General features: G+C 45.9%; 3 protein-coding genes across 3 annotated transcripts in view; 1 reads left to right on the forward strand and 2 right to left on the reverse strand.

Annotated features, from left to right (window-relative positions):
• The window catches only part of LOC123763479 (ileal sodium/bile acid cotransporter), an 18,870-nt gene extending 9,253 nt beyond the window's left edge, over nt 1-9,617 (reverse strand). Inside the window, exons 1-4 of the mRNA XM_069304644.1 lie at nt 9,077-9,617; nt 1,812-1,994; nt 253-424; nt 1-86 (exon numbers count right to left, since the gene is read on the reverse strand). The exon at nt 1-86 is cut by the window's left edge and continues 50 nt beyond it. Of these exons, the coding sequence (XP_069160745.1) occupies nt 1-86; nt 253-424; nt 1,812-1,994; nt 9,077-9,598 (963 nt within the window). The 5' untranslated portion in view covers nt 9,599-9,617. The remainder of the gene's footprint in view (nt 87-252; nt 425-1,811; nt 1,995-9,076) is intronic.
• Nucleotides 9,618-15,168: 5,551 nt separating this feature from the next.
• On the reverse strand, nt 15,169-37,083 carry LOC123763478 (uncharacterized). Its single transcript, XM_045750606.2, has 12 exons — nt 36,834-37,083; nt 35,688-35,933; nt 33,733-33,934; nt 32,628-32,711; nt 30,801-30,940; nt 26,424-26,560; nt 25,749-25,903; nt 25,162-25,240; nt 24,520-24,682; nt 23,504-23,657; nt 19,844-19,900; nt 15,169-17,422 (listed from the first exon to the last, which is right to left on the reverse strand). Exons 1-12 carry the CDS (start codon nt 37,080-37,082, stop codon nt 17,259-17,261), a joined length of 1,830 nt encoding a protein of 609 aa, XP_045606562.2. The 5' UTR covers nt 37,083; the 3' UTR covers nt 15,169-17,258.
• A 957-nt stretch (nt 37,084-38,040) lies between these two features.
• LOC138352223 (keratin-associated protein 10-10-like) lies at nt 38,041-38,460 on the forward strand. Its single transcript, XM_069304507.1, has one exon. It carries the CDS (start codon nt 38,041-38,043, stop codon nt 38,458-38,460), a length of 420 nt encoding a protein of 139 aa, XP_069160608.1.
• Nucleotides 38,461-72,089: the final 33,629 nt, after the last annotated feature.

Below are 72,089 nucleotides of genomic sequence, written 5' to 3' on the forward strand. Positions count from 1 at the left end.
CAGGAGGGTCTGGAAGGGGATGACGAGCATCGTGTTCTCACCGATCAGCCTCTGGCCCAGTGTGAACACCCACAGCGGCATCATCCCTGAAACATGGACACGAGATTGGTGCCAGGTTTGTCTCCCTCTCTTTCTCTCTTTCTAAGCGAGGTAAACATAATATCGACCAGTCCAAATTAATGGACTATACGATTAAAAGCGGTGAACGGTTATCGTGGTATGATCTTGGTACAAACAACACTGTTCACTGACCCATTGCAGCAGTGATGGAGACAGCTGTCATGGTGACGGAGAGGTTGATGTCGCCGTCGAAGATGAGGGTCCAGAGGTTGGAGAAGACGCCACCAGGACAGCAGCCCAGTATGAAGAGCCCTAAACGCTCAATCGGGTCACTGAACAGCGCTAAGACCACCCCGTATGTTACCTACACAAACATATTCAGGGTTACTGTTAAGGGGACGGGTAGGGGAGAGGGAAGAGTAAGTGGGTAGGTAAGGGAAGGGAAGACTATGGGGACCAGGTACGTGAGAGGGAAGCGTAAAGTGGGTAAGGGGAGGGGGCAGGTAGGGAAGAGGGAAGACTAGAGGAGGGCAGGTCTTTAGTCTTCACTCTCCCTACCTGCCCAATAAGAAATGTAATTATCTCCGCTTAATTCTTCACCTGTTGTTTACATAAACATGTTGCTTGCTGCAAGAACTCACAGGTTTCTAGATTTCAAATAAATGAACGTTTAGAACCTGCGTGAGCGCTAGTGGTTGATCAGAAAGTACTTGCACGTCAGTCTACTTGCGTATTGCTGCTCTTTGTGGAAGCCTTTCTGAGAAGTCACAACATTTTGTGGGTGTGTGTAGTGGGTTATCTAGTTAAGCCAAGTCTACCACCTTAGTATTGACCCCCTTGCATGGGACCTTTTGCTCTTTATATCTTGAACAGCATAATTGTTTCTCGCCCCGTGAGAGATAATCGACGCTTAACAATATTTTGTGTCAATCCGTTCTTCATTTTGACTGTAAGTCAAATATTAGCTTGCATGAATGTTAATGTTAGTTATTCACTTATACATCTAGTATAAGAGGTATATATCAGCACCCCCAATACCGATGTATCGGGGTGCTGATTGGATGAGTTTATCTTAATGTGTAATAACAAACAGTTCCTATTTATAAATTAACATGATAAATTTTCAGTTTATAAATTATTAGACCTAAGTAAGGTTGGGTTAGGTGTTTTGGCTAAATTTACTTAGAAGAGTTTTCGGTACACAGCTGGGAGCAATTTATGCATTTCTCGAGTTAAATAATCATAAATGGCCAAGTGGATTATAAGTCAAATATTGACTTACTCTATTCTTAACTTCTCTTGCACAAATTCTTGTTTATATTAATTTATAGTTCCAAGGTATTTATTCCCATGATCTCTCTATTCCCATGATCAGTCATACAGTATAGTAACACCAGCCCGTGTTGTAGGTCTAACATACACTATGGCGTGACTAGTGAAAGGTCTAGAGTTCCCGATGTTTAACGCACGACTGTTTCCCTGCCTGTGGATTAACGAGATATTAGGTAGGGACAGTGGGACTCTCATTAATCCATTCATTAGATGGCAAAGTATTAGGCAACCTTAAAAGAGACATTACAACCATGCGAATATCACAAACATTAGGGACATCATAGCTGTGTTGTATTATATTGCTGTAATAAATGCCACTCATTACATCATTCTGAATTTAATTTTAACCCAGGAGTTCCATATATGTTCATGACTCTCTAGAAAATGTCAGTTAGGCAGACACAAAACAAAAGACTCACCAGGGGCATGCAGGTAAACTGGGCGAGGAATCCACATAATGGGCCCAAAGGGCGTCTGAGGACATCCTTAATGATCTTCACGTCCAGCTGGGAACCCAGGAAGATGTTGTTGATGATAACAAGAATCGATAGGATGTAAATGAAGATTGTGTCCAAGGTTTTGTTTCGACGGTCCACTGTGATCTTCGGTGAGATGGCCAGGTGATGGAAGGAACAGATTATTACACACACAAATCACAATAGCGTGATGCATCATATGAACAAATCCACAAGGACAACAAGGTTGGTTCGAACCCTCGTCACGGCCCTTGTGGATTTGTTCAGATCATTACATTTATGGAGTACTGCAGCTCTTGGCTGATATATGCGGGTCCAGTTTAAATCCTCACCCTCTTTCGTATACCTATCCTGTCTATTCTTGAAATCTGTAAGTTGCTTGTCTCTTAACAGAGACGAATTATTCTTACCTGGGAGGATGTTATTTAACAAATAGTAAAACTCCAGCCAAACATTTCTCCCAGGGCCGGACGAATTGTTTGCCAGGGTGCTTAAAGAACGCAAAGAGGAGCTCTGCGAGCCGTTCTCTAGCATATTTAATAAACGGAAGAGTCAGGCAGAGTGCTGGAGTTGTGGGAGGTTGCTAATGTGGTACCAATTTTCAAGAAAAGAGATAGATCACTTGCATCAAACTATCGGCCAATTAGCTTAACGTCTATTGTGGGAACATTGCTTGAATCGATAATTGCAAAAGCCATTCGTCTTCATCTTGAAAACATAGATTAATAAATGAATCACAACACGGTTTTACTAACGGCTGTTCATGTTTAACAAATTTGCTATCTTTTATTCCAGCACAGTTGAGGCAGTTGATAGTGGAAAGGTTTGACCCATTGTGTACTTTAACTTTTCAAAGCTTTTGATACTGTGCCATATAAATGGTGGATTAAAAATATAAAGGCCCACGGTACTGGGGGTGCTATATTAAGTTGACTTAGGGCATGGTTATACCAAAGAAAACAAAGAGCATAGATGGAGTTAAGTTAGAGTGAGGAAATGTTGTAAGTGGAGTGCCTCAAGGCTCTGTCCTGGGACCTATGTTATTCATAATATATATAAATTCCCACTTCTTAATCTTTTTGTACCAAGGTGTCTCTTTTACCTTTTAAAGTTCTTCAGATCCATTGTTATCTATTTCGAGCCATTATTTGATCCAATCAATTTGTATACTACGTTCCTTTGCTTTGCTTACAATATTTTTAATGTTATATTTTAAATCCACATCGCAATCCCTTGTTACATCACCGATCGCTAGGTTCACGTCTCGCTCCAAGACCAGCCCAATCTGTTCCACTTGAGAAATTTCTTACTCCATTAAAATAAGCTTTTCGGAAATCTGGCACTTTAACAGAATTCACTCTTACATATCTATTCCATTCTGTGGTAAATCTGATTTCCTTGTGATCACTGTTCCCTAGTTCACTCCCTATTTCCTTGTGATCATTGTTCCCTAGTTCACTCCCTATTTCCTTGTGATCATTGTTCCCTAGTTCACTCCCTATTTCCTTGTGATCATTGTTCCCTAGTTCACTCCCTATTTCCTTGTGATCATTGTTCCCTAGTTCACTCCCTATTTCCTTGTGATCATTGTTCCCTAGTTCACTCCCTATTTCCTTGTGATCATTGTTCCCTAGTTCACTCCCTATTTCCTTGTGATCATTGTTCCCTAGCTCACTCCCTATTTCCTTGTAATCATTGTTCCCTAGCTCACTCCCTATTTCCTTGTAATCACTGTTCCCTAGCTCACTCCCTATTTCCTTGTGATCACTGTTCCCAAGCTCACTCCCTATTTCCTTGTGATCATTGTTCCCTAGCTCACACCTTATTTCCTTGTGATCACTGTTCCCTAGCTCACACCCTATTTCCTTGTGATCATTGTTCCCTAGTTCACTCCCTATTTTCTTGTGATCACTGTTCCCTAGGTCATTCCCTATTTCGATGTCATTAATTTGTCTCCCTGTTAGTTAAAGTATAAAATAATATATTTTCCAGCGTTCGTTCCTTAATGTGTTGCTTAAGGAAGCATTCGTCAACTAATTTAAAAAAAAAAACTTCAGCACGACCTAACTCATTTTTCAAAGGACCAGTTCTCTCTCTCTAGTCTTTGTTTGGTATATCTGGAAGAATGCATTGTGAGTTTTCTTTTGCCTTCCCTGCTATCTTGAGATGATTTCGGGGCTTTCAGTGTCCCCGCGGCCCGGTCCTCGACCAGGCCTCCACCCCCAGAAAGCAGCCCGTGACAGCTGACTAACACCCAGGTACCTATTTTACTGCTAGGTAACAGGGTCATAGGGTGAAAGAAACTCTGCCCATTGTTTCTCTCCGGCGCCCGGGATCGAACCCAGGACCACAGGATCACAAGTCTAGCGTGCTGTCCGCTCGGCAGACCGGCTCCAAATTCTGCTATATGCCGGAATTTATATAGTTGCTTTTCTTAACTCATTTTTAGCCAATCTTGATATAAATTGTTGTTCTAGAATCTATATATCTAGATAGATGTCCTTTTGTTTTCAAATTGGCATTTTGAATTATATTTAGCGCCTCTTGAATATCCCGGGATCTAGACGGTGCTTCATAGCCTTCGCGGCTTAATGCCTTATTTTGATATTTATTTGCTAGAGAAGGTAATGGTCTCAATTGTGACTGCTTTTAGAGGAGCAAGATTCTCTTTACCTTTCTTGGACACTTGGATGACGGGGTAGGTATAAATTGGGATATTAGTTACTGGTAGATTACATTTGAAAGGTATGTTCAGTTTGACAAGGTTATAGACCTTTGTAACCAACTCTTTATCAGAGTGAGCTGGTGTGTTGCTGCCAGTGCCTGGTGTAATAACATGTTGGGTCTTCATAACTTTAATGTATAATGTTATGTTGACTTGTATAATTCTCTAGTGGAAAGCTTAGGATTCGTGTACACCTTGGGGCATCAAGAATTAATCTCATGATTTTATTCTGAACTATCCGTAGGACAATTTTAATTAGCTTTTTTTATTCTACCTGCACCCACCTATAGCGCAATCAAAGTAGCTTTCTTTATTCTGCCTGCAGCCATCTGAAGCAATAGTTTAGCAACAGTAAGCATGCATGCAACATTCGCTTCTGCAAACTTGTTTTCTCAATATTAAAATTTTTGTTAGGACAAATTATTGCCTAGCACGACCTCGCAACGTCGATGAATATATATATATATATATATATATATATATATATATATATATATATATATGCGAACAAGCCTGAATGGTCCCCAGGACTATATGCAACTGAAAATTCACACCCCAGAAGTGACTCGAACCCATACTGCCAGGAGCACTCTGCTGCTGAAGCACCCTTGCTTCTACCCCCCATAGCGTCACCACAACACCCGGTGGCAGCCCTCCCTTAAATCATCACGTCAGAGAACATCTGGGTCCATTTTCCTAAAATCTTCTTTCCGCTAGGTGAACTAGACACACACCAGTGCGGTCTGTTACCCTAATTGTTATAAGTCAAAGGCGGACCCAGGTCATGACTTCTACACAAGCCAAAGGACGTGAGGGTAGGTAGCTGTTTGGGCTAATGCCCTCTCTCTCCCCCCCCCCCCACCACCCTCTTGTTCCAGGAGTGCCCACCTCCTGTCATTAGAACTAAACTCAGTTATGCTATGAGGTTATTGGGTAGCCTGCTCCGTGGGGCACTTGCGGGTAGGCTGTTCCATGGGGCAATTGCGGGTAGGCTGTTCCATGAGTTTCACATCTGAACGATTCGTTGTGAACATAACCAGAACGTCGTCCCTGGGGGAGTATAACCACAACATCGTCCCTAGGGGAGCATAACTACAACAACGTCCCTGGGGGTGTAACACTGTAAGGTGTTTGGTTTAGTTGTATTTAAAATACATAGAGATACATGAGTCACAGACAGGAATTAGAGAAGGCGCCAGCTTGGTCGGCCTGAGTTTCACACCCCTAAGAGTTAATGACCCCAAGTGACCTGAGGTCTGATCATGCGAATTTCACCTTGCTTCTGCTAATCTTATAATTGGAGCCTGGTAGCCTTCAAACATGCCGACGTTTAAGGAGTGGCTTGGTAGAGTGCCTGAGGCTATCTACTTGTGGGCGGAGTTAGTTACTAGGTTCCCCAATATATACTCGGAGAGCATTAGCATTAACAAGACAGAAAACCAGGCAGCAGAGCAGGAGGACAACAGCCGGGACAGGCTGTCGGTCGGACGGGGGTGAAGCTGCCTGACAGCTGCAGACTCCCCCCCCCCTCTATCCCGCTATAGACAGACGCTTGGTGAGTTGAGCATTAAGGTGACTTGGTCGTGTTTTACAAGTGTTGTGTGATGATCAGGAGAAGTCAGTTGTAGTGTTCTCAGATTCTTGGAGGATGACTCACTTTACATATATAGATCTTGAACATTGCTTAAATTATGATACTTAGTATGTGAAATATAATTGAATTTATTATTTAAATTGCCTTTGTGTCCCCTAGAGTTGAGTTGAGGTGAGAAAGCCTCGGGGATTATTGGTTCTCTGATTTTACCGAGTACATGATAGAGATGGGACATATCAATAATGACCTTGATAACATCTTTTGAGAATTTTGTGATACAGACAAGTTCCATTCCTTGTCTTGTATGTAATGATCATGAATGGATGGTGGTAGCATTTCGTCTTCTACTACCTACTCTTCTACTTCTACTATCTACTCTTCCACTTCTACCTATCTACACCTCTCCCTCCACCCCTCTCTAAACTCTCACTTTCAGCTAATGACCCTCCTCGCTCCTCCCACCTCTCACCCCAAACCCTCACTAATTACTTCATTATTCATTTCTTTCCTTTCGTTTCCTCTTATACGTTTTGTGGCAATGATTCTGTATTCTAGAGTTCTCTCTAGAGTTGCGGGTAGCGGATCAAGTTACGGCGCCTTGTAGTCTTAGCACCTAGGTAGTCAAATACCTAGGTTACAAGGTGTTGAACGAGAGAGGCTGCCTTAGGAACTCTGGAGGTGCTCTAGAATAGTTAGCTAACTGAGGACGGGATAACGGACTAGAGAGAGCTGTTTCCCCCGGCCTCGTTAGTTAACTGGGAGGGTGGAATAATGGACAAGATAGAGCTATTTCCCCCACCCCCCGTTACAGTGGAGCATAACCACAACAACGTCCCTGGGGGAGCATAACCACAACATCGTCCCTGGGGGAGCATAACCACAACAACGTCCCTGGGGGAGCATAACCACAACAACGTCCCTGGGGGAGCATAACCACAACATCGTCCCTGGGGGAGCATAACCACAACATCGTCCCTGGGGGAGCATAACCACAACAACGTCCCTGGGGGAGCATAACCACAACAACGTCCCTGGGGGAGCTTAACCACAACATCGTCCCTGGGGGAGCATAACCACAACATCGTCCCTGGGGGAGCATAACCACAACATCGTCCCTGGGGGAGCATAACCACAACATCGTCCCTGGGGGAGCATAACCACAACAACGTCCCTGGGGGAGCATAACCACAACAACGTCCCTGGGGGAGCTTAACCACAACATCGTCCCTGGGGGAGCATAACCACAACATCGTCCCTGGGGGAGCATAACCACAACATCGTCCCTGGGGGAGCATAACCACAACATCGTCCCTGGGGGAGCATAACCACAACATCGTCCCTGGGGGAGCATAACCACAACATCGTCCCTGGGGGAGCATAACCACAACATCGTCCCTGGGGGAGCATAACCACAACATCGTCCCTGGGGGAGCATAACCACAACGATCGTCCCTGGGGGAGCATAACCACAACATCGTCCCTGGGGGAGCATAACCACAACATCGTCCCTGGGGGAGCATAACCACAACATCGTCCCTGGGAGAGCATAACCACAGACACCATGGAAGACACTCTCCCAGGTTTATAAACACAAACTCCAAGACTCTTGTTCACAACATTGTATACAGCATCGTGAGTAAGCATCTATGTTGCATCCGAAATGTTTTTAATACATTTACACATATCTTGAAGTTATCTTGAGATGATTTCGGGGCTTTTTAGTGTCCCCGCGGCCCGGTCCTCGACCAGGCCTCCACCCCCAGGAAGCAGCCTGTGACAGCTGACTAACACCCAGGTACCTATTTTACTGCTAGGTAACAGGGGCATAGGGTGAAAGAAACTCTGCCCATTGTTTCTCGCCGGCGCCCGGGATCGAACCCGGGATCGAACCCGGGACCACAGAATCACAAGTCCAGCGTGCTGTCCGCTCGGCCGACCGGCTCCCTGGGTCATATATTGGGTCTTTCCTTCTCCTTTGTTCCTTTATCATAAAACTTCTGGTGCGTTTGGCATGATTTTCCTTCCCCGAAGTGAGGTTAATATATATGGTTTAACATATGTAATTCTGTCTTGGTGTGTAACTAGTCTAATCCTTATTATTTTGGTCGAGTACTTTGCAGGGGAATGGTTATCAGTGATGTGGGTCTCTGTCTTCTTTCTTGTAAACAAATCCACAAGGGCCGTGACGAGGATTCGAACCTGCGTGCGGGAGCATCCCAGACGCAGTGCATCCCTGTGTTCTTTCTTGTATATTATTACCACATTTACCGTCGTCCAGCAGAGTGTGTGTAGTGACCTAAGTGTAGTTACATGATGAGAGTTACGCTCGTGGTGTCCCGTCTTCCCAGTACTCTTTGTGTGTATGGGGGAGGGTCCCTCAATCAAAAAGTCTTATTACTTTACATAATTGAATCAAAGTTGTGTTTGGGCTCTCGTTTCTCTATGCTAATACTGTGATGTGATACTTCAGCATATAATACTGAATATGATAAAAGGTGCATATGTTTCAGCCACACTTATTCAACAATTGTTTGTATCATCTTATTAAGGAAAGGAACTATCGTGTTAAAAGCACAAGTAGAAAATGACGGAACGTTCTATAATAAAGTGTTAGGTTTTACATGATTTAATTAGTTTCAGATTTGACTTGAGTGTTTCTGGTGAAGTCTCTTGTGTTTTCTCAGACATTTATATTTAAGAACCTGACAGTGTCACGAGAAAAATGTTTTGAATAAAATTATGAGTATTTATGAGTATGAACTTTGGAATATGGCTTCCATTTGAGGATATTTACCTTGCAATTTGTACAGTTTCAGCCTCCAGTAAATAAAAATTTCAATAAATTTAGTATTTATTAATAAATTTCGTTCATGAGAAAAAATGACTTACCATTAAATCGTCCCATAGTATGGCGGTATTATTGAAGTCAGGGTCAAGGTCATTGCGGGTGAGGAAGAAGGTCATCTTGGTGAGTCCCCAGTAGAAGCCAGAGAAGCCCACGGTCTTGTTGACCTGGGCACACACCTCCTCCGCTGTGAACTCCACTCTCGAGTTTATCAAGTCGAGCTTCCAGTCCTCGTCGAGGACTACCATCACTTCCAGCTGCGCCTCCGTCAGGTCCCGTCTCTCCCCGCAGACGTAGTCGCTGTCGTTAAACCTCAGAGATAAAGTAAGGTTGTATGGCGTGTCTTCAAAGACCGTCCACATGCCGTACTGGGAGGTTTCCAGGTATACGTCGCTCTGGAAGTTATCCGTGTTTATATCATCCTGGAAGGTCTCTAAGTTTATATCGTCGTGGAAGGTCTGTTGGTTTGTGTCGGTGTGGAAGGTCTCCAGGTAACTGCCTCCTGCGCCGCTGAGGGCCGCGGCGAGGTGTGCCCACCCCAACACTATTACTGTACACGTCAACATTTAAGAGCGTACTGACGTGGTCTCACTGTCAGTGCCCAGGAGAGAATGCAACCTGCCGTGCACACACACACACACACACACACACACACACACACACACACACACACACACACACACACACACACACACACACACACACACACACACACACACACACACACACACACACACACACACACACACACACACACACACACACACACACACACACACACACAGGATCCAGGGATTTAGGCGGGATCCAAGAGTCAATGCTCGATCCTGCAGACACAACTAGGTGAGTACACACACACGAGACCTTGGGGGCCTCGTAGCCTGGTGGATAGCGCGCAGGACTCGTAATTCTGTGGCGCGGGTTCGATTCCCGCACGAGGCAGAAACACATGGGCAGTTTCTTTCACCCTAAGTGCCCCTGTTACCTAGCAGTAAATAGGTACCTGGGAGTTAGTCAGCTGTCACGGGCTGCTTCCTGGTGTGTGTGTGTGTGTGTGGTGTGGGGAAAAAAAAGAAAAAAAAAGTAGTAAGTTAGTAGTTAGTTAGTAAACAGTTGAGAGGCGGGCCGAAAGAGCAAAGCTCAACCCCCGCAAAACACAACTAGTAAACACACACACACACACACGTGTCCACCTACAATACCTACCATCCTTGAGCACGATCACAAACCTTCTTGTTGCCTTAAGGTAAGAGATACACGCTTGGACTTAAAAGTTCCATAATAAACTTGCCTTGGATTAAATCATAAACTAAAAAAAATATATTTTACTCTTAAATATGCATGTTTAATTTATTTTTTAATGCATCAGTTTATAAAAAGGGAATATTTCTCCCTCTCCCTCTTAGTTCAGCTCTTTATTGGAAGCGTTTCCTTCCTGTTTCCTTTCTCTTCCAGTATCGTGAAGAACAGATGAAACTACAGGACAGTTGGCCCCCAACGAAGCAGCTTATATATTCAACCTCAAACCACACTTGTACAAAAACATATTCTAACTAACTTAACCTTGAAATAACCCAACCTTCCTCCCCCTTCCCCTCCCAACACCACCCGTGTCTGTAATGTCGCCTGGCAAACTGTCCCCCATCTTAACAACTATATCTATAAACCTGTATTTACCCAGCCTTTTGCTGACTAACAGTATGTCATTTTGGTCACTTGTTTTGTTGTTGTTTTTTTTGTTGAGTTATTTAGCATCCATTGTGTGGTGTGGTCTTGTTGGTGTGTGGTGTGGTCTTGCTAGTGCGAGGTGTGCTCTTGCTAGTGTGAGGTGTGGTCTTGTTGGTGTGTGGTGTGGTCTTGTTGGTGTGTGGTGTGGTCTTGTTGGTGTGTGGTGTGGTCTTGTTGGTGTGAGGTGTGGTCTTGTTGGTGTGTGGTGTGGTCTTGTTGGTGTGTGGTGTGGTCTTGTTGGTGTGTGGTGTGGTCTTGTTGGTGTGAGGTGTGGTCTTGTTGGTGTGTGGTGTGGTCTTGTTGGTGTGTGGTGTGGTCTTGTTGGTGTGTGGTGTGGTCTTGTTGGTGTGTGGTGTGGTCTTGTTGGTGTGAGGTGTGGTCTTGTTGGTGTGTGGTGTGGTCTTGTTGGTGTGTGGTGTGGTCTTGTTGGTGTGTGGTGTGGTCTTGTTGGTGTGAGGTGTGGTCTTGTTGGTGTGTGGTGTGGTCTTGTTGGTGTGTGGTGTGGTCTTGTTGGTGTGTGGTGTGGTCTTGTTGGTGTGTGGTGTGGTCTTGTTGGTGTGAGGTGTGGTCTTGTTGGTGTGTGGTGTGGTCTTGTTGGTGTGTGGTGTGGTCTTGTTGGTGTGTGGTGTGGTCTTGTTAGTGTGTGGTGTGGTCTTGTTGGTGTGTGGTGTGGTCTTGTTGGTGTGTGGTGTGGTCTTGTTGGTGTGAGGTGTGGTCTTGTTGGTGTGTGGTGTGGTCTTGTTGGTGTGTGGTGTGGTCTTGTTGGTGTGTGGTGTGGTCTTGTTGGTGTGTGGTGTGGTCTTGTTGGTGTGTGGTGTGGTCTTGTTAGTGTGTGGTGTGGTCTTGTTGGTGTGTGGTGTGGTCTTGTTGGTGTGTGGTGTGGTCTTGTTGGTGTGAGGTGTGGTCTTGTTGGTGTGTGGTGTGGTCTTGTTGGTGTGTGGTGTGGTCTTGTTGGTGTGTGGTGTGGTCTTGTTGGTGTGTGGTGTGGTCTTGTTGGTGTGTGGTATGGTCTTGTTAGTGTGTGGTGTGGTCTTGTTGGTGTGTGGTGTGGTCTTGTTGGTGTGAGGTGTGGTCTTGTTGGTGTGTGGTGTGGTCTTGTTGGTGTGAGGTGTGGTCTTGTTGGTGTGTGGTGTGGTCTTGTTGGTGTGTGGTGTGGTCTTGTTGGTGTGTGGTGTGGTCTTGTTAGTGTGTGGTGTGGTCTTGTTGGTGTGTGGTGTGGTCTTGTTGGTGTGAGGTGTGGTCTTGTTGGTGTGTGGTGTGGTCTTGTTGGTGTGTGGTGTGGTCTTGTTTGTGTGTGGTGTGGTCTTGTTGGTGTGTGGTGTGGTCTTGTTGGTGTGTGGTGTGGTCTTGTTGGTGTGTGGTGTGGTCTTGTTGGTGTGTGGTGTGGTCTTGTTGGTGTGTGGTGTGGTCTTGTTGGTGTGAGGTGTGGTCTTGTTGGTGTGAGGTGTGGTCTTGTTGGTGTGTGGTGTGGTCTTGTTGGTGTGTGGTGTGGTCTTGTTGGTGTGTGGTGTGGTCTTGTTGGTGTGTGGTGTGGTCTTGTTGGTGTGTGGTGTGGTCTTGTTGGTGTGAGGTGTGGTCTTGTTGGTGTGAGGTGTGGTCTTGTTGGTGTGTGGTGTGGTCTTGTTGGTGTGTGGTGTGGTCTTGTTGGTGTGTGGTGTGGTCTTGTTGGTGTGTGGTGTGGTCTTGTTGGTGTGTGGTGTGGTCTTGTTGGTGTGAGGTGTGGTCTTGTTGGTGTGTGGTGTGGTCTTGTTGGTGTGTGGTGTGGTCTTGTTGGTGTGTGGTGTGGTCTTGTTGGTGTGTGGTGTGGTCTTGTTGGTGTGTGGTGTGGTCTTGTTGGTGTGAGGTGTGGTCTTGTTGGTGTGAGGTGTGGTTTTGTTGGTGTGTGGTGTGGTCTTGTTGGTGTGTGGTGTGGTCTTGTTAGTGTGAGGTGTGGTCTTGTTAGTGTGAGGTGTGGTCTTGTTAGTGTGAGGTGTGGTCTTGTTAGTGTGAGGTGTGGTCTTGTTAGTGTGAGGTGTGGTCTTGTTAGTGTGAGGTGTGGTCTTGTTGGTGTGTGGTGTGGTCTTGTTAGTGTGAGGTGTGGTCTTGTTAGTGTGAGGTGTGGTCTTGTTAGTGTGAGGTGTGGTCTTGTTGGTGTGAGGTGTGGTCTTGTTGGTGTGTGGTGTGGTCTTGTTAGTGTGAGGTGTGGTCTTGTTAGTGTGAGGTGTGGTCTTGTTAGTGTGAGGTGTGGTCTTGTTGGTGTGAGGTGTGGTCTTGTTGGTGTGTGGTGTGGTCTTGTTGGTGTGTGGTGTGGTCTTGTTGGTGTGAGGTGTGGTCTTGTTGGTGTGTGGTGTGGTCTTGTTGGTGTGAGGTGTGGTCTTGTTAGTGTGAGGTGTGGTCTTGTTGGTGTGAGGTGTGGTCTTGTTGGTGTGTGGTGTGGTCTTGTTGGTGTGTGGTGTGGTCTTGTTGGTGTGTGGTGTGGTCTTGTTGGTGTGAGGTGTGGTCTTGTTGGTGTGTGGTGTGGTCTTGTTGGTGTGTGGTGTGGTCTTGTTGGTGTGAGGTGTGGTCTTGTTGGTGTGTGGTGTGGTCTTGTTGGTGTGAGGTGTGGTCTTGTTAGTGTGAGGTGTGGTCTTGTTGGTGTGAGGTGTGGTCTTGTTGGTGTGTGGTGTGGTCTTGTTGGTGTGTGGTGTGGTCTTGTTGGTGTGTGGTGTGGTCTTGTTGGTGTGAGGTGTGGTCTTGTTAGTGTGTGGTGTGGTCTTGTTGGTGTGAGGTGTTGTCTTGTTGGTGTGTGGTGTGGTCTTGTTGGTGTGTGGTGTGGTCTTGTTGGTGTGAGGTGTGGTCTTGTTGGTGTGTGGTGTGGTCTTGTTGGTGTGTGGTGTGGTCTTGTTGGTGTGTGGTGTGGTCTTGTTGGTGTGAGGTGTGGTCTTGTTAGTGTGTGGTGTGGTCTTGTTGGTGTGAGGTGTGGTCTTGTTGGTGTGTGGTGTGGTCTTGCTGGTGTGTGGTGTGGTCTTGCTGGTGTGTGGTGTGGTCTTGTTAGTGTGTGGTGTGGTCTTGTTGGTGTGAGGTGTGGTCTTGTTGGTGTGTGGTGTGGTCTTGTTGGTGTGTGGTGTGGTCTTGTTGGTGTGTGGTGTGGTCTTGTTGGTGTGAGGTGTGGTCTTGTTGGTGTGTGGTGTGGTCTTGTTGGTGTGAGGTGTGGTCTTGTTGGTGTGTGGTGTGGTCTTGTTGGTGTGTGGTGTGGTCTTGTTGGTGTGAGGTGTGGTCTTGTTGGTGTGTGGTGTGGTCTTGTTGGTGTGTGGTGTGGTCTTGTTGGTGTGTGGTGTGGTCTTGTTGGTGTGTGGTGTGGTCTTGTTAGTGTGTGGTGTGGTCTTGTTGGTGTGTGGTGTGGTCTTGTTGGTGTGAGGTGTGGTCTTGTTAGTGTGTGGTGTGGTCTTGTTGGTGTGAGGTGTGGTCTTGTTGGTGTGTGGTGTGGTCTTGTTGGTGTGTGGTGTGGTCTTGTTGGTGTGTGGTGTGGTCTTGTTAGTGTGTGGTGTGGTCTTGTTGGTGTGTGGTGTGGTCTTGTTGGTGTGTGGTGTGGTCTTGTTGGTGTGTGGTGTGGTCTTGTTGGTGTGAGGTGTGGTCTTGTTAGTGTGTGGTGTGGTCTTGTTAGTGTGTGGTGTGGTCTTGTTGGTGTGTGGTGTGGTCTTGTTGGTGTGAGGTGTGGTCTTGTTAGTGTGTGGTGTGGTCTTGTTGGTGTGAGGTGTGGTCTTGTTGGTGTGTGGTGTGGTCTTGTTGGTGTGTGGTGTGGTCTTGTTGGTGTGTGGTGTGGTCTTGTTGGTGTGTGGTGTGGTCTTGTTGGTGTGTGGTGTGGTCTTGTTGGTGTGTGGTGTGGTCTTGTTGGTGTGTGGTGTGGTCTTGTTGGTGTGTGGTGTGGTCTTGTTGGTGTGTGGTGTGGTCTTGTTAGTGTGTGGTGTGGTCTTGTTGGTGTGAGGTGTGGTCTTGTTAGTGTGTGGTGTGGTCTTTTTAGTGTGTGGTGTGGTCTTGTTGGTGTGTGGTGTGGTCTTGTTGGTGTGGGGTGTGGTCTTGTTGGTGTGTGGTGTGGTCTTGTTGGTGTGTGGTGTGGTCTTGTTGGTGTGTGGTGTGGTCTTGTTGGTGTGTGGTGTGGTCTTGTTAGTGTGAGGTGTGCTCGTGTTAGTGTGAGGTGTGGTCTTGCTAGTATGAGGTATGGTCTCCCACCAGAGAAGTATTGTAGTGTTGAACAACAGCACCAAGATCCCAGAGTCCTGGAGTAATTAACAACCCAGATCCCCAATTTGAGATGTAAATAAAACACATTTTAGATTTATATATAGACTAATTTAATAAATATATGTATTTACAGGTAGTTTAGAAATGTTATTTAACTGTTTCATTATATGTTAAAAGAACATGATTTGTTTTAGTATTTAAAGCGAGCGTCTTGTCTCATACAAGGATAAGGTTTATACACTTAGAGGTATAACAACTTCTCCGTGAGTATACAGAGAGTATACTGTAGTCTTTCCCTGTGTTCAGGGCTACAGTATACTTGCCAGCTGATCACTGAATACTTGACCATAGTTCTCTTGCGGTTAAGAGGCCTTAGGCCTAACACCAAACCAGTTCTATTTGTTTTAATACTTAAAATCTGTTCCTAATTTTAGAAGTTATCAGTAATTTATATATTTATAAAAGTAGTAAACTTTAATGAGTGAGATTTTAAGTTTTCAACAATTGATGAATAATAGCTAATTAACCCCAAAATGAATCTGTTAAGAACTCCTGATGGAAGATGACAAGTTTCAGTTAAGACCAAGTGTTAAAAGCAGGGAAACTTCAAAATTTCTTCAAAACTTCAAAATCAACACAAAACACTGTTGATTCAAATCAACACAAGTGTTGCTTAAGTGTCAGGAAAAAATACAAATAATTTTCCACATATATTGACGATTAATCGAAGGAAGTTTTATTTTCAGTTTCACTACATTTAAAACATAAAAAAATACCAGCTTAAAAATATGGCTATACTAAATCTAAATAACAAATAAATAGGTTTGTACAAGTTCTCAGACATAAACACGATAGCAGTTTGGTCCGAAATGCCTGAAGAATGCCCTGACACCTGGTGTGTGTGTGTGTCACAACAGTGTAGTGTTGCTGGAGACTCCTGCTCTCCCATGGTGTGCACTCAAGGTGTACATGCGCGTCTCCACTAAATCAAGAGTAAAACTATCAACATTTTGATCTTGCTGTGCCTACTCGTGGACACCTACTAATGAATGTTTTTGTTATCAGGGGAAAAACTAGTTGTTTTGTACATATTTGAAATATAATTTTTCCTGTTTGTCCCAGGTTGGAGTACACAGCCTCGCCGAACTTTCCAGGGTGACTGGTAAAGTGTTAGGGCAGAGTCATAGGAGAAGGTCGAGATCTGTCCCATTGTTCCCCATTAATATACCAAAAGCTTGCTAAACATCAGACTCCATCTTCGCTGTCTTCATCTGTCTTCGCTAAGACAGCGTAAGTGGCTACAGTCAAACTTGTGTGTAGTGAAGATGGTTGCAGCGACGATGGTTGTGTATGATGAAGACAGTTACAGTGATGAAGGTGATTGTACAGGTGGTTAGTTATTAAGGTCGTGTGTAGTGTAGTTGGCTATAGTGATGGAGACTGTGCTCGGGTGCTGGAGCTAACATCTCCAGCACCCGAGCAACGCCGGGTGCCCAGCTAGTGTGGGACAAAAAAAAAATAACATAAGATTTTGTACTTGTTGGCAATATATCTGATCTGGAGGACCAGGATCTTTGTAAGGATTAACTAGGCCGTGTTGTTATGTTATCAAGACTTCCCGCACGGATCCAATGTGAAAACATTCCGTTCTCGTAACATTTAGAGACCTCTGGTGGCGGGAACCAGACAATTCTGTGCAAATATTTGCGAGAATTTCATGTGTAGTCACAGGGATGAGAAGTCCTGCACGGGTGTAACTGCCAGTGTATGTTTAATATTTAATGAAGGGGCTCCCATGTTAGAAAGTGAAACCAATTTTTTTAATGTGAAATAATAAATGATTGTTATATTCGTATTGCTACAATTACAGAAGTAAAAATATTTCATTTTATGGTTATAATTAGTTTTAGACTCAATTTTATTTTGGTTTATAGTTAAAAAAAAGACACCTCAACCCATATTTATTTAAATGAAGTTCAGTGAAATTTTGAATATTAGGTATTGTGTATAAGACTGAGAATGGAGCCTAGTGAGACTGGCCGGGAGCCTAGCCACCCTACATATACCTGAACCCTCAACCACTGACTCCACATATCACCCTACCTTCCTCTCTCTATACCCTCACATTATACCAAATGACGCAGCCTCTCCAACTCAATTTTTGTCGTTATACACAACTATTTAACGTGTGTCCAGCTGTTACGAGGCGAGTAAGTTCCCAGCGTGGGACCTGGTGATAGTTCATGTTCTCGTATCGTGACCATTAACGAGAGAATGGGGGCTAAATGACCAACGTTTTCATTCCAATCTCCGTTTAGAGGACGGGACAAAATCAGACTTGTAATGGTTGACGAAGGGCGTTGAGGGCGCGGGTACTTCTTCAGGCTTCTGGGCCCTACGGAGCCTGATGCAGAGGATCCCGCTGGCCGCCGTCAGGATCCCCACCACCACGGCCACCATCCCTGTTGGTGCCACAAGCTGTACAGTCATACCTCATAACACATTATGGTACCTCATAACACACTATGGTACCTCATAACACATTATGGTACCTCATAACACACTATGGTACCTCATAACACACTATGGTACCTCATAACACACTATGGTACCTCATAACACACTATGGTACCTCATAACACACTATGGTACCTCATAACACACTATGGTACCTCATAACTCACTATGGTACCTCATAACACACTATGGTACCTCATAACACACTATGGTACCTCATAACACACTATGGTACCTCATAACACACTATGGTACCTCATAACACACTATGGTACCTCATAACACACTATGGTACCTCATAACTCACTATGGCACCTCATAACACACTATGGTACCTCATAACACACTATGGTACCTCATAACTCACTATAGTACCTCATAACACACTATGGTACCTCATAACACACTATGGTACCTCATAACACACTATGGTACCTCATAACACACTATGGTACCTCATAACACACTATGGTACCTCATAACACACTATGGTACCTCATAACACACTATGGTACCTCATAACACACTATGGTACCTCATAACACACTAGGGTACCTCATAACACACTAGGGTACCTCATAACACACTATGGTACCTCATAACACACTATGGTACCTCATAACACACTATGGTACCTCATAACTCACTATGGTACCTCATAACTCACTATGGTACCTCATAACTCACTATGGTACCTCATAACTCACTATGGTACCTCATAACACAATATATGTTACCTGTTGCACAACTGCACGACCAATCACTATTATACAAATTTAAAAGACAAACTTATATCAAAGGATCAGAACTTTGGTATTTTATATGTGAATATTATTATGAGAATGTAACCAGTTGAAGGGTTATTGATGCACCGGTAATTATACTTATTGATTATCAGATTGATGTACAGTAGTTACTTATGTAAAGTTAATTATGCACAACTAAGAATAATTTTGTCAGTTTGTTGTGATGTGAGCATGTGAACCTGACCTGTTTGTGACCTTACCTGCTTGTGATCTTTCCTGCTTGTGACCTTACCTGCTTGTAATCTTTCCTGCTTGTGACCTTTCCTGCTTGTGACCTTTCCTGCTTGTGACCTTTCCTGCTTGTGACCTTTCCTGCTTGTGACCTTACCTGTTTGTGACCTTTCCTGCTTGTGACCTTACCTGTTTGTGACCTTACCTGCTTGTGACCTTTCCTGCTTGTGACCTTTCCTGTTTGTGACCTTACCTGCTTGTGACCTTACCTGCTTGTGACCTTACCTGCTTGTGACCTTACCTGTTTGTGACCTTTCCTGCTTGTGACCTTACCTGTTTGTGACCTTACCTGCTTGTGAGCTTTCCTGCTTGTGACCTTACCTGTTTGTGACCTTACCTGCTTGTGACCTTTCCTGCTTGTGACCTTACCTGTTTGTGACCTTACCTGCTTGTGACCTTACCTGCTTGTGATCTTTCCTGCTTGTGACCTTACCTGTTTGTGACCTTACCTGCTTGTGACCTTACCTGCTTGTGACCTTACCTGCTTGTGACCTTTCCTGCTTGTGACCTTTCCTGCTTGTGACCTTACCTGTTTGTGACCTTACCTGCTTGTGATCTTTCCTGCTTGTGACCTTACCTGTTTGTGACCTTACCTGCTTGTGACCTTACCTGCTTGTGACCTTACCTGCTTGTGACCTTACCTGCTTGTGACCTTACCTGCTTGTGATCTTTCCTGCTTGTGATCTTTCCTGCTTGTGACCTTACCTGCTTGTGACCTTACCTGTTTGTGACCTTTCCTGCTTGTGACCTTACCTGCTTGTGACCTTACCTGCTTGTGACCTTTCCTGCTTGTGACCTTACCTGCTTGTGACCTTACCTGCTTGTGACCTTACCTGCTTGTGACCTTTCCTGCTTGTGACCTTACCTGCTTGTGACCTTACCTGCTTGTGACCTTACCTGCTTGTGATCTTTCCTGCTTGTGACCTTACCTGCTTGTGATCTTTCCTGCTTGTGACCTTACCTGTTTGTGACCTTACCTGCTTGTGTCCTTACCTGCTTGTGACCTTACCTGCTTGTGACCTTACCTGCTTGTGACCTTACCTGCTTGTGATCTTTCCTGCTTGTGACCTTACCTGCTTGTGATCTTTCCTGCTTGTGACCTTACCTGTTTGTGACCTTACCTGCTTGTGACCTTACCTGCTTGTGACCTTACCTGCTTGTGACCTTTCCTGCTTGTGACCTTACCTGCTTGTGACCTTACCTGCTTGTGACCTTACCTGCTTGTGACCTTACCTGCTTGTGACCTTACCTGCCTGTGACCTTACCTGCCTGTGACCTTACCTGCCTGTGACCTTACCTACCAGTTACCTTATCTACCAGTGACCTTACCTGCCAGGGCTGAGAAGGTCCCACTCTTCAAGCACACATCCTCGCTCTGGGAGTCTCCTGGGAAAAGAGAGGTAGTGATGGTGGTTACTGGCGTAGACTGTCTCCAGTGTGGCAGTCTACGCAGCAGTCTACACACGGAGCGTAAATTGCTGCTAGTTACTCATTACGCTCGTCGTTAGTAACTCCAACCGCTCTGCTAACTTTGATCTACTTGTAACTTCGACGAGAGGGTGCATTAGATTACTACGGTAGAGGTACATCAGATCACTACTGACCACCACAACAAGAACAACTATCCACCACAACAGGAACAACTGACCTCCACAACAGGAACAACTGACCTCCACAACAGGAACAACTGACCTCCACAACAGGAACAACTGACCTCCACAACAGAGGAACAACTAACCACCACAACAGAACAACTAACCACCACAACAGAGGAATAACTGACCTCCACAACAGAGGAACAACTGACCACCACAACAGAGGAACAACTGACCACCACAACAAGAACAACTAACCACCACAACAGAACAACTAACCACCACAACAGAGGAACAACTAACCACCACAACAGAACAACTAACCACCACAACAGAGGAACAACTGACCACCACAACAAGAACAACTAACCACCACAACAGAACAACTAACCACCACAACAGAGGAACAACTAACCACCACAACAGGAACAACTAACCACCACAACAGAGGAACAACTGACCTCCACAACAGAGGAACAACTAACCACCACAACAGAGGAGCAACTGACCTCCACAACAGAGGAACAACTGACCTCCACAACAGAGGAACAACTAACCACCACAACAGGAACAACTAACCACCACAACAGGAACAACTAACCACCACAACAGAGGAACAACTAACCACCACAACAGAGGAACAACTAACCACCACAACAGAGGAACAACTAACCACCACAACAGAGGAGCAACTGACCTCCACAACAGAGGAACAACTAACCACCACAACAGGAACAACTAACCACCACAACAGGAACAACTAACCACCACAACAGAGGAACAACTAACCACCACAACAGAGGAACAACTAACCACCACAACAGAGGAACAACTAACCACCACAACAGAGGAACAACTAACCTCCACAACAGAACAACTAACCACCACAACAGAGGAACAACTAACCACCACAACAGAGGAACAACTAACCACCACAACAGAGGAACAACTAACCTCCACAACAGAGGAACAACTAACCACCACAACAGAGGAACAACTAACCACCACAACAGAGGAACAACTAACCACCACAACAGAGGAACAACTAACCACCACAACAGAACAACTAACCACCACAACAGGAACAACTAACCACCACAACAGAGGAACAACTGACCTCCACAACAGAGGAACAACTAACCACCACAACAGAGGAGCAACTGACCTCCACAACAGGAACAACTAACCACCACAACAGAGGAACAACTGACCTCCACAACAGAGGAACAACTGACCTCCACAACAGGAACAACTAACCACCACAACAGAGGAACAACTAACCACCACAACAGAGGAACAACTAACCACCACAACAGAGGAACAACTAACCACCACAACAGAGGAACAACTAACCTTCACAACAGAACAACTAATCACCACAACAGAGGAACAACTAACCTCCACAACAGGAACAGCTAACCACCACAACAGAGGAACAACTAACCACCACAACAGAGGAACAACTAACCACCACAACAGAGGAACAACTAACCACCACAACAGAGGAACAACTAACCTCCACAACAGAGGAACAACTAACCACCACAACAGAGGAACAACTAACCACCACAACAGAGGAACAACTAACCACCACAACAGGAACAACTAACCACCACAACAGAGGAACAACTAACCACCACAACAGAGGAACAACTAACCACCACAACAGAGGAACAACTAACCACCACAACAGAGGAACAACTAACCACCACAACAGAGGAACAGCTAACCACCACAACAGAGGAACAACTAACCACCACAACAGGAACAACTAACCACCACAACAGGAACAACTAACCTCCACAACAGAACAACTAACCACCACAACAGAGGAACAACTAACCACCACAACAGAGGAACAACTAACCACCACAACAGAGGAACAACTAACCTCCACAACAGAGGAACAACTAACCACCACAACAGAGGAACAACTAACCACCACAACAGAGGAACAACTAACCACCACAACAGAGGAACAACTAACCACCACAACAGAACAACTAACCACCACAACAGGAACAACTAACCACCACAACAGAGGAACAACTAACCACCACAACAGGAACAACTAACCACCACAACAGGAACAGCTAACCACCACAACAGAGGAACAACTAACCACCACAACAGGAACAACTAACCACCACAACAGGAACAGCTAACCACCACAACAGAGGAACAAGTAACCACCACAACAGAGGAACAACTAACCACCACAACAGAGGAACAACTAACCACCACTACAGGAACAGCTAACCACCACAACAGAGGAACAACTAACCACCACAACAGAGGAACAACTAACCACCACAACAGGAACAACTAACCACCACAACAGGAACAGCTAACCACCACAACAGAGGAACAACTAACCACCACAACAGAGGAACAACTAACCACCACAACAGAGGAACAACTAACCACCACAACAGGAACAACTAACCACCACAACAGGAACAGCTAACCACCACAACAGAGGAACAACTAACCACCACAACAGGAACAACTAACCACCACAACAGGAACAGCTAACCACCACAACAGAGGAACAACTAACCACCACAACAGAGGAACAGCTAACCACCACAACAGAGGAACAACTAACCACCACAACAGAGGAACAACTAACCACCACAACAGGAACAGCTAACCACCACAACAGGAACAACTAACCACCACAACAGGAACAACTAACCACCACAACAGGAACAACTAACCACCACAACAGGAACAGCTAACCACCACAACAGGAACAACTAACCACCACAACAGGAACAACTAACCACCACAACAGGAACAACTAACCACCACAACAGAGGAACAACTAACCACCACAACAGGAACAACTAACCACCACAACAGAGGAACAACTAACCACCACAACAGGAACAACTAACCACCACAACAGAGGATCAACTAACCACCACAACAGAGGAACAACTAACCACCACAACAGGAACAACTAACCACCACAACAGGAACAACTAACCACCACAACAGGAACAACTAACCACCACAACAGGAACAGCTAACCACCACAACAGGAACAGCTAACCACCACAACAGAGGAACAACTAACCACCACAACAGGAACAACTAACCACCACAACAGAGGAACAACTAACCACCACAACAGGAACAACTAACCACCACAACAGGAACAACTAACCACCACAACAGGAACAACTAACCACCACAACAGGAACAACTAACCACCACAACAGGAACAGCTAACCACCACAACAGGAACAACTAACCACCACAACAGGAACAACTAACCACCACAACAGGAACAACTAACCACCACAACAGGAACAACTAACCACCACAACAGGAACAACTAACCACCACAACAGGAACAGCTAACCACCACAACAGAGGAACAACTTACTGAGGGCTGGGCGGAGGAGCTGGTCATCGCGCACCACCTGGATGGACTGGAAGAGACTGAGGGACTCCGAGATGTTGGCCGGGTTCGACTCCCTCTGCTCCTCCAGCAGGGACCTTTTCTGCTTCTTGGGACTCCGCCAGTGGCAGGGTTGAGTCTACACGGGGGGGGGGGGGGAGAGAGAAGGTGTACATTAGCACAGTGTGGTGGTGTGTGGGTGTGGTGAGGCATCTACCCTCACACGCTCTCTCTCTCTCTCTCTCTCTCTCTCTCTCTCTCTCTCTCTCTCTCTCTCTCTCTCTCTCTCTCTCTCTCTCTCTCTCTCTCTCTCTCTCTCTCTCTCTCTCTCTCTGTCTCTCTCTCTCTCTCTCTCTCTCTCTCTCTGTCTCTCTCTCTGTCTCTCTCTCTGTCTCTCTCTCTGTCTCTCTCTCTCTCTCTCTCTCTCTCTCTCTCTCTCTCTCTCTCTCTCTCTCTCTCTCTCTCTCTCTCTCTCTCTCTCTCTCTCTGTCTCTCTCTCTCTCTCTCTCTCTCTCTCTCTCTCTCTCTCTCTCTCTCTCTCTCTCTCTCTCTCTCTCTCTCTCTCTCTCTCTCTCTCTCTCTCTCTCTCTCTCTCTCTCTCTCTCTCTCTCTCTGTCTCTCTCTCTCTCTCTCTCTCTCTCTCTCTCTCTCTCTCTCTCTCTCTCTCTCTCTCTCTCTCTCTCTCTCTCTCTCTCTCTCTCTCTCTCTCTGTCTCTCTCTCTCTCTCTCTCTCTCTCTCTCTCTCTCTCTCTCTCTCTCTCTCTCTCTCTCTCTCTCTCTCTCTCTCTCTCTCTCTCTCTCTCTCCCCCCTCTCTCCTCATCTACCCTTACCCCACACACCCTCTCCCTCCCTGTCTCTCCACATTCCTCACTAAGCACCTCACTCCTAAACCTTCCCCTAAACCTTCCCCTTACTCTGAACCTCACCCTTCACCTCACACCCCACCTCCCCTCCCGTCACGGTGTCCCCCCTCCCCCCCACCGTGGAGGAGGACACATACCGGACAGTCGCCGTGACACATCCTGACGTCACACTCGATGTAGAGGGCAGGGGAGCCGGTGAAGCGGAAGGTCTTCATGAAGGCGTACACCTGCGTCTCGAACATGCCCTCGCTGGTCCTCGTGCCCTCGAAGTGGCTGATGAGCGACTCGTCCAGCGGGCACCTGCACGCCCGCCCACGGAGACACGACAGTTATAGAGAAGGAAGGGAACACAGAAATCACAATTGTGTGATGCTTCAAATGAACATGCATCACGCAATATATGTAGTGAAGTAAGGGCAAAGAGGGAGAACGGCCTATTGACATAGCTCGAGTGCATGGGGGGAGTTGTGTAAAACCCTGGTTTGTGCCTCGGAGAGGCTGCAGGATTCAGTAAGTTCAGTAGAACTTCGGTTTCAACTCCTTTTACCATGTCGTAGCTTAGTCGATTAAGGCAGCGTCTGGCATGCTCTCGGACGCAGGTTCGAATCCTCGTCACGGCCCTTGTGGATTTGTTCATTTGATGCATCACGCAATTGTGATATCTGTGTGTAGTGTAGTGTAGTGTGTTATTCTCTTAATTCCTACTTTTACTTCTAAAGAAAGTTACGAGTTGGTTATTGTTATAACTGGGAATAACGGGTTGGTAAGAGGCCCCTTACCCGTAATGGTCGATGAGGGCAATCCGCTTGTTACCTCCGTTGTGGGCGTAGCAGTCGCTCACCACGATGTCGAACCCCTCTGGCGAGAGACAGGTACACGGTCATGGAACACGAAGACACGGCTGACAATTCAAGTATGTTTATTGAGATAAGCAATAAATACATCTCAAAGGGATAGAGTAGCTTAGGCTATTTCTACCCTTCACGGGTGACAATGGCCACGAGATAGAGAGACATGCTATGACGGAGGAGAGACACAGACGACTGCAGGATGTCATGATAAAGAAGGAGTAGTGAGGCACTCAGGTAAGGCCCTCAGAGCTCATCAGCTGAGTATGAGAGGTAACTGAGGCTCATGTGTAGTGTGTGGTGGTCACATGAAGGGTGAAGTGTTTTGACTACTTTCATCTTTCACACACAATTAACAGACTATACATATATATAAATACAAGAATACAAATTAGAAAAATAATAATTCAATTGATCAAACATCTTCAGTACATTTGAATTGAATTGTAAGTGATCTACTGCGGCGCTGCCGAACAAAAATGGCCGCCGAGCAGACCAAAACAGACACGGACTCTTACCGAATTCTGAGCGCATGTAGATGACGAGGGTCAAGGGATCCCCGACCCGCACCGGACCCGTCACCCGGTTCCCGGTGGTGCCGATCCCGTAGCGGATCTCCATGTGGCACTCTGGCGGCGTGAGTGTGAACACCACCGGGTTCCCTGTCTGAACCCTGCAAGTAGAACCCCGTAAGTCACTCACTCCCTGTTCCCCACCGCCAGGCAACACTCAGTGCACCGCCAGGCAACACTCGGTGCACCGCCAGGCGATTAACATGATTATTGGAAGCTGTTATTATATATCAATCACGAGCTGACGGTGGTAAACTGCATCAATTATCTGTGACTAGTTAAGTATTTCCTGTGAGGAGGATCATTAGGTAGCAATGAAGGTCCAGGCGCCTCCGCTCACACTTACACAGACACTGATGTGCTTCCCTTACATCATTTTAAATTTAAACCCTAAATTTGCTTAGAAGATCTTCACAACACGACATAAGTTGTCAAAGTCACCAAGGCCAGGAACACTTACTGGTCACTTAAGGCCAGGAACACTTACTGGTCACTTAAGCCCAGCAACACTTACTGGTCACTTAAGCCCAGCAACACTTACTGGTAACTTAAGCTCAGCAACACTTACTGGTAACTTAAGCCCAGCAACACTTACTGGTGAACGAGTCCAAGAGCACTTACTCGACGTCGAGGAAGGGGAAGGTGACAGTCTTCCAGAAGTCGTAGCCATACTCGCATGTGACCTTGAAGTGCTCGTCCCAGACCTCCTCGATGAGCGGGTTGTACTGCACCGTCAGGGTGTTCCACATCATGTTCTTCTGCAGGAGTATATACCTTAAGCTGTTAGTTCTCACACATAGTAGTGTAGTCTCAAGTGTAGTTACAGGATGAGAGCTACGCTCGTGGTGTCCCATCTTCCCAGTACTCTTTGTCGTATAACCCTTTGAAACTACTGACGGTTTTGGCCTCCTCCACCTTCTCAGTTAGCTTGCTCCAACTGTCTACCACTCTGTTTGCATACGTGTGTGTGTGTCTTACAGCCCATCCTTTTAAAATGATAATGCATATGGCAACTATTTGACCAAACATACGAAAATGGGCAGTTAGACCCGCAAAAGTAATGGTTTGTATTCTTGAATTAGTGCAAATGCCATACTAAAATTGTTTAACTGTAACCAAAGAACCTAATCTAATCTGTCCAAGCAACCCTAGGCTTAATAAACGCTGCTTTAAGCCTAATGTGGTATATGTATGTGCTACACATACATGACTCTATATAAACGACATCCCTGACCCAGTATACTGGACATCAATGACCCTTTGCTACGCTGACGACGTAACCCAACTGATCACAGACTATACGATTAACACCCTCACACGGAAAGCACAACAAGAAATAGACAAAGTCACCCTCTGGGAACACGACTGGCGAATAAAAACAAACCCCAACAAGTCAAAAATAACATACTTTTTCTACAACAAACGACGTAACCCTGACCCAGTAAAACTCTACTCTCAATCACCAGATGCAACCCAGATCCCAAGAGTCAACAAAACCACAGTACTTGGACTCACACTAGACTTTAACCTTCGCTTTCACACACACATAACACCCAAGAAAGCTATAGCCTCAAACGCCCTATCAAAACTCTACCCACTTAAACATGCCTCCCAAGCCACCAAGCTCTACTTATACAAAACACTTATTCTCCCACTCCTAACATATGCACCGATCCCACTCACACTTGCAGCACCAACAAATAGGAAGAAACTCCAGCGTACCCAGAACAGGGCTCTGAGATGGGTGTTCGATACCCATTGGCAGGACTTCACCACCAGTGAGGCCCTGCATGAGAGGGCGAACATCCCACCTCTGAACATAACCTGGGATACTATGGGGAAGAAACAGATTGACAGAATTCTCACCTATCATGACAACTACGACACGTTCCTCAGAAACGTCCTAAGCAGACCCAGACATACGCACAACCTCTTTAACCTGATCGACGATCCACCTCCTGCTCCGTCCTTTACATAACCCCTCTCCTATAATATCACTACTCAAATCACCAAACTTCCAACTATAACCTCCTAACTCTTCTCCCCCCTCTTTAGGGGGGGACCAACTAGCTCCCGTTTTCTGGTGCCTTGGGTGGGCCGCGATGCTGATTAACAGATCAAAGACCACATCTGGTGTGAGCCTCCAGGGCACACCCAGCTGAGGGCTGCTGTCTCCGTGGGTGCTCAGAAAAGACGAAATGTTGTCACAGATCCGATTCCTTGCCTTCACTGCCTAGTCTGGTCATAACGATTTCAATGCCATGCAGCTGGGTCTAGCCCTGGCACTTTACCTCATACTGAAAACCCTTCCTCTCACCCCCACTAATTCTTCCCCTATCCCCACTTCCACGCTCACCCATTAGGGTATCTTGACCTATATTTAAATGAATGAATGACATGACCTGACCTGACGGGCCTGACGGCAGAGTGCACAGCGCTCGGGATTCATAGTCCTAAGGTTCTGGGTTCGATCCCCGGCGGAGACGGAAACAAATAGACAGAGTTTATTTCACCCTGATGCTCCTCTTCACCTATCAGTAAATAGATACCCGGGACTTAGACAGCTGCTATGACCTGCTCCCTGGGTATGTGTAACAAAAAGGAGGCCTGATCGAGGACCGGGCCGCGGGGACGCTAAGCCCCGAAATCATCTCAAAAAGAAGATACAGACTTAATAGTACAAAATGTAAACAATGTTGGTTGGAACAGTCCATTTTTGTACGTTCGGCCAAATAGCTGTTATAAGTACTATAATTTTGATGTCTTAGCATAAGTAAACGAGACAGAGTATTATCATAAGTGTGTGAACTGTTCACTATGATAATGAACTGTTCACTATGATAATGAACTGTTCACTATGATAATGAACTGTTCACTATGATAATGAACTGTTCACTATGATAATGAACTGTTCACTATGATAATGAACTGTTCATTATGATAATGAACTGTTCATTATGATAATGAACTGTTCATTATGATAATGAACTGTTCATTATGATAATGAACTGTCATATAATGTTTCGAAAGCTTTTCCTCCTTCATTTTGTTTTAAATTCATCCATTGTTGTTGTTTAGCAGCAGATATTCTCCTTGTGGTGTGATTGAGTCTCTGCTACACTACGCCAACGAATATGTGCAGTTACGTCAGACTAAAGCAGACATTCCCTACTATAACAGGCATTCCTTGGAGGCAGCAGACATTCCCTACTATAGTAGACATTCCTTGGAGGCAGCAGACATTCCCTACTATAGTAGACATTCCTTGGAGGCAGCAGACATTCCCTACTATAGTAGACATTCCTTGGAGGCAGCAGACATTCCCTACTATAGTAGACATTCCTTGGAGGCAGCAGACATTCCCTACTATAGTAGACATTCCTTGGAGGCAGCAGACATTCCCTACTATAGTAGACATTCCTTGGAGGCAGCAGACATTCCCTACTATAGTAGACATTCCTTGGAGGCAGCAGACATTCCCTACTATAGTAGACATTCCTTGGAGGCAGCAGACATTCCCTACTACAACAGGCATTCCTTGGAGGCAGCAGACATTCCCTACTACAACAGGCATTCCTTGGAGGCAGCAGACATTCCCTACTACAGCAGACATTCCCTATTACAGTAGGCATTCTTCAGAAGCAGACATTCCCTATTACAGAAGGCATTCTTCAGAAGCAGACATTTCTTATTACAGCAGACCTTCTCTATTGCCGGATTATGTGTTATAGATACAGCTAAAACTGAAGGTCCACAAAGCACCAGATGTTTTTTATTATATAATATAAGAAATATATATCAAGAATAACCCTAATACTATCTGAAATATATCTGAAATATATCTCAAGAATAGCCTAATACTATCTGAAATATATCTCAAGAATAGGCTAATACTATCTGAAATATATCTCAAGAATAGGCTAATACTATCTGAAATATATCTCAAGAATAGCCTAATACTGTCTGAAATATATCTCAAGAATAGGCTAATACTGTCTGAAATATATCTCAAGAATAGGCTAATACTGTCTGAAATATATCTCAAGAATAGCCTAATACTGTCTGAAATATATCTCAAGAATAGCCTAATACTGTCTGAAATATATCTCTAGAATAGCCTAATACTGTCTGAAATATATCTCAAGAATAGCCTAATACTATCTGAAATATATCTCAAGAATAGCCTAATACTGTCTGAAATATATCTCAAGAATAGCCTAATACTATCTGAAATATATCTCAAGAATAGCCTAATACTGCCTGAAATATATCTCAAGAATAGCTTAATAATGTCTGAAATATATCTCAAGAATAGCTTAATAAACCAAGAATAGCCTAATATTTTCTTGAATATATCTCAAGAAGTGAGAAATATAACCAAATCTTGCCTTCATTATAGCCTCAACGTATACCATCTGCTATACTGTTTTTAACCTTTATAACTCCTACGTGTCATAATTCAAAACTTGGTAAGAGAGAGAAACATTACTTGGCACGTGTATGATTCTAATCAGTGCGCAAAATGCTCACGCATTACAGCCTGGCATTCATTACACTCTCTGTAATACAGTTTGAACCTGTAATATACATGCCATCAGTTTTATGTATTTTTATTGTGAGTGTCTCTGAGGTGTGTTCAGGGTGTGTGTCTGGGGTGTGTTGAGGTGTGTCTAGGGTGTATTCAGGGGTGTGTTCAAGGGTGTGTCTGGGGGTTGCGTTCAGAATTTTGTCTAGGGTGTGTGTGTCTGTGGTGTATTCAGAGGTTTCTTTGGCATGTCTGGGGTGTTCAGGGGTGTGTTCAGAGGTGTATGTCTGTTTCAGAAGACGAGCAAAGCTAATGTCAGCACTGTGGAGAAAGTCTTGTCACGAACATCTAATACAATTCAGAAATTAAAACATAGATCAGACTCTCCCATGAGATGCACAGAGCACAGAGGAGCCAGCCATAAACACAAGGCTCCACACAAGAATATATCCCTGCTAGAGCTCAGCACGCACCGAAGGAGTGCGTCCTCTGATGTCCTCTCTGCCCTTCTCGTTGCCACTGAGGGTGCCGCAGCGGTTGAGCTGGATGAAGAAGTCGTAGGCGTGGCGGCCGGAGCCATTCACGTAGATACAGTCGCCGTCGTACGCGTAGCCTGTTGGGAAGAGCGGAGGGGAGGGGGGGGATGAGACTAAAGGCTGCATGGTAAACAATAGCAACATTGCTCTATTCAATCGCTCCTATGCGCTACTGCCAAATATCGACGTAATTCAAATAATTCAAAATGGAAATTTATTTTCCAATTAAATTTTTTAGTTTTGTTTTCCCAAACAGCAAGTTAATGGTCCTCCGGAAGGTTAGGAGGGCAGGAAGTTCTCCAAGGTTTCAAAACGTCATGAAAACCGTTAATTTAAAGTTTCCTCTCCTAACTTAACAGACTAAGCCAGAGGACCCAAAACAGAAAACGGGACATTACGTCACTTTCGTGAGGCAATTTCATTTCTAATTACGTCGATTTTTAGCCTGAGTGCGCATACGAGCGAAGAGCGACGTAGTTTGTAAGAGGACGGGTTGATATGGGTCGTCCCTTCACCTTCATTCCAGCACTACGGCATTGTTGTAAACTTACAATGTAAGTTTACAACAATATTTATATAACATTTTCTCCCGTGTACATGTAAGCTGTAACGACGCTTCCACCAAGTGGTTGTTGAAGAAGGAAACTATTAGGGGTAAAGCGCCAAGTCATTATGACTATATATAACACTTGGATGGGCTCAGGATAAGGATTGGGGATATGACGGGGGGAAGGAATGGTGCCCAACCACTTGGACAGTCGGGGATTGAACGCCAACATGCATGAAGCGAGACCGTCGCTCTACCTGTCACCCCAAGTAGTTGGGCATCGTTGTTGAAGAGTGCGCTAGAGTAGAGCAATGTTGTTATTAAGGCAGCGTCTGGGATCCTCTTGGACGCAGGTTCGAACCCTCGTCACGGCCCTTGTGGATTTGTTCATTTGATGGTGTATTAAAAATCAATTTTTCGGATGTAACCTACATCCTTCTTCAAGGTACTGTATGCAGTACTACACGCTTCCTCAAGCTACTGTATGCAATCCTACACGCTTCCTCAAGGTACTGTATGCAATCCTACACGCTTCCTCAAGCTACTGTATGCAATGCTCTCATACACTGTATACAGCATCTCGAGAAAGGAAGTACGTAACTTCCTGAAAAAAAAATGTAATACACCTACACCTATATCGGGGCTGCCCTTCACCTTCGTAAATATTGTTGTCAAGGAAATAAATGAACGTAGGCTGTGATTTTTGACGAGTTTTTTGTTTATATAAATTCGTAATATAAACGAGTTACAGCTTCTCCCTCCGTATCAGCCTACCCAGGCTTTGCACCCTGGAGAGGCCACTCCAGACCGACAACCAGAGCGCAACTCCATAGTCTCCTGAGACTGATGGAGGCCTACTACTTTAAAAATATATTCAGTCTTAGCCCTGGAAACACAAACCGAAACTGTCTCCATTTTCCGCTTGTTACAACTTTTAATAAAGTTGTTACATCTTGGCTTAACGTGTTTATGACGTATTAGAACGTTGTTACAACTTGCTATATTGGTTGTTATAACTGGTTAGGAGGTGTTAAAACTTGTTCGAACGTTGTACCAACGTCGTAGTTTCGGTGTGTGTTTGGCGGGAGAGAAGTCACTAGTAACTATATGTTTCATTCTTCTGTGTTGTGGTGTCGCTCCCTCTCGTTCTATACACGCCCGCTCCTCCCACCCACGGCGCCAGTGTGAATAAGTAGGTAAGTTGACGCAATACTTGCCTAAGGAGTAGACTAGGCCGCTGAAGGAGCCGTTGAACTGGACGTGGATCCTCATGAAGTCGTCCTGGCACTCGGCCTCGATATCTGTGGGTACCAAACACGTCAATATACGTCATAGTGGGCATCATAGACGTCAGTATACGTCATAGTGGGTACCATAGACGTCAGTACACGTCATAGTGGGTACCATAGACGTCAGTATACGTCATAGTGGGTACCATAGACGTCAGTACACGTCATAGTGGGCACCATAGACGTCAGTACACGTCATAGTGGGCACCATAGACGTCAGTACACGTCACAGTGGGTCCCATAGACGTCAGTACACGTCACAGTGGGTACCATAGACGTCAGTACACGTCACAGTGGGTACCATAGACGTCAGTACACGTCATAGTGGGCACCATAGACGTCAGTACACGTCATAGTGGGCACCATAGACGTCAGTACACGTCATAGTGGGCACCATAGACGTCAGTACACGTCATAGTGGGCACCATAGACGTCAGTATACGTCATAGTGGGCACCATAGACGTCAGTACACGTCATAGTGGGCACCATAGACGTCAGTATACGTCATAGTGGGCACCATAGACGTCATAGTGGTCATCACACGTTAATACATGTCTAGTCGTTCCATACAACAGAGGCACACTCAAGGTGGCTATATACTCACCATCACACTAGTGTGTCACTTGTCATTTACTCACTGTTAACACTCATCACACTAGTGTTTCATCTACTCATCTTTAGTCACTCACCACACAAGAAACTAATTATTAATTTGTCACAGCCACTGAGGTCAGTGTGGTCAGTCACCACCCAGCAGTAATGACCCACAGAGCTCCATAGCTCTATAGGCCGAGAAGTATATATTCCTTTTCTCGGTGTACATGTACTCACTCAGTGTACTCTAGTCCTGGACTATGTTCAGGGGTTAGAATACAATTGCTGGTGGTTAGTAAGCTTTTATGGTGGTTTTATAATGGCGAATGATTAAGTCCAGCACGTAACCCAAGCCCATAGAGTGAGCAGTCTGGCCACCAATCAACTCAACAATGCTCTCTGTGATAATTATGCCTCCGTGGAGGTGCTGCTACTTACTGAGTACTCTAGTCATGTTTAGGTAGGGCCTCTTGAGCACCCCGGGGCGGAGGCCTGAGTAGAGGCTGTACAAGGGGTCCTTGTCGATGACGGAGGCCCCGGGCGGGAGGAAGTTAGAGGGGCGGGTCCTGGAGGGCTGGCGGGGAGGCAGGTGACTGTAGAGGCTGGGGCGGTGGAAGCCGGTGTGGTGGCGGGACCCGACCTGTTCACGGCAGACACAGATCATCTTTACTCACACTTGTGTTATGGTGCAAGGGGGTTTTGTCTGTATTTTGAGCTGAATGTTAAGAGTGTCTACCTGTGGTGCATCTTGATCAAATTCTTGAATTGTCTTTATGATTAAGAGGTCAACATAGTGGAATTTAATGAGTTCTCTTATAGCTTCGGTCAATGCAAATATCATGATCTTTACTCAGAGGGGAAAATAACACTAAAAATTATATAATTTTTGTAAAAAAATTACTAATGATTAACATTATGTTCATATAACATCGTCCGGCATAAGGAAAAGCATTTACAACATTTATAATTTGTGTTCAATAAAACATGAGCGCTCTACTACATCTTCTAATGTTAATAAATAATAATTCGTACCAGGAAATTAATGATATAGTAAGGATAATTTGCTTAAATATAATGTGTTAAATATTTGAATATATAAAAGCTGAGATTTTGTATTGTGCTTCTCACATTTTAATATATTAAAAGAATCAAGTTTTATACTTTGAAATTATATATTTGATTTACACATGATAAAGGGGTAACCTCATCAAACACATCAACATATATACAAGGGAGCCGGTCGGCCAAGCGGACAGCACGCTGTACACGTGATCCTGTGGCCCCGGGTTCGATCCCGGGCGCCGGTGAGAAACAGTGGGCAGAGTTTCTTACATCCTATGTCCCTGTTACCTAGCAGTAAAATAGGTACCTGGGAGTTAGTCAGCTGTCACGGGCTGCTTCCTGGGGGGTGGAGGCCTGGTCGAGGACCGGGCCGCGGGGACACCAAAGCACCCGAAATCATCTCAAGATAACCTCAAGAAGATACATCGAGAGGTTAACCCCGTTTTTCACCGATTATTCCATGAGAGTATAATTTAGCCCTGGACAGTGTTCAGGACTAAACTTGCTGGTTGGTCACTAAACTATTGTAGTGACGTAATTAACCCCCCTCCCGCGGTTAATTGGCTTTAAGCCTAACACCAAACCAACCTCCTGATGGGGTTAGACTCGAAGTGTTGATATCTTCTTGAGGTTATCTTGAGATGATTTCGGGGCTTTAGTGTCCCCGCGGCCCGGTCCTCGACCAGGCCTCCACCCCCAAGAAGCAGCCCATGACAGCTGACTAACACCCAGGTACCTATTTTACAGGGGCATAGGGTGAAAGAAACTCTGCCCATTGTTTCTCGCCGGTGCCCGGGATCGAACCCGGGATCATAGGATCACAAGTCCAGCGTGCTGTCCGCTCGTCCGACCGGCTCCCCAACCTGATCTCCACAGGTTTTCCACAACCTAGAGGTGTAAACCTTCTCAAAGTTGTACATCTCCCTCATACAGTGGGACATGTACGACAGGACGGTAGAAATAAGTTGACCAGACCACACACTGGAAGGTGAAGGGACGACGACGTTTCGGTCCGTCCTGGACCATTCTCAAGTCGATTGTGATGAGGAAGTAGATGCAGGCAATAAATAGGCAAGAGAGAGGTGTAGTAGAGGGGAAAATAAGGTAGAAATAAGGTTATATTCTGGAGATTAGCTCAACCCGAAATTAAAAAAAAAATAGCATTTCAAACTTATAAGTGTTTCAAACTTATGACCATTCACCCCACTACACCTGTTAGATGACTGCTCCCGATTACCTGTAATAACACTGAAACCTTTTAAGAAGAGAAAACTATATTGAGCTGGGTCGTCTTGTGACAAGAAACCATAGATAGAACATTAGTTAATAACCTTGAGGTCCTCTTGCGGATCCGGCGAAGATTCCGAGTCAAGAGCCAGATCGAGGTAATCCTTTCCTCCGCCGGCATTCCTGCCGGTGGTGTCGGTGGGAACCCTGGCGGCCTGAGGGTTCCTGGGTCTGGAGCGGGTGTTGGGGAAGAGGGCCTGGTCGTCCAGCCCGCCCGAGCGGTCTGACCCGCTGGTCTGCAGCTCTGCGGCCCGCGACGCCGCCGCGAAGTCGTCTGCCAGGAAGCTCATCTGCGGCATTTTGTATCATCAGGAAATTGAAAAGATGCAAAGGTTTTAATTATATGTTAAAGCATGTATTGATGTGGGTTATTTAGTGGTGTTTGCTCGTAGTTAGTCGTGTACTCACCTAGTTGTGCTTGCGGGGGTTGAGCTCTGGCTCTTTGGTCCCGTCTCTCAACCGTGTGTGTGTGGTTGTTTGTTGTAAAATGTTTACGTTTGGGTTGTTTGCACACATGGGGAGTGTGTGTTGGTAAATATTGTTGGTAACATAACATATATATTGTTATCCTTGGGGGTATGAGATAATTCCCTGTACAGGTGTTCAGCAAACTATACAACTGTACTCTCCTGGGTGGTGGGTACACTACCACTGGTACTGTGTGAGGTGGTTGCCTCATGACGTCATCCCAGTTCCAGGATAGCACCTCAAATAATAACTACTCTCTTAGGCCTCGTTAACCAGTACGAGGCTGTTACTCTTCCGCACAAGTTACTCTCGTGTTCTACAGGACCCGGCTCGAATTTCCGGTGATCCAAGTGAATGAAGTGTCTCCCCATTCTCTCTTGTTCTTATGTGTTATGAATATGAGAGAAAGGATTAGGCCGTGATTCGAGCAAGAATTTTCTCTATATTTGTTATGTTAAAATTTAAATTTTGCCCCGAGGGGCGAGTTTATTGAGCAGCGCCACTCATCTTGTGAGTGGACGTTCTTCACTTGAAGAGCAAGTTGAAAAATTGTACCGACAAAGTTCGAATTACACTGAACGTTTCAACGTTTGTGAAGAATGACATAAGAAATATAGAGACCATTCGTTTCGGAATCATTGCTCCAGAAATTTCAAGAAAGAAGGTTCGTTAAAAACTGTTTGGTAGACCATTAATGTGTGGAGGAAGAGTGTGGCACTAACCTTGGTATCCTTGGGTGGGAGGCGGAGAGGAGAGGACCTAGGCTCGCCGGAGGGTGGGAGGGTGACGGGGACGCCCGTGGTGGTGTCCTGGCCCTCCTGCAGGTCTGCGCCAGGCTGTAAGGTCGGGGCGGCCTCGGGGATGGTGGGCAGTGTGACGAAGAGTGTGTGGTGGCCGCTGCTGGGCGAGGCGGCGGCTGGCAGCAGGCACCGACACACTGCCTGTGGCACAACACACTTCTTACTAAACATAACAAACCCATAATGATATATAGCAAGGAGAACGTTCTCCATAATGTGTTCACGTACTGTTATACTCGGTGTGTGAAGATAACATAAGTAAGATGACGGTGGAGACGTTCTTACCATGAAGGTGACCACCATGTTGACTGCTGGGCTGAGCTGCCAGCCCGCACCTCTCTCCTGGCACGCCATGGCTCTCCTGCAAGATGGCAACGTGATTAGAATTAGAATAATTCACTGTTTCGAGGGACAGGAAGCCAGAGTGTATTCATACACATTTGGCTCTTATCGAAGTCACTCCCCCCCCCCCCACACCCTCCCCCAAGGTCGGGTTACTGACCCCGCCCAGGAAGACCCTCCACAACACGCTGACTAACTCCTCAGTACCTACCCAGTGCTAGGTGAACAGAGGCATTAGGTGAAAGGAAAAGTGCCTAACCCTTTCTGTCCCGCCCGGGATTCGAACCCGGAATTCTCGATTGTGCGTCGAGAACGAACCCGACTGTAGTGCGCCTGACAGCTGGTTGGACAGCGCTTCGGATTCGTAGTCCTGAGGTTCTTGGTTCGATCCCCGGTGGAGGCAGAGACAAATGGGCAAAATGTTTCTTTCACCCTGTTTCCCCTGTTACCTGGCAATAAATAGGTACCTGGGAGTTAGACAGCTGCTACGGGCTGAATCCTGTGGGTGTGTAACAAATAGGAGGCCTGGTCGAGGACCGGGCCGCTAAGCCCCGAAATCATTTCAAGATAAGGAGATGATTTCTAACCTAACCTAACTTAACCTTACTAGTAATAATGTTGACTATGGTGCTATTTATCTATTGGAGGAATGGTCAAGTTAACATGTACTCCACCCTCACACACCGCTGGGAGCTGGCCACGTGTGGTACTTATACACAGTGTCTAGGTCTTGCATCGTGAATGTGTAAACAATCCTCCTCTTCCTCAGGTACATTATTGTGACGATATGTTAACCAGCTTGGAGCTGTGCAGCTTGGAGCTGTGCAGCTTGGAGCTGTGCAGCTTGGAGCTGTGCAGCTTGGAGCTGTGCAGCTTGGAGCTGTGCAGCTTGGAGCTGTGCAGCTTGGAGCTGTGCAGGTTGGAGCTGTGCAGCTTGGAGCTGTGCAGCTTGGAGCTGTGCAGCTTGGAGCTGTGCAGCTTGGAGCTGTGCAGGTTGGAGCTGTGCAGCTTGGAGCTGTGCAGCTTGGAGCTGTGCAGCTTGGAGCTGTGCAGCTTGGAGCTGTGCAGCTTGGAGCTGTGCAGCTTGGAGCTGTGCAGCTTGGAGCTGTGCAGCTTGGAGCTGTGCAGCTTGGAGCTGTGCAGCTTGGAGCTGTGCAGCTTGGAGCTGTGCAGCTTGGAGCTGTGCAGCTGTGGTGTTGTGATATAATGTGTTCTCGTGCAGCCGTCCACACACACACGTGTAGTGTTACAAATAGTAAATACACAATCACACACATACAAGGAAGAAGAGTCCAACCTCTAGTTGCAATGGGGATATCTACATACATACATACATACATACATGCATACATACATACATGCATACATACATGCATGCATACATACATACATACATACATACATACATACATACATACATACATACATACATACATACATACATACATACATGCATACATACATACATACATACATACATACATACATACATACATACATACATACATACATACATACATACATATAAAGGCTATATGTACATACATACATATAAGAGTATGGGAAGACATGATTACTACCTACAAAATTCTCAGAGGAATTGACAGGGTTGAAAAGGATAAACTGTTTAACACTGGTGGTACGCGATCAAGGGGACACAGGTGGAGACTGAGTACCCAAATGAGCCACAGGGACGTTAGAACGAACTTTTTCAGTGTCAGAGTAGTTAACAGATGGAATGCATTAGGCAGTGATGTGGTGGAGGCTGACTCCATACACAGTTTCAAGTGTAGATATGATAGAGCCCAGTAGGCTCAGGAATCTGTACACCTGTTGACTGACAGTTGAGAGGCGGGACCAAAGAGCCACAGCTCAACCCCGCAAGCACAACTAGGTGAGTACATACATGCATAGATTTGTTTCCGGAATCGGCGGAGGCGGAAACAAATGGGCAGTGTTTCTTTCACCCTGATGCACCTGTTCACATAGCAGTAAACAGTTACCTGGGAGTTAGACAGCTGCTGCGGGCTATTACTTAACTTATACCGTTGATAGGTTAAGTAATAATTGTAAATAAGAAGCAATAAGATGCTTATCTTAACATACTAAGAAGGTTAGGTGAGGTCGGTGTTTTCTATGAAGCTTTTCAAGGTAAACTAAAATATTCACAATCAATTAGTATGTCACATATGCACTTATTAAATAAGCCAATATTGACTAAAAGCAAGTGCGAAAACGGGGTGGCGGCGTGTGTTAGAGAGAAATATATGTAGTAGACATAATAGAGAAAAGATAGATTGGCTAGAAAGGCGGGGTCCAAGAGCTAAATAGCTGGGTTCTGCAGACAGAAATGGTGAAATACATAAAGACCTCCTGGGAGACGCCCGGGCCGCTGGCTGTGTTAGGGAGAGCACCCCAGCACCAGCTGCTGTAACTGTGCCTGTAGCGGCCCTGGCGGCGGAGGCTGACATTACTCCAACTGGGATAGACCCAAGTCCTGCATTACGTGTTTAGTGATATTAATCATGTACGAGATTAGTGGCTGGCAAGAGGTGTGTCACAGTGAAGCGACTAGAGTGAAGCGAAGATTGACAGGTGCCATAACCCAGGGTGGATATTATCTTCCGCACGCCACCAAGGGAAGCCAGCGACACTCTTGTCTTTTCTTTGAGGTGTAGCCAACACAATTTTCAATTTCTTTCTTTATTATGCACCCCATACCCATACCGTGGGCGGTGGCAACACACAAGGGAAATTAGTGACAAGGACGTAGTTTAATTTACACTCTGCTTTAACATATAGACGAGCACAATACTGGTATAAAGAAGGTCGCTAAATCAAGTCGCATTTGACTTGCCCTAATTACCCTGGGAAACGAACCCGGGTGGAATATGGAATTGGTTACCAAATAAATATATTATATTTATATATAGTGAGTTGAGTCCATCGTAGAGTGTTACTGCAGCCGGGGCCCGACACTGTCGTGCCTGTAGACTACATACGGGACTTCACCCCCGAGGAGACCTCGTTACCGGCGGCCTCGGGGGGGGGGGGGGGGGGGGGAATAATGTCACCTGCTCTGCAAGTCATGCTCCGTGGGTCCGGGAACGTGTAATTTGATCTGCAACTCTCTCTCACTCCTTTAATGGCGAATTTATTTTTAAGTAATTTGAATATGTGGAATAATTATTTAGAAATGCATAATCGAGAGCATTCTTCAATGGCCACATCACTGTGTTGTGTATCTGACAGGCTAACAGCGAGCCAGAAGCCTGATTCACGAAGCAGTTACGCAAGCACTCACGAACCTGTACATCGTTTCTCAATCTTTGGCGGCTCTGTTTACAATTATTAAACAGTTAATGAGCTCCGAAGCACCAGGAGGCTGTTTATAACAATAACAACAGCAGTTGATTGGGGAGTGTCCATGCTAATAACTTGTTTAATAAATGTAACCAAAGCCGTCAAAGATTGAGGAAAGATGTACACGTTCGTAAGTGCTTGCGTAACTGCTACGTGAATCTGGCCCCAGAACATTTGGTGCAGCAAATTATAGGTTGGGACTCAGAGTGTAGAACTGTGTGTGAGGCGGCAGTTAGTTAGGACCAGTCTCACTGATGGGATCCTTGGCCTTCTTCCAGTTAACATTAGGGTCAGAATGGCTGTGGTGGGTATGTGGGCCTGCGGGCCGCTCCAAGCAACAGCCTGGTGGACCAAACTCTCACAAGTCAAGTCTGGCCTCGGGCCTGGCTTGGGGAGTAGAAGAACTCCCAGAACCCCATCAACCAGGTAACCAGGTATCAACCAGGTACACTGAAATCTATTCCATCGCCATCACCCTCGCTGAAATGTGTGGCAATGTCAGTAAGTACTTTGTCTCTATATTTATTACAGAAGAACTTGACATTTTGTTAAACGTGAACAAATATATGCAGATGATAATACAAAAATGTAATTCTTCAGTAGTTACCAGAGAGGAAGTTATTAAAAACTAAAAACAAATTCAGACCCAAATCTCCATGACCTGATGAAGAAGCATTTACAAGAGACTTCTAAACAAATTTAAGCGTGAGCTTAGCGAGTCATTTATGTTTAATGAATCATTAATGTCGAGCAGAGAACGGAATACCGGAAGGTTGACACCATTGGAATATGGCGTCGGTTTCTAAAATCGGGGAATTGATCACCTGCATCCAATTATCGGTCAGTTAACTTAATATGTATTATGTGAACATTGCTTTAAACAATAACAAAAAATTATATACACATTAACAAATAGATTAATAAAGGTCCCATCCCTTGAAACACAAACCGTAACTGTCTCTATTTTCCGCTTGTTACAACTTGTAATAAAGTGGTTACATCTTGGCTTAACGTGTTTATGACGTATTAGAACGTTGTTACAACTTGCTATATTGGTTGTTATAACTGGTTAGGCGGTGTTAAACTTGTTCGAACGTTGTACCAACGTCGTAGTTTCGGTGTGTGTTTGGCGGGATAACATTACATTTCTAAGTTTGTTTGTTTGTTGCTCAGGTTTGCTCTCGTTCTTCTCCTGATCTTTAAGACAGCGGACAGTGGCGTGGATCACAACACTGTCTACTCCAAGCAGTTGATGCTGAGCCTCGCGGAACACTGATCACAAAGGTAAAGTCTCTTGGTATTGAGAGTCTTATCCTACGTTGGATAAGAACATAGTTGTTTAAAAGGAAACAGAGAATTGGCTTAAAGAGACTGAAACTCAATTGAGATATTGTAGAAAGACGAGTGTGAAGGGTTCCATCCTGGGACCTACGAGTACCTACGGTTCCATCCTGGGACCTACGAGTACCTACGGTTCCATCCTGGGACCCACGAGTACCTACGGTTCCATCCTGGGACCTACGAGTACCTACGGTTCCATCCTGGGACCCACGAGTACCTACGGTTCCATCCTGGACCCACGAGTACCTTCGGTTCCATCCTGGGCCCTACGAGTACCTACGGTTCCATCCTGGGACCCACGAGTACCTTCGGTTCCATCCTGGGACCTACGAGTACCTACGGTTCCATCCTGGGACCCACGAGTACCTACGGTTCCATCCTGGGACCTACGAGTGCCTACGGTTCCATCCTGGGACCCACGAGTACCTACGGTTCCATCCTGGGACCTACGAGTGCCTACGGTTCCATCCTGGGACCTACGAGTACCTACGGTTCCATCCTGGGACCTACGAGTACCTACGGTTCCATCCTGGGACCCACGAGTACCTACGGTTCCATCCTGGGACCTACGAGTACCTACGGTTCCATCCTGGGACCTATGAGTACCTACGGTTCCATCCTGGGACCCACGAGTACCTACGGTTCCATCCTGGGACCTACGAGTACCTACGGTTCCATCCTGGGACCCACGAGTACCTACGGTTCCATCCTGGGACCTACGAGTACCTACGGTTCCATCCTGGGACCTACGAGTACCTACGGTTCCATCCTGGGACCCACGAGTACCTACGGTTCCATCCTGGGACCTACGAGTACCTACGGTTCCATCCTGGGACCCACGAGTACCTACGGTTCCATCCTGGGACCCACGAGTACCTTCGGTTCCATCCTGGGCCCTACGAGTACCTACGGTTCCATCCTGGGACCCACGAGTACCTACGGTTCCATCCTGGGACCTACGAGTACCTACGGTTCCATCCTGGGACCCACGAGTACCTACGGTTCCATCCTGGGACCCACGAGTACCTACGGTTCCATTCTGGGACCTACGAGTACCTACGGTTCCATCCTGGGACCCACGAGTACCTACGGTTCCATCCTGGGACCCACGAGTACCTACGGTTCCATCCTGGGACCTACGAGTACCTACGGTTCCATCCTGGGACCCACGAGTACCTACGGTTCCATCCTGGGACCTACGAGTACCTACGGTTCCATCCTGGGACCCACGAGTACCTACGGTTCCATCCTGGGACCTACGAGTACCTACGGTTCCATCCTGGGACCTACGAGTACCTACGGTTCCATCCTGGGACCCACGAGTACCTACGGTTCCATCCTGGGACCCACGAGTACCTTCGGTTCCATCCTGGGCCCTACGAGTACCTACGGTTCCATCCTGGGACCCACGAGTACCTACGGTTCCATCCTGGGCTCTACGAGTACCTACGGTTCCATCCTGGGACCCACGAGTACCTACGGTTCCATCCTGGGACCTACGAGTACCTACGGTTCCATTCTGGGACCTACGAGTACCTATGGTTCCATCCTGGGACCCTCGAGTACCTACGGTTCCATCCTGGGACCTACGAGTACCTACGGTTCCATCCTGGTACCTACGAGTACCTCCGGTTCCATTCTGGGACCTACGAGTACCTATGGTTCCATCCTAGGACCTACGAGTACCTACGGTTCCATTCTGGGACCTACGAGTACCTATGGTTCCATCCTGGGACCCACGAGTACCTACGGTTCCATCCTGGGACCTACGAGTACCTACGGTTCCATCCTGGGACCTACGAGTACCTGCGGTTCCATCCTGGGACCCACGAGTGCCTACGGTTCCATTCTGGGACCTACGAGTACCTACGGTTCCATCCTGGGACCCACGAGTGCCTACGGTTCCATCCTGGGACCTACGAGTACCTACGGTTCCATCCTGGGACCCACGAGTGCCTGCGGTTCCATCCTGGGACCCACGAGTACCTACGGTTCCATTCTGGGACCCACGAGTACCTGCGGTTCCATCCTGGGACCCACGAGTACCTGCGGTTCCATCCTGGGACCCACGAGTGCCTACGGTTCCATCCTGGGACCTACGAGTGCCTACGGTTCCATCCTGGGACCTACGAGTGCCTACGGTTCCATTCTGGGACCCACGAGTACCTACGGTTCCATCCTGGGACCCACGAGCACCTACGGTTCCATCCTGGGACCCACGAGCACCTACGGTTCCATCCTGGGACCTACGAGTACCTACGGTTCCATCCTGGGACCCATGAGTACCTAGTGTTCCATCCTGGGACCCACGAGTACCTAGTGTTCCATCCTGGGGCCCACGAGTACCTACGGTTCCATCCTGGGACCCACGAGTACCTAGTGTTCCATCCTGGGGCCCACGAGTACCTACGGTTCCATCCTGGGACCCACGAGTACCTAGTGTTCCATCCTGGGACCCACGAGTACCTAGTGTTCCATCCTGGGACCCACGAGTACCTACGGTTCCATCCTGGGACCTGGATGGAACAACAGAGACTAGCAACAGGTATTTAATGCTGACATAAGTTGGGGTTCGAGTAGAGGTGATGTTAATGAACAAAATAATATCTCAATAGCGTTGAATTTGTCAAATCTGAATGACAAAAAGATCTTGATCAGTGTTAGTAAAAATCTTTTACTAACACAAAAATCTTTTTTTTTTGTTAGTAAAAAAGGCAAAAATTTCACGTATAAATGTTAGTAACCCAGGCCTAACAAAACTTCACAACACCATGTATGGCGCACTACATACAAGGAAAATATACAGGTACATATGTAAGCGGAACGCTTCCCCGTCACCCTGGCCTCCGTACCTCTAGCGACGATTGACGAGCCTTGCTGCGAAAAATACACTGATAAGCAGATGTTTGGGGAAGCCATTATAGGCTTGTATCCCTCTGCCTGGGCCCTCTGGCTTGTATCCCCTGCCTGGGCCCCCTGGCTTGTATCCCCTGCCTGGGCCCCCTGGCTTGTATCCCCTGCCTGGGCCCCCTGGCTTGTATCCCCTGCCTGGGCCCCCTGGCTTGTATCCCCTGCCTGGGCCCCCTGGCTTGTATCCCCTGTCTGGGCCCCCTGGCTTGTATCCCCTGCCTGGGCCCCCTGGCTTGTATCCCCCTGCCTGGGCCCCTCTGGCTTGTATCCCCTCCCTGGGCCCCCTGGCTTGTATCCCCTGCCTGGGCCCCCTGGCTTGTATCCCCTCCCTGGGCCCCCTGGCTTGTATCCCCTCCCTGGGCCCCCTGCCTGGGCCCCCTGGCTTGTATCCCCTCCCTGGGCCCCCTGCCTGGGGCCCCTGGCTTGTATCCACCCCCTGGGCCCCATGCCTGGGGCCCCTGGCTTGTATCCCCTCCCTGGGCCCCCTGGCTTGTATCCCCTCCCTGGGCCCCCTGGCTTGTATCCCCTCCCTGGGCCCCCTGGCTTGTATCCCCTGCCTGGGCCCCCTGGCTTGTATCCCCTGCCTGGGCCCCCTGGCTTGTATCCCCTGCCTGGGCCCCCTGGCTTGTATCCCCTCCCTGGGCCCCCTGGCTTGTATCCCCTCCCTGGGCCCCCTGGCTTGTATCCCCTCCCTGGGCCCCCTGGCTTGTATCCCCTCCCTGGGCCCCCTGGCTTGTATCCCCTCCCTGGGCCCCCTGCCTGGGCCCCCTGGCTTGTATCCCCTCCCTGGGCCCCCTGCCTGGGCCCCCTGGCTTGTATCCCCTCCCTGGGCCCCCTGCCTGGGCCCCCTGGCTTGTATCCCCTCCCTGGGCCCCCTGGCTTGTATCCCCTCCCTGGGCCCCCTGGCTTGTATCCCCTCCCTGGGCCCCCTGGCTTGTATCCCCTGCCTGGGCCCCCTGGCTTGTATCCCCTGCCTGGGCCCCCTGGCTTGTATCCCCTGCCTGGGCCCCCTGGCTTGTATCCCCTCCCTGGGCCCCCTGGCTTGTATCCCCTCCCTGGGCCCCCTGGCTTGTATCCCCTCCCTAGGCCCCTAGGCTTGTATCCCCTCCCTGGGCCCCTGGCTTGTATCCCCTCCCTGGGCCCCTGGCTTGTATCCCCTCCCTGGGCCCCTGGCTTGTATCCCCTCCCTGGGCCCCTGGCTTGTATCCCCTCCCTGGGCCCTCTGGCTTGTATCCCCTCCCTGGGCCCCTGGCTTGTATCCCCTCCCTGGGCCCCTGGCTTGTATCCCCTCCCTGGGCCCCTGGCTTGTATCCCCTCCCTGGGCCCCTGGCTTGTATCCCCTCCCTGGGCCCCTGGCTTGTATCCCCTCCCTGGGCCCCTGGCTTGTATCCCCTCCTTGAAGATACTGGTGGAGCACTCAGCTTTGCATCACGGGAGTGGAGGTTCGAGTCACAGCCAGGGCGTTTGGACTACTTAAGATTGTATGTACTATTAAACAGATTGTGTATAATAACAAACATTTGTTCTACATTTTGGTTCGTAATATAAAAGAAACAATGGAAAATATATCAGTTAATGCACTGCAGTCCAAATAAAAATATACATACACACAGCTATCCACTATGTTGGACAATCCAGGGAGCCGGTCGGCCGAGCGGACAGCACGCTGGACTTGTGATCCTGTGGTCCTGAGTTCGATCCCAGGCGCCGGCGAGAAATAATGGGCAGAGTTTCTTTCACCCTATGCCCCTGTTACCTAGCAGTAAAATAGGTACCTGGGTGTTAGTCAGCTGTCACAGGCTGCTTCCTGGGGGTAGAGGCCTGGTCGAGGACCGGGCCGCGGGGACACTAAAAGCCCCGAAATCATCTCAAGATAACCTCAAGATATCTAAAAGCTTTTGTTCCGTTACCCAAACAGAAGACTATGAATTGTTGAACTAACGAATCGAGTTCTCTCTGAAATGACAAGGTACACCGTGGTGTGACTCCCAGCCTCTAGTATGTGGTATTGACAGGTGCCGTACGTCATGGGCGTACTGGAGTGTGGCTTTGTGGGTGATCCAGGCGGGTGTCAGGGTTAGTGGAGAGGAACGGGTGCGGAGCCTCGCCCCGCCCGACACCAGCCCTACTGCACCAACCTGTGCTCTTTACACCGCGCCGCATTTTGACCTACACTTTATCTGACGCCAAACATTGATGTGACAGAAAATGGTAGAGGCTCGTGAAATTGACAATGTCCCGTTTTCTGTTCGTGGATCCCCTGGTTGGTTAGATTAGGGTGCTCTAGTACGACGGTTTCTTGACGTTGGGAACGCTGGCGAGAACGGACTGCATGCTGAGGTCTTGGCTTAGTTTGATGATGCTCTTGTCTACTGATACCTTCCTCGGTACTGACAAGTTACCCAACACATCCGCCTCTGTTTCCTCCTCCTCCTTCACTACAGAAAACGAGCGCATGAGGCCTCTGCCTTGTCTTAGCTGCGCTCTATGTTGTAACATTTCAATATTTCTTAATCCTCTGGTAAATAAGGCCTTTTAGCAGCACGAATCGGTGTCACGCTAAACTGGGAAGGGTTATCATCATGCTGAACATTTGTAAATATATATATAACATCAAACACAGTAGCAAACTCAGGTTGTGGATAACACTCAGTATTGAGGTACTTCTGGCAGAGTCGATGATGCAGCTTCAGCTCTCCTTATATTCCTGTCACTTCCGTTCAACGTATCACATAATGGAATAGTTTTCCCAGGTGGAACATGACTGACGTCCATTACGCAGGTCTGCATCGTCCTGGACTTATGTCGACCAGGGAACTACAACGAATAATCTCAATAATGGAATCAGAGACACTCTTAAAATTCAAAAATTACACCAGTAACAACAGCATAACCTGCCACACCGACCCCCTCCCCTGTGGCCAGCGTGATCCAGGCGGGTCTTCCATCTATGTCTTGTCTACCTGTTCCCAGGCCAGGCTCGTTAAAGCAGCGGCCGACCCCAAGACACATTTATATATATATATATATATATATATATATATATATATATATATATATATATATATATATATATATATATATATATATATATATATATATGCACAGACTTGCCTAATAACTCGCAAGCTGAAGTTTATAACTTTTTTAACACTCAACCCACCTCTCTTATGGCTTTGAAGTATGGTGCAATGGATACAGTGTGTACCTGCCACTCTGTGGGCCAGGGTTCGAGTCTCTTGGTGGGTTGAGTGTTAAAAAGTTATATATATATATATATATATATATATATATATATATATATATATATATATATATATATATATATATATATATATATATATATATATATATATATATATATTATATATATACATATAAATATATATATATATATATATATATATATATATATATATATATATATATATATATATATATATATATATATATATATATATATATATATTGGTGTATACTGGCAGCAGGTTTTCTTTCAAACATGTTTCATTGAATATGACCGCATATTCTGTGTTTATTATTTTCTGGTTTAGGGCTTCTATCCCTCTAACTATTTTCTCAGCATCAGGGCTTAATTGAAATAGGAGTTCTCCAAAACTCATTTTCGTACTTTTGAGGTGAAGAAAAGAAGTGATTTACTATAGAGTGTATTACACTTATTTATATAATTTGCACAACGTTTCGAATCTCCATGGTTCATTCTCAAGTGAACAGATCTTACAATACTAGTTGATTTTATACCCACACTGGGTCAGGTGATAATACAATAAAGGTGAATACAGGGCTATTTTCTTAGCCCTGATGCTAAGAAAATAGTTAGAGGGATAGAAGCCCTAAACCAGAAAATAATAAACACATATATATTATATATATATATATTACATATATATATATATATATATATATATATATATATATATATATATATATATATATATATATATATATATATATATATATATATATATATATATATATATATATAATGGCAATGCCTGACAACGAACGAAAATGAAATAAGAAATTCCTTTAGTACTTTCATTAAACAATGCATCTTCAGAAGGATGCAATACATTCTTCTGAAAGTTTCTTTGTGATCTGAAGGGGCTTAAAGTGATCCTTCAGATCACAAAGAAATCACGTTGGCATGATATATGAAAGGAGAGGGAAAAGGGTGTGAACACTTTTACCCTCAGGCCATTGTGTAGGCGGGCTTATCGTAAAATACTGGTTGGGCACCGGTTCGGAGCTCCTGAACTTCCCAATGAATTGAAGTGTTCCAGGGTGATTCAATTTTTATCCTGATGTGGCTGAGTAGGTTAAGACAGGTGTTTCCCCAACCAGTCCTCCTAATAGAACGTTTCATTTTGACGTATACTCTACCTAGTACGTGAGTGAAGCATTTACACAACCCGTCCTCGACTCAAGTCCACTACATCCAGCGGTCGCCCCCACAGACGCATTCATAAATTTTAACATGCTGTTCATTCAAAACGGGAATTTTCTCGAGTATAAATTAATATTATAATATATTAGCATATTGTGCATAAATAGGCATAGGTTAGGTTAGGTCAGGTGTTTAGGTTCTGTTGGCGATTATTTGTATTTGTAGTACGTGGGTGAAGCATTTACAGCGTTGTGGTTCGAACAAAATTCGTCAGTGAAGCACTTGTTCCGGATATGTTCGAACGTCAGCAGTTGTGAGTCGTGTGTAAACCGCTTTTCATTCATAAACAGGGGGTTTGGTGGGTGCATGGAATCACTTTTGGATCTTTGTTTGAAGGACGGGCTGCAATATCAGCCCATCCATCAAACAAAGATCCAAAAGTGATTCCATGCACCCGCCAAACCCCCTGTTTATGAATGAAAAGCGGTTTACACACGACTCACAACTGCTGACGTTCGAACATATCCGGAACAAGTGCTTCACTAACGAATTTTGTTCGAATCACAACGCTATAAATGCTTCACCCACGTACTACAAATACAATTAATCGCCAACAAAACCTAAACACCTGACCTAACCTGACTAATGCTCTAAATATGCACAATATGCTAATATTTTACAATATTAATTTATATTTAAAGAAACTACTATTTTGAATGAACAGCATGTTAAAATTGTTGAATGCGTCTTTGGGGTCGACCACTGAATGGAATGGACTTGGTCTGAGGACGGGATGAACGTCATTCATAAACAAGGGGGTTTGGCGAGTGCATGGAATGGACTTTGGTCTTTCTATATTAGGACGGGCTTGTATACCAGCAGTATCCTCAGATTTTTTACTATAAGACTGATGTGTAAATCGCTTAAATTCTCGGGCACTTACGTTAATACCCAAACTGATATATATGTGTTGCCTGAGGGTTTGACTTGGTGATTACGGTCATTAACCTTTAAAATATGTAGATACCTTGAGGTTACCTTGAAATGATTTCGCGGCTTAGCGTCACCGCGGCCCGGTCGTCAACCAGGCCTCCTCGTTGCTGGGCTGGTCAACCTGACTGTTGGACGTGGCTGATATTTGCCTGACGTACGAGTCACAGCCTGGTTGATCACCAAGTTGGTGATTTTGGGGGGGCTCCGTTAGTAATCAATTTTCGTGCTACTCTGTATGCTTAGCAACGGACTTGTGGATGTCGGAAATTTGCCACCACGTGAATTGAACTGAGCGGAGTGGTCAGTAATATGAGAGTATATCACGTTTGACAGTAAGTGGGCCCCCTCACAGCGTGGGTGGTGGCGGGTGAGTGTCCAAACATGGCGGGTCACAGCGTGGGTGGTGGTGGGTGAGGGACCAAACATGGCGGGTCACAGCGAGGGTGGTGGTGGGTGAGGGCCCAAACATGGCGGGTCACAGCGAGGGTGGTGGTGGGTGAGGGGCCCAAACATGGCGGGTCACAGCGTGGGTGGTGGTGGGTGAGGGGCCAAACATGGCGGGTCACAGCGTGGGTGGTGGTGGGTGAGGGACCAAACATGGCGGGTCACAGCGTGGGTGGTGGTGGGTGAGGGGCCCAAACATGACGGGTCACAGCGAGGGTGGTGGTGGGTGAGGGGCCCAAACATGGCGGGTCACAGCGTGGGTGGTGGTGGGTGAGGGGCCCAAACATGGCGGGTCACAGCGTGGGTGGTGGTGGGTGAGGGGCCCAAACATGGCGGGTCACAGCGTGGGTGGTGGTGGGTGAGGGGCCCAAACATGGCGGGTAACAGCGTGGGTGGTGGTGGGTGAGGGGCCCAAACATGGCGGGTCACAGCGTGGGTGGTGGTGGGTGAGGGGCCCAAACATGGCGGGTCACAGCGTGGGTGGTGGTGGGTGAGGGCCCAAACATGGCGGACCCGCCCGGGGAGCCGTTAACTAACATCCCTCCCGCTCTACTCTTCATTTCAATTATTACCATTTTGACCAGAGTTTATTGGGTGGGCGTGGAGCATCACCCACACGTGTAGTTGACCTTCCTAAATTAGTAACTCTGTGACTCAACATAGATGTAAACTGCTTTGTATAGTGACTATTGTGAGCCTCTTGATGAGTCATTTGTGATATAAAAAGATTATTGATATGTACATGTATTTGTGTACATGGATGTATATATATGTAATGTTACATGTATGTTATATTAACAATTGTGTAACTATCTTCACAAGATTGTCACTTGCTTAACTAGACGAGCTATAGGGTTCAGAGGCACATAATTGGTTCAGGAACTGAACCCGTTTAGCTAAGCAAGTGACAATCTTGTGAAGTTAGTTACACGATTGTTAATATTACATATACATATTTATGGCAACATTCTCCGAATTAACAGAATGGTTTAATACTAAGTGTAATAAGTACTATGCCTTACTGCTATACATAGTACATAATTACACTTGCGGGGTTGTTACATTTACCTCCCCATTTAGTCTCCTCATTTTCTGTTAAAACATTCAGAATTTTAGGATGAAGTTTTCAAGCTCAGTTCACTGTACACGAGTTTTAAATATCAAGAATTTCTTTTTTCAGTTTTATTAAACAATAGAGATTTTATACAAAATTTGAAAATATCCTGAGTTACTTTACAATTTATTGATATATTCTAGTTTTGTTTTATTAGTTTTATAAAACTGTAATGTCAATATAGCTATAGGTTCAGTACTAATTGTAATTAAGAAGCAATACAATGCTTATCTTTAAACACTAAGAAGGTTAGATTAGGTTGTTGTTTTCTATCAAGCTTTTCAGGTAAACTCAAATATTCACAATATATTTGACAGTACTGTTTAATTCTAAGTGAAAATAAGTACAATTCCTGACTGCTATGAATAGTACATAATTGCACTTACTTGTGCTGTTACATTTACCTCCCCATTTTTGGAGGACGGGCTGATACATACATACATGCATACACCATTTACACACAAAATTATATACCAATAAAATACCCTGTTGTATTTTCTTGTAAATATTTTGCTAAAATACTAAATTATATTTAAATTATATGCCTTAACAGCTACCTTTTCATTTTGTTATGCTCAATATGTTGTTCTAGATGTGAATTTGTGTTATTCTTAACATGGGCGAGAGCTTCCACACAGTGGTGTCCAGTGATACACTTGACTGTTGTTACCTCCCGCTGGTGATATACTTGTTATTACACCCATAAGGCGCTGTGTTATTTGGATATAGTATAACGTTAGGTTATAAGCTAACAAACAACAGTCTTGGCATTAGGTCGGAAAACAAGGCAAACGTCTTGAAGATATGGCGATAACAGGAGTTAACAATACTTGCGTGATATGTGCCTGTCGCTAAGTTCTGGAAATAACATGTAGTGTAACAAGCCTAGTCTTTCCTAGCCCCCCCCCTTGCCTAATATATACAACCTAGTCTAATCTAGTCTAAAGTAATCCAGCCCAGTCTAGTATAGCCTAATCTAGTCTAGTCTAGTTTTAAAGTAATCCAATTCAGTCTAGTATAGCCTAACCAAGTCTAGTCTAGCCTTACCAAATACTCGAAACCTAACCTAACCTAAAAAACGAGAGGTAATTAAAGATGAATGATCGATCACCAAATTAGCGGTGAACATCGCCAGTTGGTTGAGAAACATGTCTCATTCATTCCTGTCATTATTAATCTCCGAAGTATCGTTTAGTTGAGCTACATCTGCGTGCGCTTCAGTCCTGCACATTTCTCAAATTGAATAATTTTTTCAGCCATATATACATATTTTTTTTTTCTTGAATGGCATGGACAGTTTTACGCGGGCTCTTGAGCTTCTGGCACCAAGAATTCAAGAGTTCCAAGTTATTTATGTGGATACCATTGCGAGAACAGAAAGATTTAGGACGATCTGTGTCAAAAGAGCCAGAGGATTGTATAAAGTGACATGCATTAATTGAGCAGTTAAAAGCTTGCACCGTTAGTGTGACACGCAGCAACCATCCTCAACCCAGATACGAGTTTCCGCCACACTACTAACGAACGAAGTTTCTGCCCGAAACGCTTTGCGTAATAGTGGCTTTAGGCATTGTATGTACTAGCTCCATCTATAAATTAATCAATATCTGTATCACCCCTTGTATGTATGTATTTTACCTAAATAAACATTTGAATTTGAAGCACAAACTGCATACGCTTGATTTACGCCCGTAGCAACCGGTAGGTTCCCCAGTGGGGTGCCCTGCTGCTACCATTGTCCTTTAAATGCTTACCCCATCCATCGTAGCCTCAGCTTACCATTTTTATCTAGCTATTAAAGTGGTTTATCACACTATATCTAATCGTATCGAGAATTGGAATGTAACAAAAGAAGAACACCCGATGTTTATTAATTGTTCATTCACCTCCAACACTGATACTGTATGACAGGGGAACGAAAAGGACTCCAGGACTTGAATCAGTGGAACATGTCGCAGCAACGTGGTAATGAAAATTGCCAATGAAGAAGCTTCCTCATCCGCCTCGTTTCTAACAGAACCTTCCATGTCCGTAAATCTTATTAGTTACGCGTCAAGTCTCGTCTTCCCCGTTTTCTGCAGGCATGAATTTCTTTCGCCGTTCCCTAAAATATTTAATTCAAGTGCTATCACTATCCCGTTTCCTTAATTTGTGACGCTCGTCTGATTTTACTGATCCTTGGAATTCTTTATGCATGACGTTCATGATTACCCGTTTTCTGTAGCAGTTCCTTAGGCTTTGATGACTTCCTGTTTGGAAGTAATTGTGGACCATCCGGGCAGCCACACCCATGATTTTGTTCTTGTACGCTTGAACACCTCATTGAGCTCCACCCACCAGCGCTCAGTTTCCGCTTATATTTAACGTTAACTTGCTCGTACCGTAAGCTCAGTGTTGCTGTTGCTAACTTCGCCTCTTACTGACATACGTGTCTCTCTGTTTTTAACAATTTCTTGATAATCTTGGATATTCAACCACTGGTTGAGTATAAGTGTTACAAATCTCATTAAACTGAATATTCCTATTGTATGTAATGTATTAGCTAATGATATTCCATTGTATCTGTACCCTGATATACAAGCGTCTTACATCCCCATTAGCAAAAAGAATAATGAAAACCCAATACTCCTCAAGGCAACAACACTTGAAACTTTTGATTCCTTTAACAATAACTTTGGGTGTCACAAGCACTATGCTTACGCTGATGGGTCTGTACAAATGTCAACAGGTCGCACTGCAGCAGCCTGTAGAATATACAAAGGCAACATATGTACACAGACCACAAGTATGAGACTGAATAACTGGTTTAGCTCCACACTTACAGAATTAGCTGCACTACAACGTGCGACTAAAGTACTGAAGAACAGTGGCGGAGTAATATTCTGTGATTCTAAGTCAGCTCTTCAAAAGACCACTATGCAAAATAAATACTAGGAATGTTGTAACATCCATTATAAACAACATCATTAATACACAGAACAAGTTTCAATCTCATTTGTCCAGCATGATGACACCGATAAGGCAGCTAAAACTGCATGTGATAAGTCTGAAACTGAGTTAGATCTTGGCATTGCAATCTCTGTTGTAAAAGCCGCAGTATTTCAGGAAATTAGGGATAACAGAAAAACACTCACTCACACTCAAAGGCCAGAAAACACGAGTAAAAAAGCTATGATATGTTTAAAATCGAGAATTATATGTACGGGCAGCATATATACCCAGTTTTTGCTGGCATAGGCTAATAGATCAGCCTCGCATTTCATGTTCTCTAATTTTTTTTTCTTTTGCAGGGATATTCCTGCGCGGGCCCTAAGCCTCTGACTGGCCCACTAAGTGTAGCTTGTTTCTGTTTTACTTGGACGGAGTATGAGTATTTATGACTCGTATGGTCGCTTCAGTAAGATTTTGTCCCACGTGTTTAACAACTTCTTCTGCTCTGTTGAATCTAAGTTGAAATCCTAATGGGTTTGTAACTTTGCACTGTGTTAGATAATGTTCCAGTGGTCTGTCTGGCATTTCTCCAGTGATGACATTTTCTCTCATCTTCCGGAACCTGTAAGTCTATTTCCCATGCACATGGGTATCCAAGCCTGATGCGATGTAAGTGTACTTCTGTTGTTCTACTGCTCCCTTTCATCAAACTAAGTGGTGTTCTCCAATGATTAACTCTCCTGTTCTCTTCTGATTGAATGACTAACCATCCTGTGAGATGGGGATGTTAGATGAACTTATAGCTAGTTTTTTATCTACACTCTGTAATCTTTCACGTAGAAGAGGTTAGCACCACATTGCTCTCTGTACTTGTTAATATTTTTTTGGTATTAATTTACATTTTTTATTTGTTTAGCATTTACGTAAAATTTATGTTTAAAGTGGTGTTATTTACTGCTGTATTATACATTCCGGGCTCAGTGTTAAAAATCCTGTTTCTGCCCAAATATAAATCTAAAATTACGTTTGCCTGCAACATGGTGATAAATATGAATTAAATAACTGAATCAAAATATTTACAATTGAATTCAGACTTACAATCAAACACACACACTTTTAGTCCAGGACTGTGTTCTGGGCTAAAGTATACTTGATAGTTGACAGTAAGCGGCTGTAATTGTGGGGTATCACCCCCCCCCCCCCCTTGCACCCGGGGTCGATAGGCTGTGCTCGGGCAGCGTGTACAGCCTCACCTTATTGGTCACGCTTACTAAGCAAGTCCTCATCTGGGGCCTATACCACATGGTAATACCACATGGTAATGTGGTATCCAAAAAGCTGTATTGTCCACCTTTTTCGGATGAAATATAATGTCCTCCGTCCATCCTAAATTGTTCTTTTTTTGGTTTACTAAAAACACCACACGCTCACACAACATATAATAACATTACAGCATTAGTTTAAATGCTTTAAATTAATGTATGTAAACATTAACGCGTCTGCAGTTAGCCTAATCTGTTAGATGTAGCAGGAAAGTGAACAACTGAAAGAGAATGAATTGAACACAAATTCGTGTCTTTAAACATGAAACAGTGTTCGCGAAGCTATTTTTTTTTTTTTTTTAGGATATGATGTACATGGAGTATTATTTATACTTATTTATTCTGCAGCGAAAAAAATTCAGGCAGGTATGAGGAGGTCGCCAAAATAAGCATTATCAGCACTGTGTATACGATTGCTGTTATCTTCACCATACTGTTAACTTCTTAAAAGAAAAAGTTTATATCTTAAATATTGTTATATTTTGAAATGTTCTCCTTTCAGTTGATTTCTGAATAGACTGTCCTTGTTTACTTTTCGCATCAGGTAACCTTATGCTCATGTCACTCCTCTCACCCCACACTCTTCTCATCCTACACTATTCTCACCCCCCCCCCCCACACTATTCTTTCCCCCACACAATTCTCACCCCCACACTATTCTCACCCCACACAATTCTCACCCCCACACTATTCTCACCCCCACACTAACACTTGATGATATATTGGACTTGTACCCAAGATTGACCATGTAATGTATCAATTATACAATGTATGTATGCATGCATGCATGTATGTATGTATGTATGTATGTATGTATGTATGTATGTATGTATGTATGTATGTATGTATGTATGTATGTGATGTAACTATATAACCTGAACTTGTAAAAGCACCTTAATCACCTTCAGTGATTGAGGGCTTAATTGCACACTAGTTTCTCTATCAGCTATCTCACCCTGTCAGAGTAAAAGAGACAAATGTATGTGAATGCATGTGTATATATATATATATATATATATATATATATATATATATATATATATATATATATATATATGTGTGTGTGTGTGTGTGTGTGTGTGTGTGTGTGTGTGTGTGTGTGTGTGTGTGTGTGTGTGTGTGTGTGTGTGTGTGTGTGTGTGTGTGTGTGTACTTATATGTGTGTGTGTATGTATATGTATGTGTATAAAGTATTTATAGAAGCTGATCAGAATTACATTTCACCTTTGTAAATGTACATTAATGACACTGTAAAAGACACATCAAACACTTTATGTAGGGCAGACGTAAATCTGTGCATCTATGTATTTACGTATGTAGGTTAGCTTAGCATTTTAAAAGCACCGAATCACCTTCTGTGGTTGATTGTTCAATAAACCCTTGAACTATATGTTTAACACATCTCTCACCCTGTCCATGGAGGACAGAAGAAAATGTATACAGTATATGTTGATTAGCATTGTAAATGTGTGGCCACGTCTGGGGTAGAAAAAATAAAACTGTTCTCACCCTACACTATTCTCACCGCCACACACTTCCCCGCCCACACACCCTTCTCAACACACCGTGTGGGGTTGACACAGGTGGTGTGGGTAAGCCAGTGTGGGGCAGGAGGAGGGGTGTGGGGTGGGGGTGAGGAGTGTGAATATGGAGCAGGGGGGAGAGAGGGAGCCTCACTCCTCCCCACCACCCAAATGGGCGGTCATCCGAGGCTCTGAATATGCTCCCCCATCATTAGTATACTCCCCTCTCTTACTCTCCTCACATATATGCTCCCCATCATTAGTATACTCCCTCTCTCACTCTCCCCACATATACACTCCCCCATCATTAATATACTCCCTCTCACTCTATACAGCTTGGGCTGCGTAGGCCTATGGGCCCGGGTTCGATTCCTGCCCGAGGTGGAAAAATATGGGCACAGTTTCTTCCACCCTGATGCACCTGTTCACCTAGCAATAAATACGTACCTAGGAGTTTAACACCTGTTACGGGCTGTCACCTGTGTACTCACCTAGTTGTGCTTGCGGGGGTTGAGCTCTGGCTCTTTGGTCCCGCCTCTCAACCGTCAATCAACAGGTGTACAGGTTCCTGAGCCTATTGGGCTCTATCATATCTACATTTGAAACTGTGTATGGAGTCAGCCTCCACCACATTACTTCCTAATGCATTCCATTTGTCAACCACTCTGACACTAAAATAGTTCTTTCTAATATCTCTGTGGCTCATTTGGGCGCTCAGTTTCCACCTGTGTCCCCTTGTGCGTGTGCCCCTTGTGTTAAATAGCCTGTCTTTATCTACCCTATCAATTCCTTTGAGAATCTTGAATGCGGTGATCATGTCCCCCCTAACTCTTCTGTCTTCCAGTGAAGTGAGGTTTAATTCCCGTAGTCTCTCCCCGTAGCTCATACCTCTCAGCTCGGGTACTAGTCTGGTGGCAAACCTTTGAATCTTTTCCAGTTTAGTCTTATCCTTGACTAGATATGGACTCCATGCTGGGGCTGCATACTCCAGGATTGGCCTGACATATGTGGTATACAATGTTCTGAAAGATTCCTTACACAAGTTTCTAAAGGCCATTCTTATGTTAGCCAACCTGGCATATGCTGCTGATGTTATCCTCTTGATATGAGCTTCAGGGGACAGGTCTGGCATGATATCAACCCCTAAGTCTTTTTCTCTCTCTGACTCTTGAAGAATGTCATCTCCCAGATGATACCGTGTATCTGGCCTCCTGCTCCCTACACCTTTTCTTCATTACATTACATTTGCTTGGGTTAAACTCTAACAACCATTTGTTCGACCATTCCTTCAGCTTGTCTAGGTCTTCATGAAGCCTCAAGCAGTCCTCCTCTGTCTTAATCCTTCTCATAATTTTGGCATCGTCAGCAAACATTGAGATTTTTTTTTTTTGCAGGTATATTCCTGCGCGGGCCCTAAGCCTCTGGCTGGCCCACTAAGTGTTGCTTGTTTCTGTTTTACTTGGACGGAGTATGAGTATTTATGACTCGTATGGTCGCTTCAGTAAGATTTTGCCATATGTGTTTAACAACTTCTGCTCTGTCGAATCTAAGTTGAAATCTTAATGGGTTTGTAACTGTGCACTGTTAGATAATGTTCCAGTGGTCTGTCGGGCATTTCTCCACAGTGCTGACATTTCATGAGAGAGATGAATCTATACCCTCTGGGAGATCATTTACATATATCAGAAACAAGAAAGGACCGAGTACAGAGCTCTGTGGGACTCCACTGGTGACTTCACGCCAATCGGAGGTTTCACCTCTCACCGTAACTCTGCTTCCTGTTGCTTAGGTACTTTTTTATCCACTGGAGCACCTTACCAGCTAAACCTGCCTGTCTCTCCAGCTTATGTACTAGCCTCTTATGCGGTACTGTGTCAAAGGCTTTCTGACAATCCAAGAAAATACAGTCCGCCCAGCTTTCTCTTTCTTGCTTAATCTTTGTCACCTGGTTGTAGAATTCTATTAAGCCAGTCAGGCAAGATTTACCCTCCCTGAACCCATGTTGGCGATTTGTCACGAAGTCCCTTCTCTCCAGATGTGTTACTAGGTTTTTTCTCACGATCTTCTCCATCACCTTGCATGCTATACAAGTCAAAGACACTGGCCTGTAGTTCAGTGCCTCTTGCCTATCGCCCTTTTTGTATATTGGGACCACATCCGCCGTCTTCCATATTTTTGATAGGTCTCCAGTCTCCAGTGACCTACTATACACTATGGAGAGTGGCAAGCAAAGTGCCTCTGCACACTCTTTCAGTACTCGTGGCGAGATCCCGTCTAGACCAACAGCCTTTCTAACATCCAGATCCAGCAGGTGTCTCTTGACCTCCTCTCTCGTAATTTCGAACCCTTCCAAGGCCGCCTGGTTTACTTCCCTTTCTCCTAGCACAGTGACCTCACCCTGTTCTATTGTGAAGACCTTATGGAACCTCTTGTTGAGTTCGTCACACACCTCTTTGTCATTCTCTGTATACTTGTCCTCGCCTGTTCTAAGTTTCATTACCTGTTCTTTCACTGTTGTTTTCTTCCTGATGTGATAGTGTAGTAGCTTTGGTTCGGTCTTGGCTTTGTTTGCTATATCATTTTCATAACTTTTCTCTGCTTCTCTTCTCACCCTGACGTACTCATTCCTGGTTCTCTCGTATCTCTCTCTGCTTTCTGGTGTTCTGTTATTCCGGAAGTTCCTCCACGCCTTTTTGTTCAGTTTATTTGCTTCCATACATGCCCTATTATACCATGGATTCTTCTTTTGCTTCTCGGATTTTTCCCTTGGGCCGGGATGAACCTGTTTACTGCCTCCTGACACTTTTGGGTAACATAGTCCATCATATCTTGTACAGACTTAGCTCTGAGGTCTGTGTCCCAAGGTATCCCTTAGGAATCTTCTCATCTCCTCATAATTCCCCTTTCGGTATGCCAGCCTTTTGTTTTCTAGTTCTTTTCTGGGGGAGATAATTCCTAGCTCTACCAGGTACTCAAAGTTTAATACACTGTGGTCACTCATTCCCAAGGGTGCTTCCATCTTAACTTCCCTTATATCACACTCATTTAGGGTAAATATCAGATCGAGCATGGCTGGTTCATCTTCTCTCATTCTTGTTCGTTCCTTGATGTGCTGGCTTAGAAAGTTTCTTGTTGCCACGTCCAGCAGCTTAGCTCTCCATGTTTCTGGTCCTCCATGCTGGTCTCTGTTCTCTTAATCTATCTTCCCGTGGTTGAAGTCTCTCATAATTAGTAGTCCAGATCCGTTCCTGCTAGCAACAGAAGCTGCTCTCTCTGTTATGTTAATGGTGGTCATGATGTTTGTATCATATTCCTGTCTGGGTCTTCTGTCATTTGGTGGTGGATTATATATGACTACGACTATACTTTTTTATCCTCAAGTTGTTATGGTACCTGTTATGTAGTCACTGAAACCTGTACACTGAGTACATTGCCTTGAGGCTTACTTTCTTCTGTCCCTTCTCAAATTGCCTCCTTGGTGAGTGTTCTGCTGGTGGGGGAAGCTGTTCCATGGGTGTGAGGATATGTGAGGTGGATAACAGGGTCTCAGAGGATACTGGGGTGAGGGGGGGGGGACAGGGAGGGTATGGGATGAAGGAGGAGGGAGGATATGAAGGAAAAGGGAAGGGGGGACATGGCGGGAGGAGGGGAGGGGTAGCAGGGTGGGAATGGGGTGTGGGGGGTGGGAGAGTTGGCTGATCATTTGAGTGGGTTTGGGGTAGAGGGGTTTTCCATACAGAGGAGGGTGGTGGGGTTGGCCTCCCCTCTGGTGTTACTGGGTGGCTGGTTGCTGGTTCCCCCCTCACCTCTGGGAAGATTGTGTTGGGAGCTGTGATTTCCTGGTTTTCCCTTCTTGCCCTGTGCTTCTGCCGCCATGGTCCTCTCCTCCCTCGTCATGTCCCTCTGGAGGAATACTTTTTTGAATTCTCCCACATATTGCAGTTGGCTCTTCCTTGTTAGAATCTTCTCCTTTGTGTTCTCGTTTGCAAACACTATCTTTAACACTCGGTCTCGGTCTTTGCTGTACCAGCCTAGCCTGAAAACCTTCTCAAAGCTATGCTCAGCCCCTTCCATGTCTAGTACCTTCAGTATTTCATTCACTGCTGCTTTGTCCTTAGCATTACCTTTGTCTTGTGTGTGTGTGTGTGTGTGTGTGTGTGTGTGTGTGTGTGTGTGTGTGTGTGTGTGTGTGTTTACTAGTTGTGTTTTTGCGGGGGTTGAGCTTTGCGCTTTCGGCCCGCCTCTCAACTGTCAATCAACTGTTTACTAACTACTAACTTACTAACTACTTTTTTTTTTTTTTCCCACACCACATTTGTTTCTGCCTCGTGCGGGAATCGAACCCGCGCCACAGAATTACGAGTCCTGCGCGCTATCCACCAGGCTACAAGGCCCCTTAGAGGCCCTACGAGGCCCCTGTGTGTGTGTGTGTGTGTGTGTGTGTGTGCTCACCTAGTTGTACTCACCTAGTTGTGCTTGCGGGAGTTGAGCTCTGGCTCTTTGGTCCCGCCTCTCAACCGTCAATCAACAGGTGTACAGGTTCCTGAGCCTATTGGGTTCTATCATATCTACACTTGAAACTGTGTATGGAGTCAGCCTCCACCACATCACTTCCTAATGCATTCCATTTGTCAACCACTCTGACACTAAAATAGTTCTTTCTAATATCTCTGTGGCTCATTTGGGCACTCAGTTTCCACCTGTGTCCCCTAGTGCGTGTGCCCCTTGTGTTAAATAGCCTGTCTTTATCAACCCTGTCGATTCCCTTGAGAATCTTGAATGTGGTGATCATGTCCCATGATCACCACACTTGAATGTGGTGATCATGTGAAGATAAGAAAATTCCTAACAGATATAACATGGGAAACAGAGCTCAGAGGAAAGACGGCCCAAGACATGATGGACTACATCACACAGAAGTGTAAGGAGGCAGCAGACAAGTTCGTCCCGGTTCAAAAAGAAACAAATTAAATGCAGATGAGAAACCCATGGTTTAATCTGAGATGTAAGCTAGCAAAGCAGCTAAGTACAAGGGCGTGGAGAAACTATAGGAATAACAAGACACTTGAGAGCAGAGAAAGATACCAGAGCGCCAGGAATGAATACGTCGGGGTGAGAAGAGAGGCGGAAAAACTACGAAAATGACATAGCAAGTAAGGCAAAGACTCAACCTAAATTCCTGCACAGTCACATCACGAAGAAAACCACAATGAAAGAACAGGTAATGAAACTGAGGATAGGGGCAGACAGATTCACTACAAACGAAAAGGAAGTGTGCGAGGAACTCAATAAGAAATTCCAGGAGGTCTTCACTGTAGAGCAAGGAGAAGTCCCAGAGGTAAGAGAGGGAATATCTAACCAGACACCACAAGAGGAGTTTGTGATTACCAGTGGGGAGGTGAGGAAGCATTTGCTGGAGTTGGATGTAGCAAAGGCTATAGACCCAGATGGAATCTCCCCATGGATACTCAAAGAGAGAGCCACTATCCATGGTGTACAACAAATCACTGGTAACAGGGGAACTCCTAAAAATTTTGAAGACGGCTAATGTAGTCCCAAAGTACAAGAAGGGTAATAGACAGGAGGCACTGAACTACAGGCCAGTGTCCCTAACTTACATACCATGCAAGCTAATGGAGAAGATTGTGCGAAAAACTAGTGGAACATCTAAAGCGAAAGAACTTTGTAACACATCTTCAGTATGGATTCAGGGATGGCAAATCTTACCTCACAGGATTAATTAAATTCTATGATCAGGCAACAAAATTCAGGCAAGAGAGGGGTGGGCAGACTGCATATTTTTGGATTGCCAGAAAGTCTTTGACTCAGTACTTCATAGGAGACTAGTGCACAAGCTGGAGATGCAGGCAGGAGTGAGAGGGAAGGTACTCTATTCGATAAGGGAGTACCTAAGCAAAATAATACAACGAGTCACTGTGAGGGGTGAGGTCTCGAGGTGAATGGCGAGGCGTCACCAGTGAAGTCCCACAGGGATCAGTTCTTGGACCTATACTGTTTCTGATATATGTAAATGATTTCCCAGAGGGAATAGACTCGTTCCTCACATTGTTTGCTGATGATGCAAACATTATGAGGACGATTAAGACATAAGAAGATAGTATGAGACTACAAGATGACCTAGACAAACTGAAGGAATGGTCCAATAAATGGCTACAAAAATTCAACTCAAGTAAATGTAAGGTAATGAAACTAGGTGAAGGAAATAGGAGGCCCAGACACATAATACCTAATGGGAGACGACGTCCTTCATGAAATGGACAGAGAAAGACATAGGAGATAATATCACGCCAAACCTGTCTCCTGAAGCCCACATCAAGAGAATATCATCAGTGGCGCATGCAAGGCATCATAACTGCCTTTTGAAACTTGTGTAAGAAATCATTCAGAACCTTGTATACCACATATGTAAGACCAATCCTGAAGTATGCAGCCCCAGCATGGCGTCCGTATCTCGTCAAGCATAAGACGAAGCTTGAGAATTTGAGATGCATGCCACCAAACTAGTCCCAGAACTAAGAGGCATGAATTACGAGGAAAGGGTGTGTGAATTGCACCTCACGTCACTGGAAAACAGAAGAGCTCGGGGAGACATGATCACCACATACAAAATTCTCAGGGGAATTGACAGGATAAACAAGGACGGATTAACACGGGTGGTGTACTCAGCTTCCACAGGTGGAAGCTGAGTATCCAAAAGAGCCACAAAGTAGAATCACAGTTGTGAGGCGGGACCAAAGACCCGCAGTTCAACCTCCGTTAGCATAACTAGATGAGTACACAAACTTCGCCCATAATAATATAAATACTGCTAATAATAAAACCGAGGTAAGGTATATATATATGTGGCCTCCTTCAGACATGTTATCACTGGTACTGTTATGTGTACTCCTGCTCCAACCACCACTGCTGCCTCTGTTCACCCCGAGCAGTTAATGGCCACCCCGGAGTTAAGCGGATGTTGTGGGTTTGTCTTAAATACTTTCCTTTACACAAAACATGGGTTATGATTGATTTAACATTAGCTCATAACAATATGGGGAACTGCAGCAGGCCTATTGGCCCATACGAGGCCGCTTCTATTTACATCCATCCGAACTCATTTATATTTATGTCTAACCTGCACTTGAAACAATCCAGTGATTCCATGGCAATCATGATACCCAGTAATTTGTTATATAAATCAACTACTCTGTTTACAAAATTGATAAGTAGCTATAATACAAATATATAGAGCAGTGGTTCCCAGCATTGTCTGACTCGCGGCCTTGTTATAATACCCAAAAGACCAGCCCCCCCCCATCATATTTTCATAATTATAAAAATTGCCTAATCAGTATTCTCGCCTTTGGCTAATTCTTGATGATTCAGGTCAGGAACCTGTACACCACTTTCAGGAACCTGTACACCACTTTCAGGAACCTGTACACCACTTTCAGGGACCTGTACACCACTTTCAGGAACCTGTACACCACTTTCAGGAACCTGTACACCACTTTCAGGAACCTGTACACCACTTTCAGGAACCTGTTCACCACTTTCAGGAACCTGTACACCACTTTCAGGAACCTGTACACCACTTTCAGGAACCTGTACACCACTTTCAGGGACCTGTACACCACTTTCAGGAACCTGTACACCACTTTCAGGAACCTGTACACCACTTTCAGGAACCTGTACACCACTTTCAGGAACCTGTACACCACTTTCAGGGACCTGTTCACCAGTTGACTGACAGTTGAGAGGCGGGGACCAAGCAGCTAGAGCTCAACCCCCGCAAGCACAACTAGGTGAGTACAAGTACCAGAAAAGGCGGGTCCCGTGCCCCGCCGGCTGGGCAGCTCTGGGGTACACAAACCCACGTGAAGACTATCCAGGGCTCTTCTGGGTATCCTCTACTGTAGTGTGGATTCAAAGTCCTCTTAACGCCACACACAGAGAAGGATTTCAAAGTTAATCACAGGAATTAGTTCAAAACAGAACTGTAAACAGTGCATATAAATTTAAAAAGTTTGGATTTAGGAAAAATCTTGGAAAATGCTTGTTTGAAAGTACGGTTGTTGATTTATGGAACTCATTAGCGAATACCATAATAGATGAGGGATTAATGGATTGTTTCAAACGTAGGCTAAACATATATGTATGAATTAATTATATATATATGATATAAATAGCAGCTGCTTCGTATGGGCCAATTGCCCTTCTGCAGTTTCCTTCATACTTATGTTCTTACGAGGCCAGGTGTTCGAATACAGTGCGAGGCCAGGTGTTCGAATACAGTGCGAGGCCAGGTGTTCGAATACAGTGCGAGGCCAGGTGTTCGAATGCAGTGCGAGGCCAGGTGTTCGAATACAGTGCGAGGCCAGGTGTTCGAATACAGTGCGAGGTCAGGTGTTCGAATACAGTGCGAGGCCAGGTGTTCGAATACAGTGCGAGGCCAGGTGTTAAAATACAGTGCGAGGCCAGGTGTTCGAATACAGTGCGAGGCCAGGTGTTAGAATACAGTGCGAGGCCAGGTGTTAGAATACAGTGCGAGGCCAGGTGTTCGAATACAGTGCGAGGCCAGGTGTTCGAATACAGTGCGAGGCCAGGTGTTCGAATACACTCATAAAACCCTATAAATATCATTATTGTGATGTTAACCAGACCACACACTAGAAGGTGATGGGACGACGATGGACCGAATCGACTTGAGAATGGTCCAGGACGGACCGAAACGTCGTCGTCCCTTCACCTTCTAGTGTGTGGTCTGGTTAACATACTTTAGCCCCGTTATTGTGACTCGTCGCCTGCATTATTGTAGTGTATTCATGATGAGGAGCCGTCATCATGAAGTAATGTATTCATGATGAGGAGCCGTCATCATGAAGTAATGTATTCATGATGAGGAGCCGTCATCATGAAGTAATGTATTCATGATGAGGAGCCGTCATCATGAAGTAATGTATTCATGATGAGGAGCCGTCATCATGAAGTAATGTATTCATGATGAGGAGCCGTCATCATGAAGTAATGTATTCATGATGAGGAGCCGTCATCATGAAGTAATGTATTTATGATGAGGAGCCGTCATCATGAAGTAATGTATTCATGATGAGTGATCCGTCATCATGAAGTAATGTATTCATGATGAGGAGCCGTCATCATGAAGTAATGTATTCATGATGAGGAGCCGTCATCATGAAGTAATGTATTCATGATGAGGAGCCGTCATCATGAAGTAATGTATTCATGATGAGGAGCCGTCATCATGAAGTAATGTATTCATGATGAGGAGCCGTCATCATGAAGTAATGTATTCATGATGATGTGCCGTCATCATGAAGTAATGTATTCATGATGAGTGATCCGTCATCATGAAGTATAATGTATTCAGCGGGGTCTTTAGCACATTGGTCCACCCTATCGCCTCACATCCCAGGGTCCCGGGTTCTATTCCCGCGGAAGGGCAGAGACGGTTGAGCACGTTTCCTTTCCGATGCCTCTGTTCACCTAACACTAAATTGGTACCCGTGATTTAGCCAGCTGTTGTGGGATGCCTCCTACAACAGTTGGTCAAGGGGGGGGGGGGGGAACTTCGATTCGGCTTCCCACAGCGTGAAGCCTTCCACTGAAAGGTAATGTACCCCATACCCGTCCTGTGGGTGGTAGTGGACCCCATACCCGTCCTGTGGGTGGTAGTGGACCCCATACCCGTCCTGTGGGTGGTAGTGAACCCCCATACCCGTCCTGTGGGTGGTAGTGGACCCCATACCCGCCCTGTGGGTGGTAGGGGACCCCATACCCGTCCTGTGGGTGGTAGTGGACCCCATACCCGTCCTGTGGGTGGTAGTGGACCCCATATCCGTCCTGTGGGTGGTAGTGGACCCCATACACGTCCTGTGGGTGGTAGTGAACCCCCATACCCGTCCTGTGGGTGGTAGTGGACCCCATACCCGTCCTGTGGGTGGTAGGGGACCCCATACCCGTCCTGTGGGTGGTAGTGGACCCCATACCCGTCCTGTGGGTGGTAGTGGACCCCATACCCGTCCTGTGGGTGGTAGTGGACCCCATACCCGTCCTGTGGGTGGTTGTGTACCCCATACCCGTCCTGTGGGTGGTAGTGAACCCCCATACCCGTCCTGTGGGTGGTAGTGGACCCCATACCCGTCCTGTGGGTGGTAGTGAACCCCCATACCCGTCCTGTGGGTGGTAGTGGACCCCATACCCGTCCTGTGGGTGGTAGTGGACCCCATACCCGTCCTGTGGGTGGTAGTGAACCCCCATACCCGTCCTGTGGGTGGTAGTGGACCCCATACCCGTCCTGTGGGTGGTAGTGAACCCCCATACCCGTCCTGTGGGTGGTAGTGGACCCCATGCCCCGTCCTGTGGGTGGTAGTGAACCCCCATACCCGTCCTGTGGGTGGTAGTGAACCCCCATACCCGTCCTGTGGGTGGTAGTGAACCCCCATACCCGTCCTGTGGGTGGTAGTGGACCCCATACCCGTCCTGTGGGTGGTAGTGAACCCCCATACCCGTCCTGTGGGTGGTAGTGAACCCCCATACCCGTCCTGTGGGTGGTAGTGGGCCCCATACCCGTCCTGTGGGTGGTAGTGGGCCCCATACCCGTCCTGTGGGTGGTAGTGGACCCCCATACCCGTCCTGTGGGTGGTAGTGAACCCCCATACCCGTCCTGTGGGTGGTAGTGAACCCCATACCCGTCCTGTGGGAGGTAGTGGACCCCATACCCGTCCTGTGGGTGGTAGTGAACCCCCATACCCGTCCTGTGGGTGGTAGTGGACCCCATACCCGTCCTGTGGGTGGTAGTGGACCCCATACCCGTCCTGTGGGTGGTAGTGGACCCCATGCCCGTCCTGTGGGTGCTAGTGGACCCCATACCCGTCCTGTGGGTGGTAGTGGACCCTATACCCGTCCTGTGGGTGGTTGTGTACCCCATACCCGTCCTGTGGGTGGTAGTGGACCCCATACCCTTCCTGTGGGTGGTAGTGGACCCCATACCCGTCCTGTGGGTGGTACTGGATCCCATACCCGTCCTGTGGGTGGTAGTGGACCCCATACCCGTCCTGTGGGTGGTAGTGGACCCCATACCCGTCCTGTGGGTGGTAGTGGACCCCATACCCGTCCTGTGGGTGGTAGTGGACCCCATACCCGTCCTGTGGGTGGTAGTGGACCCCATACCCGTCCTGTGGGTGGTAGTGAACCCCCATACCCGTCCTGTGGGTGGTAGTGGGCCCCATACCCGTCCTGTGGGTGGTAGTGGACCCCATACCCGCCCTGTGGGTTGTAGTGAACCCCAAACCCATCCTGTGGGTTGTAGCGAACCCCATACCCATCCTGTAGGTTGTAGCGAACCCCAAACCCATCCTGTGGGTTGTAGTGAACCCCAAACCCATCCTGTGGGTTGTAGTGAACCCCACACCCCTCCTGTGGGTTGTAGTGAACCCCAAACCCATCCTGTAGGTTATAGTGTACCCCAAACCCATCCTGTGGGTTGTAGTGAACCCCAAACCCCTCCTGTAGGTTGTAGTGAACCCCATACCCATCCTGTGGGTTGTAGTGAACCCCAAACCCATCCTGTGGGTTGTAGTGAACCCCAAACCCATCCTGTGGGTTGTAGTGTACCCCAAACCCATCCTGTGGTTGTAGTGTACCCCAAACCCATCCTGTGGGTTGTAGTGAACCCCAAATCCATCCTGTGGGTTGTAGTGAACCCCAAACCCATCCTGTAGGTTGTAGTGAACCCCAAACCCATCCTGTGGGTGGTAGTGGAGCCCATACCCGTCCTGTGGGTGGTAGTGAACCCCCATACCCATCCTGTGGGTGGTAGTATACCCCATGCACTATGTAAAAGACACATCAAACACTTTATGTTGGGCATACGTAAATCTGTGTATCTATGTATTTACGTATGTAGGTTAGCTTAGCATTTTAAAAGCACCGAATCACCTTCTGTGGTTGAGTGTTCAATAAACCCTTGAACTATATGTCTAACACTTCTCTAACCCTGTCCATGGAGGACAGAAGAAAATGTATATATGCTGGTTAGCATTGTAAATGTGTGGCCACGTCTGTGGTAGAAAATAATAATAAAAAAAAAAATGCCCATATTGTTGGTGGCAGTGGAAAAGGCTTCAAAGGCACAGTGGGCTCAGAAAATTAACTCCAAAATTCATTTCGTGAGGCCATTACGTGTCGCTGTAACCTTTCATGTAAGGGGTATGCATTTTTAGACACAGGAGATCTGTAATGTATGTTTGAGCTGGTCAGTCTCTCTGTATATCCTCTACCAACACGCGGGATCATCAGTAAGGTAATGTTGGTGCTCTGAGCTCACTCCGTCTTGAGTTTAGTAATAATCCATTAGACTAACTTACCTTGGCCGTCGGGTCGGTTCCCACAAAGATCTCTTAAGATAGATGAACTCTGTAGTTGGGCTCTATTTGGGCTGTAGCCGGGCTCTTTCACAGGATGTCGTCTACTGCTCCACTCTAGCTGTCAGAGACATAGAGCCCCGGAAACTTCACTTGTATGACACGGTGATCATCTTGTGCACGGTAAGCGCACGATGTGTTCACAGGAAGAATAACATTTTCAAATTTTCTTCGCGGGTGTGGGATCAAGGCTCATGCAGTCCCAGAAGTTTAGATCCCGTGGACCCCAAAAACTCACACCAAAACAGTTTTCCACTTGACACTCAATAAACGGCACTTGAGAGCAAAACTTTCTTTATATATATAAATATATCTATCTCCCCCCAAGGCTATGATTAGCTCTTTGATATCTGTATACGGCTGGAGGGCGCGCGGTGTGCGCTGGGCGACGTTGGCGGGAAGTGCAGCGAGGTGCAGCCGACGGCGGCTTTTCTGGCCCCGGCGCCGCCTCGCTCTCTGCGGGATGTGGGTTGGTGGTGGCTTCTCCGTGTCCACATACATAGACATACCATGTATACCTTCCCAGATACACTGTGGATATATATATTCCCAGATACACTGTGGATATATATATATTCCCAGATACACTGTGGATATATATATATTCCCAGATACACTGTGTATTCAGACACAGATATACCGTGTATACATCCAGAAGGCGTGTCGCCTGGGAGATGGGCGTGTGGGTGAGGAGATAGGTGTGTGTGTGGGCGTGTTGCTGGGACGGGGGTGGCGTTCGGCGAGGAAGTTGGCGTGGAAATATGCGTGTGTTGGGGAGGTGGGCGGAGAGGAGGGCGTGTGTTGGGGAGGTGGGCTGAGAGGTGGGCGTGTGTTCGGGAGGTGGGCGTGTCTTCGGGAGGTGGGCGGAGAGGAGGGCGTGTGTTCAGGAGGTGGGCGGAAAGAAGGGCGTGTGTTCGGTAGGTGGGCGTGTGTTCGGGAGGTGGGTGTGTCTTCGGGAGGTGGGCGGAGAGGAGGGCGTGTGTTCTGAAAGTTGGTGGGTGGTGGGCTGAGCGGTGAATGTGTGGGCGGTAATGTGGGTGTGGGAACACCGCTGAGCGTGTTCGTCACTGGCTGCAAGTATAAGTGTATGTCTATACTCTTACTTCCTTCATCACTGCAATACACCTTGAGTGTAGAGGATGTAGAGCAAGGTGTGGAGTCCCTCCCCTCGCCCGTCTAGGGTAGAGGACACTGTGGCAGCAACACCCTGGGTGATATTTAGACAACATTTGAGGTGACAGGAGTGTGATGCGAGGATAATCCGAGAAGTAATTAATCAATAAATCAACTAAGTCTAGGCTGGTTTAACCTGGCTATCCAAATGTCATATTATCTATTATACTACGTTTTGTACAGGATATTGTTGAAATTAATAGTCAGTATATGACTAAGTATGTATGCACATTTAAGCCTTCCATTTGACAAGGTGTCAGATATATTTCTTCAGAATTAGGCCAGAATTATTAAATATATTATTGTCTCTTAAATATATTTATAAGTCCGTTGAGTCACGCCTTGTTCTTACTTACAGTGATGTCGACTCATTCTTGTACACAATGGTTGGTCTGATTAGCCAATGTGTACTCTATTGCAATTCTTACGATTGACTGATAAAGATTAAGTCACCCAAGAGGTGGCAGGGGCATGAATAGCCCGTAAGTGGTGGCCCTTTTGAGCCATTACCAGTATCAAGCGCTGATACTGGAGATCTGTGGAGGCGCGACTGCACCCTGCGTGACGGGACATGTCTCCCGTGGGAATTCTTACAACGAGATGCAATATATATAATCCCGAGGTTACCTGGGATAAAGATATTCCTTATTAATGAATCCTTCGTGGTACTCACACAGGAATATGACAATGGAATATTAACGAACCAATGGATATTGGAATGTCTATCCCCTGACAATGGGATATTAAAGAACCTACTACAGATAGACGCCCCTTGTGATACGGCAGAGTTATAAGTTCATGAGTTAGCATCGCGCGAGCGCAAGTGTCCATGATGCAGTTGGTAGGACTACCGGCTTCCACTTTT

Source organism: Procambarus clarkii, chromosome 52, assembly GCF_040958095.1.
Source record: "Procambarus clarkii isolate CNS0578487 chromosome 52, FALCON_Pclarkii_2.0, whole genome shotgun sequence".
In the NCBI taxonomy this organism is placed as follows: Eukaryota; Metazoa; Arthropoda; class Malacostraca; order Decapoda; family Cambaridae; genus Procambarus; species Procambarus clarkii.

Excerpts from the sequence above, each read along its gene's own strand:
- LOC123763478 (XM_045750606.2), bottom strand. The coding sequence starts at position 37,082 with ATGTTTAGTAAGAAGTGTGTTGTGCCACAGGCAGTGTGTCGGTGCCTG. Across the intron at positions 26,561-30,800 it reads TCAGAGGACGCACTCCTTCG|AAGAACATGATGTGGAACAC; the intron begins GTGCGTGCTGAG and ends ATACTCCTGCAG. Across the intron at positions 23,658-24,519 it reads TGTGTCACGGCGACTGTCCG|ACTCAACCCTGCCACTGGCG; the intron begins GTATGTGTCCTC and ends CCCCCCGTGTAG.
- LOC138352223 (XM_069304507.1), top strand. The coding sequence starts at position 38,041 with ATGTTAACCAGCTTGGAGCTGTGCAGCTTGGAGCTGTGCAGCTTGGAG.